Source organism: Oreochromis niloticus, linkage group LG5 (assembly GCF_001858045.2).
Source record: "Oreochromis niloticus isolate F11D_XX linkage group LG5, O_niloticus_UMD_NMBU, whole genome shotgun sequence".
NCBI classification, from domain to species: Eukaryota; Metazoa; Chordata; class Actinopteri; order Cichliformes; family Cichlidae; genus Oreochromis; species Oreochromis niloticus.
In genome coordinates this window covers 24,854,500-24,913,811 of record NC_031970.2, presented here as the reverse complement: position 1 = coordinate 24,913,811, position 59,312 = coordinate 24,854,500, and the positions used below count along the sequence as shown (strand labels likewise).

The 59,312-nt window shown below is 39.5% G+C and overlaps 6 protein-coding genes across 11 annotated transcripts; 4 read left to right on the top strand and 2 right to left on the bottom strand.

The window, feature by feature from the left end:
• Positions 1–376: 376 nt before the first annotated feature.
• Positions 377–2,093, top strand: rh50 (Rh50-like protein). The gene has a single exon (XM_003441360.4). The coding sequence runs from the start codon at positions 586–588 to the stop codon at positions 2,020–2,022; it is 1,437 nt and encodes a 478-aa protein (XP_003441408.1). The 5' UTR covers positions 377–585; the 3' UTR covers positions 2,023–2,093.
• Positions 2,094–8,010: 5,917 nt separating this feature from the next.
• On the bottom strand, positions 8,011–12,682 carry LOC100692600 (signaling threshold-regulating transmembrane adapter 1). The gene is made up of 6 exons (XM_003441359.5): positions 12,510–12,682; positions 10,324–10,437; positions 9,943–9,976; positions 9,782–9,843; positions 9,605–9,696; positions 8,011–8,822 (listed from the first exon to the last, which is right to left on the bottom strand). The coding sequence occupies exons 1-6, from the start codon at positions 12,541–12,543 to the stop codon at positions 8,574–8,576; spliced, it is 585 nt and encodes a 194-aa protein (XP_003441407.1). The 5' UTR covers positions 12,544–12,682; the 3' UTR covers positions 8,011–8,573.
• Positions 12,683–16,106: 3,424 nt separating this feature from the next.
• On the top strand, positions 16,107–21,515 carry LOC100710561 (translocon-associated protein subunit alpha). The gene is made up of 9 exons (XM_019358809.2): positions 16,107–16,268; positions 17,135–17,253; positions 17,330–17,423; positions 17,597–17,724; positions 19,107–19,241; positions 19,645–19,721; positions 20,146–20,224; positions 20,421–20,514; positions 20,633–21,515. The coding sequence occupies exons 1-9, from the start codon at positions 16,199–16,201 to the stop codon at positions 20,695–20,697; spliced, it is 861 nt and encodes a 286-aa protein (XP_019214354.1). The 5' UTR covers positions 16,107–16,198; the 3' UTR covers positions 20,698–21,515.
• An 874-nt stretch (positions 21,516–22,389) lies between these two features.
• On the top strand, positions 22,390–30,291 carry LOC100692329 (neuritin). Its single transcript, XM_003441358.4, has 3 exons — positions 22,390–22,770; positions 23,668–23,821; positions 24,569–30,291. Exons 1-3 carry the CDS (start codon positions 22,719–22,721, stop codon positions 24,795–24,797), a joined length of 435 nt encoding a protein of 144 aa, XP_003441406.1. The 5' UTR covers positions 22,390–22,718; the 3' UTR covers positions 24,798–30,291.
• Positions 30,292–30,308: 17 nt separating this feature from the next.
• On the bottom strand, positions 30,309–35,544 carry sys1 (SYS1 golgi trafficking protein). Of its 2 annotated transcripts, none has more exons than XM_013269195.3 (4): positions 35,375–35,544; positions 33,054–33,338; positions 32,892–32,959; positions 30,309–32,619 (listed from the first exon to the last, which is right to left on the bottom strand). In XM_013269195.3, the coding sequence occupies exons 2-4, from the start codon at positions 33,213–33,215 to the stop codon at positions 32,379–32,381; spliced, it is 471 nt and encodes a 156-aa protein (XP_013124649.1). In that variant the 5' UTR covers positions 33,216–33,338; positions 35,375–35,544; the 3' UTR covers positions 30,309–32,378. The 2 variants fall into 2 exon arrangements, with proteins under 2 accessions (XP_013124649.1, XP_005469449.1); XM_005469392.4 differs by having other exon boundaries at positions 33,054–33,310.
• Positions 35,545–42,128: 6,584 nt separating this feature from the next.
• Positions 42,129–47,622, top strand: LOC109202200 (acyl-coenzyme A thioesterase 4). 5 transcript variants are annotated; one of them, XM_019358813.2, is made up of 12 exons: positions 42,129–42,404; positions 42,899–43,007; positions 43,176–43,385; positions 43,900–43,999; positions 44,195–44,385; positions 44,473–44,648; positions 44,738–44,854; positions 44,977–45,056; positions 46,318–46,411; positions 46,513–46,593; positions 46,807–46,942; positions 47,030–47,622. In XM_019358813.2, the coding sequence occupies exons 2-12, from the start codon at positions 42,902–42,904 to the stop codon at positions 47,128–47,130; spliced, it is 1,392 nt and encodes a 463-aa protein (XP_019214358.1). In that variant the 5' UTR covers positions 42,129–42,404; positions 42,899–42,901; the 3' UTR covers positions 47,131–47,622. The 5 variants fall into 5 exon arrangements, with proteins under 5 accessions (XP_019214358.1, XP_019214357.1, XP_019214356.1 ...); XM_019358812.2 differs by having other exon boundaries at positions 42,895–43,007; XM_019358811.2 differs by having other exon boundaries at positions 42,129–42,432.
• Positions 47,623–59,312: the final 11,690 nt, after the last annotated feature.

The following is a 59,312-nucleotide window of genomic DNA, read 5'->3' as shown; positions in this document are numbered from 1 at the left end:
AGAATAGCTTACGTTGAGAAATACTGCCTTGTCTTACTATGATCTAACTTTGATTGTTTTCTAATGTCGATCAGAGAATTCATCTTTTTGCTTCAGACACAACACACATTCCTAATGCTGAACAGGTTCAGTGTGATAACAGTTTGTCATTCCTGTTATTCCAGCTGTTATTTAGGCGTTTAGCAGTATCACATCCCAAGACTGAAAAATTATGAATTTACATATTTGAAATAAAATCTGGAATTTTTAAACTAAGGATGACATCATATACTGGCACTAATAGTAAACATAATGACATATATTGATGACAATGACTATGGCATGATTAGCTTAAAATAAAGACATTTAATACCAATCAGAACTTGCTGCGGAAAACCACAGGGGGAGAGATAAGCTCAGTTGTGAGCAGTGAGGGATTAAAGTACGTTGTTCTCTCGAGTTGTTAAATAACAATCCACTGTTAAATGTTCACTCTCTTTAACCAATGCTTTTATCTGCTCTTATCTGATCTTTAAAAAAAGAGAAAAGTACAAAAGGGGTGTTGCTGCAGCGAGAGGAGTCGCAGTCTGGATACTGAACATCAACATGAAGGACTCAGTGAGTTTGAAAGTGAGCCTGCCAGTGTTTGTGTTAGTGTTTGAGGTGATCATCATAGCTCTTTATGCTGTCTTTGTCACTTACGATGACGATACCAACGCAAAGCTGCAAAACAATGAGACCAGCCCCATGGAGAACTCCCTCTATCGTGACTACCCCTACTTTGCTGATGTGCAGGTGATGATCTTCATAGGCTTCGGTTGCCTGCTGGCTTTTTTCAGATTCTACGGCTTTGGCGGGATGGTCTTCAACTTTCTCACAGCTACATTTGCAATCCAGTGGGCAATCCTGATGCAAGGGTTCTTCCAGTTTTACTATGATGGTAAAATTCACTTGGGGGTGATCAACCTGGTGAATGCAGAGTTTGCCTGTGCTGTGGTGCTCATCTCCTTCGGGGCTGTGCTTGGGAAGACCAGTCCTGTTCAGCTACTGGTCATGGCTTCTCTTGAGATTCCTATATTTGCTGTGACAGAGTGGGCTGTACTCAAATACATTAGGATCAATGATGCAGGCGGCACTATTCTTATCCACATATTTGCCTGCTACTTTGGTCTAGGAGTGACATTTATGCTCTATCGGCCAAGTTTGAATGATGGACATGCTAAAGAGATCACTAGTTATCATTCAGATATCCTGTCTGTAATGGGAACCCTGTTCCTCTGGGTATTCTGGCCTTCATTCAACTCTGCTCTTACATTTAAAGGTGATGATCAGCATAGAGCAATACTCCACACCTTCATAGGTCTCTCCTCATCCACTATCACTGCCTTTGCACTCTCTGCGCTATTCAATAAGAGAGGCAAGCTCACGATGGCTGATATCCAAAATGTGACTCTGGCAGGAGGTGTGACAGTTGGAGCTTCTGTGGACATGATGATTTCACCTGTAGCTGCATACGTACTGGGCGTCATGGGCTGTACTGCCTGTTTCTTTGGTTACAAGTACCTGACCCCATTTATGGCTTATCGCATGAGGATCCAAGACCAGTGTGGTATTCACAACCTCCACGGACTGACTGGCATCATATCAGCCGCAGCAGGGATCTGCGCCATCCTCCTCGCCACTGAGGAAACCTACGGGCCCAGCATGTACCAGATCTTTTCCCACCGTGCTCCACCTGAAGGAGATCCACGGCTGCTAGAACTGCAGAAGCTGATTCCTGGACTGAAGCCGGGCTTGGGACGCACTGCACAGGAGCAAGCGCTGTACCAGGTGGCGGCTGTCTTTACCACCATCGGAGCCTCTACAGTTGGCGGTCTGCTCACCGGGCTGGTCATGAAGTTTCCCTCCTTGGCATCTCCATCTGATAAGAAATGCTTCGATGATGAGCTTTTCTTTGAGTTGCCATCAGACTTTTCCAGTGTAGAAGTCCCCTTAACCTATGAGGAGAAAGGGCAAATGAATCCCATGGACACCAAAGTCTGAGCTCTTGTACCTTATATTTTTTAACTTTATACATATATACATATATATATATAAATATATATATGTGTGTGTGTGTGTATGTATGTATATATGTATATATATGTATATATATATATATATATATATATATATACATATATATATATATATATATATATATATATATATACACACATACACATATATATTGTGATTTCTAAATATATTAAAAAGAAATTGTTTGCACACATGGTTCCAGTGTAGCACAAGTGAGACTGATCATTATAGATTTTAAAGTGGTAACATCTACTTACATACCTCTTTGTACTGAACTGTTTCCATAAATCTCACTTAGCATTTTGCATACAAAAAAGCAATGGAAAAGTAACAGGCTGAAATATGAACTTTTTTGCAGTATAATGTATTTAAAATAAACAGTTTAATAAAACATGGTTCATTTTATCATTATTGTTATTTAAAAATGTGTGGAATCCGATTTCTTGCAAAAAGTATATGCTTAAATGCATCATTTGTCAAAATGAAAACTGCAGTTTTAATTTAAACTTTTAATTTTTTTTAATTTATAATTAATGTGTGAAGACATATCAACAATAAGCCAGGGCATATTTGACACGCATCGTCCCTTTAGAAATAGATATAAAATAATTTGTTAACTCACTAAAGTGTTACAAATACGACAGGCATAAAATAGAAGCCTAAACATGACATTTTCATAACACGACCATGATAGTGGAATCTGTATTAAAATCTGACATAGTTTTACGGAGTCAGATTGAACTCTAGATTACCTCAAGGATACAAAAGTCCTGTCTATATAACAATCTCACTGTGCTTTACAATCACCAGACCAAAGTATGGCCCATTGTTCAGTCAATGACAACAAGCAACAACGCAGTTTTGTATTTCAAAGCCTGAACAGAAGAATTCACCAAACAAATTAGCTTATATGAAAACATAATCTCCTTTAATGGAAATTCATCATTATCATCAAGGTAACATATGTCATTCAGCATTTTTAACATCATAATCTAATGCTACCTCATCGTTTTACAAATATTTTCAAATTTCATGTGCTTCACATGTTTTGTGATATTTAAAAAATATCAGCTCTACTTTGAAAAACTATTGTCTGGACAAGTGATATAGCCTCTATACAAGCATAAAGAATATATGAGTTTATGTTATCAGCTGGACTTTTGACATCTGGGACTTCTTAATATACATGCATGGTTTATATGCAGGTTTTGTCACACCGTTCCGCAACTTTTTATCTGGGCATCATGGGCCTAAGTTGGAAGTGACCAGTGTGAAATAATATAAATGCTGCATATAAGGTATCATCTCATTCAAGATAAGACAAGATAACTGAGGATGTAAACAAGCACTTCAAACTTGGCTCTACGAGAAGAGAAGATCATAATTTAAAGGTAAAGTGAGTTTCCATGTCCTGCTGTGATTACCTGTATGAATGGGTATGCCACTGTTACAAAGGTTAATTACATCACCAATCTTTTCTGAACTGATAGGTTTGACACACTTCTTTATCTAATCATCAACTGTTCTCAAAAGTTGCTATGTGCTCTGATTTTTATCAAGCACACAATGCTGGTGCATGCTTTTATGTTGAGTGGATCACCTTCTTTACGGAAAATTCCTTCTCTTAAAACAATGTATCAGGTTCATATATGATGCAGTAAATGTTTTATATTTTCCCCTGGATTTCTCAAGAGCATTTTATCTTTGAAACCATAAATTCTTTGAGAGAGATTTCACGTCTAACAAATGCGATGGTGTCTGTAAGGCGGAGTTAGTCATATGCTTTGCACCAAATTCAAGAATCTGTTCGCTGACAAGTTTATAATTCTCTTTTTTTTCCCAGCTGCTCGCTTTAGAGGTCACCACAGATCATCCCTTGTGGCGTGAATAAGGCATGACGGGACCACAGATTGTAATTATGAGCCATTTCTTTACATCGACTGCAGCTCCCAAGCTGCAAGCCGCACATCACACCACAACATGCCTCTCAACCCTGCTTCCCCATGATTTAACACCGCGGGCGTGATCTGCAGATGCCGTGCAGGTGCGTCCGCACGGCACCGCAGACCATGCCCCACTACACACCCCCATCGCCCGACTGAGCCCGGGGAGCCATCCGGCCGAACCTACGTCCCCCCCACCGGCTTCCAACCCGACGACAGGGCAGTGTCTCTTGTGGAGGCTGCCCAAGTCTCCAGCGGTGATGGCAACGCTGTTCCGGCCACGCCTCCAGTGGCGACGCTGGTCTGGCAGTCGGCCACCTGGCGAACCGGTGTTCTGACAAACCATCCTACTTTGGCAAAACGTCCTACCGTAAGTAGTTTATGCACATTTCTGCTGTCACAGAGTAATTCCAGCACAAATGTAAGTAGGTATGACGGTTTGCCACTTAACTTTGCCCATCAGAGTATGCTTGTAGCTCATATTCATAAAGCCAGGATGGTTTGCCACTTCAAAGTATGCTTGTAGGTAACATTCACAAAGATAGGATGGTTTGGCACTTAATTTTACCCGTCGGAGTATTTTTCTAGCTAATATTCACAAAGGTAGGACGGTTCGCCACTTAATTCCGTGTTGTGCGCATGCGCAGAAACAACGGGTAGGATAATGGTTTGTCAGGTAGGATGGATTCCCAGAACACCACCACCCTGCAGGCGCAGCCGTGAGCACCTGCTCACTGGCGGCTGGACCGGCGTCCGTTGTTCCGGGACAGCTCGCGAATAGCTCTCGGCCCCAGGTCGCGCAGGTCCCCCTGACACGGGGACCTCCATTGTCTCCGCCTGGAGCAGCTGCTCCACTGCTCCCAGCTGGACAGGACCCTCGTGCACCTCCTCCCTCTCAAGTTGAAGTGGCTCCTCTACCGCTCCCTGCTGGAGCAGCCCCTCATGCAGCGGTTTCTCACCCAGCAGGCAAAGACCCTCTCGTACCTCGTCCACCTCCGACTGGAGCGCCTCCTCCACCGCTCCCAGCTGGAGCAGCGGCTCCTCTACCTCCGGTATGTGTGCGTTGAAGAATATATCTTCATGTCTTTAAAATATTGCTGTGGTTTTATTTGTGTGCGCTTTCTGGCTGTATGGACATACAGTTGGGTGTCATCTGCATACCAGTGAAAAAGCTATGCCTTCTGATGATACTGCCCAAGCGAAGCGTGTATAATGGAAATAGAATTGGTCCCAGCACTGAACCCTGTGGAACTCCATAATAAACGTTGGTGTGAGAAGAGGACTCTCCATTTCCATGAACAAATTGGAGTCTATAAGGTAGATATGATTCAAATCACTGCACCGCCGTACCTGTAATACCTACAGCATGCTCTAATCACTCTAATAGGATAGTATGGTCAACAATATTGAACGTTGCACTGACGTCGGACAGGACAAGGACTGTCAGAGGCCATTCGTTCATTTGCAACCTTCACTAAAGCCGTTTCTGTGCTGTGATGAGCTCTGAAATCTGACTGAAACTCTTCAAATAATCAATTTTTTCTGCAAATGATCTGCTAGCTGTTTAACAACTACTCTTTCAAGAGTTTTTGAGATGAAAGAAGGTTGGAGATTGGCCTATAATTAGCTAAGACAGCTCAAGAGATGACTTTTTAAGTAATGGTTTAACTATTGCCAGCTTGAAGGCATGAGGTACACAGCAGATTATTATAGATAGGTTGATCATATTTCAGATTGAAGCAGTAATTAATGGTAGGGCATCTTTGGGCAATCTTCTGCATTTTTGCTATATCGTCCTTTGCTATATCTATTCATCTCTTTTCAGTCTTGCCTCTCCATCTTTGCCTCCAAATCGCTCAACCTCAGTTGTCTCTTTGATGTACTCACTGACCATTCTGGTCAATCCCAACTGAAATCTTAACACCTTTACCTCCAGCTCTGCTTCATGTCTTTTTGTCAGTGATCCTGTGTCCAAAAAGTACATCATAGTGGGTCTCACTACCATCTTGTAAATGTTCCTTTTCACACTTGTTGCTATCCTCAAATCATCCCCTTGTCACGAATCATCCCTGATACTTGTCTCCACCTAGATTTGTTGATATTCTTGGGATCAACTGTCCATGATCTCACCTTTAACTCAAGAATACCTTGGTATACAGAAGAGTTCATAGTTGACTGGCTAAAAAAACAAGTCAAAATCATCACCACCATCACCAATGTGGTGACAGTTATGTCACGTTCCTGGGTCTGTTGACCCCGCGTTTTAAGTTTTACTTTATTTTGATGTTGATGTTTATGTTTAAGTTGACTAGGTTAGCTAAGTTCATTTGTTTATTAGATTCTCCTTGTGTTTACTGCCCCTGTATTTAAGTTTCCCTCACCCTTTATGAGTTTCATGTTTGCGTGTCTTATGCTATCAAGTTTGTGTTGTCATGTCTGCATTCCATCCTGTTTCCTGTTTTATTGTGAAAGTCCTTGTCCTATGTGCAGTGTGTCTAGTTTTTCTTCCCCTTGTCTCGTTAGGTCTGATTTGTCCCAGCTATGTTCCCACCTGTTTCCCATTCCTTCATTATCCTCCTGTGTGTATTTAGTTTGTGTTTTCAGTCTTTGTCAGGCCATCTGTTGTTCTCGACATGTTTCCATGCCTCCAGGGTTTTCAGGTTTTTAACCACAGTCGAGGTTTTGTTCTTTGTCTTTTGTGTTTAGCGTTTACTTTCTTCCAGTTCAGTTCTAGTTAGTTTCTCCCCAGTGTGTATCTGCTTTTTTTTTTTTTTTTTGGACCTTTTTATCAGGCTAATTAAACGGCTCGCTTTTTGTTCCTATTAAGTTGGTTTCCACACGTTGGTTTGTCTGCACCTGGGTCCACTACTCGCACTCCACACAGTTTGCCTCTGTACACTGTGACAAGTTAGTGGGAGGACTTGGTGTTGACATGCTGTGTCTGGTTTTCTCCAAATGTGGCGCTATGCATTAAGTATCTAACATTGTTCCACAAGTCTTGTGGTTTGTTCAGATGCAGCTTTGCAAAGCAAAGCAACTTGGGTGCTGCATTGTTTTTAGAAACAGGAAGCTTTTTCCTGTAGAGTCTGACATGCAGTTTCTCTGAAGCTTGCACAGTCTGACCTCTATGTGAATTTGATGGGATGTCCACTACTGGGAAGATTATCACACACCTGAATGTTCCAGACCAGCACATTTTCATAGCATTTGATTTTATAGAGGTAGCCCCACTAGCTGATGGTCAGTGAACACACTGCATTTGATGAGCAGCACTTACTTAAAATAAATAGAAGCAGTGAGGCTCACTCTTATGGATGATCATTTTTCAGCTGTACTGCAATTACCATTAGCTATTAGAAACTCTTCTTATCTCAAACATTGATTATTCAAACGGTAAATGCCATAAATAAGGCTGTCCGATAAATGCAAAGTACAGACCTAAGTGACCTTTCATCCAAGAAGTCTAATGTCACAACCAAAGGAGTTTAAAGAAATTAAGTGATGGTAACTGATATTAATTCTTGGTTTACACAAAGTAAAATTTCTTTTGCATGTTATTTCTGTGGTGTTTTTATACTGCTTTAGGTCTTTTCAGTGACCCATTCATTTCACAGGGTTAAACATTGACACAGCAGGAGAAAGTTGTGTTAAGAGAATTCTAACCAAGATAAAAGCAAAGAGAAGAAAAGGGATTTATTACACAGCTAACTGGAAGTCAGCAGTTCTTGACCATGTGAGAAGTATCTGAAAGTATTTTTCCACTCAAACCTGCTAATTATTAAAATGTATTATAGCTACTTTAGAACTAAATGAAAACTAAAAATTAAGGCAATTTGGGAGTGTTTTGCCTAAATTTATAACATATAAAATATTTTATATTGTTATTTCTTTTGCAAAGCATGTTGGTTTTAAATGTGCTATGACTTGAAAAGCAAGTGTCAAAAAACTACTTACTCACTTATTATAAGTGGATTATATTGTTAAGCATACAAAAGCTTGTCTGGAGCACTCGTAGATAATCATTTATTTTATTAGAGCAAATATTACACAATTAATTACTGTGTCATTTTGTAAAAAACAAAAAATAGATATGTTGTACTTAATTAGCTTTCAATGCACCATCAAAAAACAAGTCCACCAAAAAATGTCATTGAAATGTTACATAAAATACACATTTTATATTAAAACTTTCACATTCAGGCAGAGCAGTGATTCTCAAACTGTCAGGGAGTTAAAAGAACATGAATTTTCTTTTCTTTTTAATTTAACAAACGCAAAAAGAGTTTGTGAATGCTATTACTCTGAGCTTTACTTAAGTAAAACTCCACTGGGATCCTGTTTATTATTAATAATTGTTTGAAATTGTGGGTCCCGTCATCTTGTTAGCTTCTGCAAGTGGCTCGTGTCAGAACTAGTTTGAGAGCCGATGAATCAGAAAAGTGCAGCACTTAGCCTACTTCACAACTGCACAGACGCGTTTCCATTTTTCATATAATGACAAACACTGACATCCTGTGGTGACAGATCAGGCCTGAAAAAAACAGCATTTCAGCATCAGCAGCTGTGCACGTCTCAGAGATGGTTGGCATAGCCTTCCTCATTGTCTGCAGAGTCAATGGTTTTTGTTCGCTGAGTTTGCACAGAAGCATACAGATCAGACACGGTGGAGAGTGCATCCGTGTTACCGTCATCCTCCTTCTCTGACTCCGGTGGCTCCCCTAACTGCATTACATCTGAGTACTGTATCTGCGGACAGCTGTGACCAGCCTGCAGCCTGGGGCCCTTTAAGGTCAGGTTGGCATAGCAGTCGTGGTTTTTAGACTGGAAGAAGAAACAAAAAACAATGTAAACATGATCACACTTCAATGCAATGAACAAGCAAAACTCCCCTTTCTGTCTGTGAAAAGACTTTTAGCTACAAATGTAATGCTTGGGATATTTTAATTTAAGAAAAAGAAGTGCAATTTCAACAATACATCACAATTTTCTTACGTGATAAAGAAACGCTGCTTTAGTAGATGAAAGAAATGTGTTAGCATGACTCTCTGCTTTTAAATGGTAAGAAATACATGTGTACTTTTGCTCTTTTTTAAATTTGGTTTTGGTTTTGCTGTGGACCTGCTGTAAAAAAAACAACATTTCCTTAGTAGATATTTTTAAAAAGGAATTTTTTCATCGTTTAATTATTTAGCTATCATTTAATTACCTTAATTTAATTGGTTTAATTTCACTGGCAACAGAGAAGCCTTGATCAGTATGAAAAGCTATAAAACTGAGAGTTAAAAATACAATTAAAAATAAAAACAAACTATGCCCTTCTTCACATTGGGCCAGGGGGCCAGTTTAGAGTCTTTTTTGGGCCAATTCTAGATCCCAGGCCTTATGTTTGACACCCGTCGGTTAGTAGGTCTAGACTGACCTATCCTAGAGGACCACTTTTTATGTTCCTACTATTACCTGATCTAGTATCATACAGCTGTATTTTACTTTTTATGGAGAGATATTGTCATGAAGGTTTAATAACCTGTATGAACAGATAGTGAGCCCAAGGTGAAGCCAGAATAAAAGATCTCAAACCTTCCAAAGAGTTTCAAAGAATCTACCTGTAAGTCTGATCTGACTCTCCGCTGATACTTCCCATTTGAAGAGCTGAGTGATGAGTGAGGGGGATTGTCTTCTGTTAACAAAGTTACGCCTGTGGAGAAATAACATCATGCTGTAATCTGATACAAGTGTACTAAAGCACGTGCACATACATACGCACAAACACTTGCACTTACTTGTTTGCAGGTAGCTTAAGTTTCCATAAATAGGATTTTCTTCCATCTGCCTCAAGCTCTGACTAAAATTGGGAACACAGAGAGGATAACTGTGAGTTCTTCACATGCAGATGCATTTTACTGTAGTTTGTTAACAAACAAAAAAAAAACACGCTACACACCTTTGTCGTCTTCTCAGTGGACATCTCCATTTTCCTAATACAAGATAAAGATGAATATATTCACAACTGGATCGTTTTTAGGGGTTTTTGTGTTAATTCCCCAAATACTGACTTTAACTAATTTAATTGCATTTGGATTTCTGATGTATTTTTGTTACATGTAAAATGTAAAAATGTTAAATTTAATTAAATCTGGTCAAATCAAATGTATTTGATTGATATGCATTCAGTTTATACAAGCACATTTTTTGAAATAATTGAATATTAGAATAAATAACTCTTTATATATATATTCCAGTTGCATTTTACTCAAACTATTGCATCATGTTTACTGTGAATCTCTTTTTTTTTGAGTGAGGATAATGTAAATAATGTAATTACCTGAGCCACATTTTGATACACAACAAAAAATATTCCATGCCAGTGAGATGATCAGCGCTGCACTGAGAACCCCTAAGACCGCTTGATAAATAGATAAACCATCCAAATGTGAAGCTAGAAAAAAGAAAAACAAATATGAGTCGCTTTAAATTAATAAATTGTTTGAGCAACACTCACTGACCTCATGTTAATCTCATACACGAAGGCAGAAAACTGCTATGTATCCATCCATCCATCCATCAAATCAAAAGGCAGTTTTTTTTACATAGCTTTGTCTTTAATTTTCTGTCCATCCATCCACTGCCTACCATTTACACGTGCTCATTGTAGAGCTCGCAACCAACTTAATACAATGTGTATGAACTGTGGGAAGAAATGGAAGCACTGTGAGAAAATGGCTTAGCTTCACACAGAAATACCCTACTCACAAATTGATATGACTGTGCTTCATCACAGCACCACGCAACACAGAAAGCTAATTTTAGCAATTTGGGACACCTTTTTTTTCCTTTTTAGTTCACATTTTAAAGAGATATTAAATAAGTGACTACTACTGATAATAACAATATTAATAAATGAAGAATATCCATCCATGCATCATGTAAAGTTTTTAAAATATGAATAAACAAAATAAAAATGCTTTTTTATATCTCTTTAAAAAATGCAGAACTAGAGGTACATGCTTGAAAGTGGATTGTTCAAACAATGCTGAAGGAAATTGGGCAATAAACCAAAATGTGAAAACATGCACGGCATCATAGTCCTTGAGCAATACATCTACACCGGCTCTGAGCAACAGAAAATGTGGTTTTGCTGAGAAACTTGCATGCATGGATGTGTGATACGTGCAATGTTTGCTGCAGGAATACAGACTGAGCAAAAGCATCTTGGGCGCATTTCCTACCCCAGAAACCATTTGCAGTGCTTTTTGATATACTATGTTTAACATGTTCCTGAAGCCTCATCGATCTCGAGTGAGTTAAAACATTCAGTCAACACACTGTTGGTTTTTGGTTTGCCACTGAATCACATAAAAAGCCTGACTGTAACTGTAACTCTTAACTGTGTAGCTGTGGTGTGCAATATCTCGTATAACTTTCAGCTGAACTTTGCTCATCTTCACTGTCAACGTGTTTTGACTCTGCAGTGGTGGAAATGGATCCACATTCTGACAGAGTAATATCTGGTGCATAGGATCTCTGTTACAAAACCTAAATAAATAATTTAGCTTTGGTAATGCATCGCCTCATTAAAATGAGACACATTCTACGATCTTACACAGTATTGCTTTTTGCCTTTGGGCAAACTGCACCGTCCTAATTAAACTGCTGATGCCTCTGAGCGTTTATCACTGTCTGTTTAATCAGAATACTGTGAGTCTATACACAACAGACACTTCACATGGCAGCTGTGAAGGCGTGGGAGAAAGCTGTGTATAAAAGAAACTGACCTTTTAGTAAGCTCAGTTTTGGGGGATTTTCTTTGTTTGTTTTTGGTTACTGTGGTGATCATTTATTTAAAGTACTATTCACTGATTTAAAAACAAAGTTGGAAACATTTTTATCATCCAGCTCCTGCCCCCCTGGCTGAAGTCCTACTGACTCTAATTTTGGATATGTTTCTCTCTCCGGCAGCATCTCAGGCAGGGGTGGGCGGTTAGTTTTCCCAAGGTGCCGCATGAGAAACTGCAACTGCTGGGGAACCAACAAGCTGAACAGTTCTGCTCTATATTAATTTCATCTCTTTATAAGCTTATTGGTGTCCCTGGTTTAGTTTAATTCCTGGAATGATCTTTGTCTGGGTTTGTCACATTGTGCCAGGCAGCATACAGTTTATTTTTCAGCACTTTTTTTCTCAAAACATTACAATTGCATCTAGAAAGTACTGAGATTCTGTTAGACTTCTATTAGAGCAATAACAGAAAAGATGGGGAAGTCCAGCAAAAGCTGCTAACTAATCAAAATACAATCTGATGTGAAAATCAGCCTTTAACCTTTTTTACTCCCTCTGAAGTCAAACCGGTAAAGCTTAGTTCAATATAAAAGTAGCATAAGAAGTATCATAAGCACTAACACTAACCATCTTTATTTATAAATAATGTAAAGACCTGATCTAACTCTAAGGAAAACTCTCGGCTTACATTACTGTAAAATCTAACAATGTCTGTATCTTCATTCAAGACTTACCTTCCGTAGGGGAGCTGCAAGTTTGATTTTCCATGGCAGTGAAGTTTAACCAAGGACAATCCAAACTATACTGTGATAACAAACATCTACTAAATCTTTTACACCTGTACTCTGCCTTTGACAAGCAGCTCTACAGAACCCGCTGCATGCTTGTGCTCACGCAGTAAGATGCGACACCAGCGTGTTTGCTTTTTTTTTTTTCTTAAAGGACTGTTACAGGATGTGTGCTTTTGCAGAAAACCACAAACTTTTTTTAGACTACAAGAAAGATCAGGTATCATAGCTGCGAACCTGCCCTTTCAGTGTTAAGGAATACAACATGAACAGTTTTAATCTAAGGGGATATGTCATTTTTACTTTAAATATCCTGAAAAGACATTTAATTGTCTTTGAGGCACTAAATATAATCCTTTAATTATTTTACACAACATCTGGATACTATGTGAAAACATATTAAGAATGAGAGCAAATTCTTCCCGTGGAGATAAAAACATTTCTAGTGGGGACAAATATTTTTAACTACCACAGCACAAACTCTAGTGGTATGATTTTTACACATACATGCATACAGATGAAGGGATCTATGAAAAGCAGTGATTTGTATATAAAAAATAAATAATAATAAAATGAGATTAAAAAAATAAAAATGCTAACTATGACCTTTAAGTTTAAAAAAATCAATAAAAGTGTTTAATAAGTGCAAACGTCTAGGAAATTTAGACGTATGAGGTAATAGATCTCAGTGATGGAACATGGAAGCATCCTGTCAAAGTAATGGAACAACTCATAAACCAAAATAAATGTTGTAATCCTGCAGATCTCTTTATATATCTTTAAAGTCAGTTGTGAGCTGCTGGGTCAAAAATATGCCAGTGGTCATGACAGAAAGTGAGGTTAACCAAATATTCTGGTAACGGTCTAACACATTCAGCACATGGTGGTGTTCACTGATTTAACTTTTTCATGCTGACCTCTTTACCTGGCAACACACACCTTAAATTAGCAGTTCATATTTCACAGCTGTGACATCAGACAACAGGAATTAGACCAGCAAGGAGGTGTTAATGGATGTGTTTACAAACTAGAGGCCCAGTTTTTAAATTCACATTCTAGTTTTGGTCACTTTGGGGGTAAAATATGAGTTTTTAGCTCTCTTTGTATCTTATTTTCATATCATCCAGATAAATCTGTTGGTATTTGGAGTCTGTAAGCCTTTTAAATCTCCTGGGTATAAAGCCAGTTTCATCATTAACACCCTCCTGGATTTATCTTCATCTGATGACCGCTACAAAGATTCATATTTGACAGAGAATGATCGCCGTTTAGAAGCACAACCAAATATTCATAACCTGTATGGGAGCATCTCAAACAGTTTGTTCAAATCAATAAAGACGAAGAGCAAATCTCTGTCAGCTGTAAGACGAATATTTACATACAGTCTGGGAATTAATTTCACCCGGTTCAGCAATCATTCTTCAGGATTCATTTATAGTGCTGAACTGCAGCTCCTAAATCTTCTGTATACAAACTTGCGGGAGCTGGCAGCCTGCTGATCAGCCCCATCTGTGTCAGCAGGCTGAACACTGGTTCAGGATGAGAGGAGCAAATGATAAGACTCTCACGGTCCATTTACTGAAGAAAGCGTGGGTTGAACACGCAGACAGCAGTGCAGTCATTTTTTGCTTTCTTCTGTGTATAAAGTGTCACATTTTGAATATTAAATTAAACCAGATGTGGGAAGGATTGTTCCAATCATCTTTTTGGGCATCTGAGTTATTTTGGTTTAAACATTGATTCAAAAGTTACTGGTGCTGACATCTGACATGGATGAAAATTCACTAAAGAGTGGCTCAAGATATTTAGGCTGTCTTAGCTATCCCACACAACACTGGGTGAGTTATTATTCTGCAAGGAGTGTGGGCTATAGGTTAAAGCATGTCCACCTTTATACCACTGCGCTCAAGCTGCTATTTAAAGTCATGGATCTGCTCAACCAGGCAAAGCCAAAATGTGAGATCTTTTCATAATTTGTTAAAAGAAATGGTGCAGAAAGAGCTGTTACACTGTTAATTAAATGGACTAACTGAAGCACTGCTCATCACACTGCATGTCTAATATCCTAGCTGTGTTACTCCATCCTGCTTTTTAGTATTCTCCGCCTATAGGATCATTCTAATGCTGCAGCGTATTTATTAAAAGGAACAAATAAGACGAAGGAAACTAAAACTGACAGTTGTGGGAACGCTTGTGTTATAGTTAGGTACACCGGTCAAAAACACATTAAGCCACATTAACCACAGTGCGTCAGAAACTTTCCATTGTAAACAACTGCGGCGGTTTTCACTTGTATTAAGAGAGTTTTTGAAATACCACCACGCTATCTGCTATGCACACATTAATTAATTTTTTTTATCTTCTGGTTTGTCTATCTTTGGGTACCCTCTTGTCACTCAATGTGGTTTATCAAAGCTAGTCCCAGTGTTAGAAATTGCTGTAGAAATCTGTGTACATGCCTTGTGCAACACTGCTTCCAAAAAAGTTAGGACCCTGCGAAAAATGTAAGTAACAACAGAATGCCAACATCTGCAGGTCTCATGAATCTATATTTTTTTTTCAAAGGAGAAAACAGAAAACATCAAATGTCTAAACTGAGACAATTTCATGAAAAATATTTTCATTTTGAATTGATGGCAGCAACACATCTCACAAAAGTTAGGACAGGAGCAAGAAAAGGGCGGAAATGTAAATGTCGGGACTAAAGATGGGCAGAGGTTCACCAGTCTGCAGAGAACTGTGTCTACATCAGACAGTTCATCAAGAGATTCACATCAACATGATCAAAAGATTCACAGAATCTGGAGACATCTCTGTGTGCAAGGAACAAGGCTGAAAATCAGTAATGCATATTTCAGCAAGACAATGATAAGCTTTACATTTACATTTTACACAGGGTCACAACTGATAGATAGATAGATAGATAGATAGATAGATAGATAGAGGTGTAAAACAGAAAAAGAAAAAAACACTGGACACAGTTTTCAGCCTCATGTGCAACACAGACGTGTCACAGTGTAGCCTGAAAATGCTTTTGTATTGAACTGATTTGCAAAGTTGTGACTTAAGTCTCTTAGACTCCTAATTAAGAGTCATAAATCCTACTTAAAGTAATAATACCAGAGTCTCACCATCATAGAGTTGAAGTTGAAGTACTCTGTATGAAGAGTGGCCCTTTTCACTGTCATATACATTGAGCTTTTGGATTATATTTAGCCTTAATGTGAATCAAGGGATTTTAATGCCTCGCCCACCTCCATTCGTGTGCCCCTGGCCCTTCATAAAAACATGGTGATTCAACTTAATATTCCTGTTATTAACTTTTTAGGTGCTGGTGCAAAATAAAAGCCCTGAAAACAAACAGCTGTTAAACACAGTCTACTTCACATCCACATCTAGCCCAACGACTGTGTTAAAGATGGACGACGTGGCTCCACTTCATCCACGCTACAAAGTTTGTTTGTTTTTTTGGTTCCCTCTAGGTGGCGATAATGCACCACTAAGCTCTACGCAGGCGCCATGAAACATGGAGAAGAAGAAGAAGAATTCCTCTTATCCCGCCCCCTCCTCGGCTTCTCTCCTCTACTCCTTAAACTGCTGATGTGGTACTAACTTCAGCCTCCACCTCTGCAAACATGTTCAACTTCACATCAAAACTTTTGCTGCTTTTTCTCCTGGCCTTCCCCTGCGGTCTGATATCAGTTGGTAAGCATTTATTTGTGTATTTATTTCAGTTGAAAGCAGGCAGATACATTTGTAGCCTCACTTCGTTGCTGGTCAGAAGTTTTTCGCCTAACATATTGACGTGGCACAGTCACAGGGCGATCCGACAGCTTTCTCCACAGCTGGGTCAGCTACTAACGTGAATATAAGGAACGTTTTATCTTTAAACATCTGGAGATATAAAATAGTCTGTCGCTTTTGTTGTGAATTAAAGAAAAAGCCGTCCTTTTCTTCGTAAGAAGAACTACATACACGTCACGCAAAGTTTAATTTCCCTTTAGAGCCACAGAGGGACTTTTTAATACAAATGTATGAAGTCGCCGAGGATGTGAGAACAGCTGGAGGCTCCCTCTCTTTTCTGGGACACGTCACCATAGATAAGATGTTCGTACTGTTCGGCTCTGCTGGTTTCTGCCCTGCTGACACACATTCAAGTGTTTTTGCTCCTGTTTCATTGAAATTGGAGGCAAGGTTGTCAGATTTATTACAACCATACGACCATTACAACCACTTTTTGTATGATTTTTCCTTTCTTGAGTGTATATTAGAAATTTCACCCACATTCCCATTGCTTTTCTTCTTTAAATAACCATCTATCACTTCATCACGTGACGTGATACAGACATAATTTGACAAAAATTGCTATGAAATAAATAAATACTGTCTGTGTGAAGATGATTGCCAAATGCAGGACTTTCTTATCTGTTTTACATGCTGAATTAATCAAATATTACGAGCTCAGATTGTCATAAACTTAATATGAAAACTCCCAAAACATTTTTCCAGTGTGTTAACCAGCATCATTCCCCTCATTCATTCACGTTTTCACTGTGGCTTCTGACTCGCAGGCCACGTTTACGCCGACTCAGACTCGGCCGAGGACATTGTCGAGGACTCGGATGCTGCAGTAGATGAAGAGGAAGATGATGAAGACGTGCTTGTTGAAGAGGATCAGATCCAAACCTCGGTATGTACAGTGATGGCGCAGCACGATTAGGCATACTAGTGGTGATTTTACAATGTAAAGTTTTGCCTGTCGTCAGGATGGAGACGAAGATGACTCTGACGAAGCGGCGGACAAACTTTTAGCTTCTCACCCTGATGCCGACACGACAATCATCTTCACCACAGGAGAAGGTTGGTCTCGCTGTTTTTGTTAATAATTGCTAGTAAACTAAAGCACGAAGCTTAATTGGTTGTTTCATGGTGTGGTGCAGAAGCCAGTTTTGTGGCTGTGTTAAACACGTGGTATCTGCAGATTTGTGTGTTTACTTTTATTCAATATTTACTTCTGTTCGTGAAACTTTTAGAGTTTCCTGCCAATGAAATTGTGCGGTTCCTGGTGGGTTTCTCCAACAAGGGTAGTCAGGAGTTCACCGTTCAGTCCCTGGAGGCCTCCTTCCGTTATCCCCAGGACTTCCAGTTCTTCATTCAGAATGTAAGTGACACAATGTGCTGAATATCCTGCTGTAAAATTTCTTCAGGTCAAGTTCATAACTAAAGAGATTTAGCTATGAAATTGAATTTAAGATGTTATTATCTACCTTTAAGGCCGCTCATGGTCTACATCTTCCACCTCTACCACATGCACTGGTATATAAAATTTGCGAGGTGAGCACATATGAGCGCCGCATAACTATGGAGCAACCTGGTCGGCGTAGTCGGTCATGCCTTTAAACATACTTTTACAGCAAGACTTTCCCTGAGTTTATATCAGATTTTAGGTTTCTTTGAATTCTGTTTTTATTTCCTATGTTCATTACTTCTGTTTTATTCTGTTGAATGTTGAGAAATGCTGAAAATATATATAAACACTCTCTATTCCTTTCATGTCTTAATGGAAAAATAAGGTAAAAAAATGTTTAGGGTGGGATTGTACATCCATCCTTTCTTCCATTTATCCAGTTCAGGATCGGTAGGCGCTGGAGTCTGTCCAGGCTACCATAGAGCGACAGACTGTTGACCTCCTGGGCCGGTCGCCAGTCTGTTGCAGGGCTAAAACACGCAGACAACCATTCACGCTCGCATTCACACCTATGAGCAATTTATAATCCCCAGTTAACCAAACCCCACTAACTCCGACATGTCTTTGGACTGTGGGAGGAGGCCATAGATGAGATGTTCGTACTTTTTGGCTCTGCTGGTTTCTGCCCTGCTGACACACATTCAAGTGTCTTTGCTCCTCTGCTACTCTGAGAAAACCCACAAAGACTCGGGGAAGAACATCTGAACTCCACACTGAATTGTGTAACAGAACAACTCAAATATCTGAATGATGCAGAAACATTAAAGTAAAAAGATGTTTATTATATTTGTGCACATGCTCTCTTCATTTCCCAATTCTGAGAATAGCAAAGGCTACTTTGTTTAGCTTGAATGAAATCTCAGAAATGGCTGTTGCTTCAAAGCAAGAGGGTTCCAGGTTCCCGGAGCTTTTCTTGTGGCGTTTACATGTTCTCCCCAGGTTCTCTCTGGGTACCCCAGCTTTGTCCAAAGATGTTGATGTTAGGTTAAATGAGGAAACCAAACTGGCCGTAGGCGAGAACATGGACGTGAATGCTTGTCTGTGTTACTGTGTTGGCTCTGCGACAGACTGGTGACCTGTGCAGGGTGAACTCCGCCTCTCACTCTGACAGCTGGGTAGGCTCCAGCCTGTTCACCACCTTGTATTAGATAAGCTGTTAAAACGATGAATGAAATCTCAGATATACTTTTGCTGTCTGACCTTTCACTTAATTCCATAAATACTAGTGAAGAAACATTTTGTAGCTCATGTCATAGCTCAGGAAAGCGATTGCTTAGTGTTTTGTGTGTTTATAGTTCACAGCTTTGCCCCTGAACACTGTCGTCAAGCCACAAGCTCAGGCCTCCTTCGAGTACTCCTTCATCCCAGCACAGCCAATGGCCGGTCGCCCGTTTGGACTTGTAATCCTGCTCAACTATCAAGACACTGAGGTAAAATCAGTGTTATTGTTTTAAAAGTTTATTTTTTTATTGTTTTTATTGAGAGAAGGTGGGAGGGGGGAGAATGTGAAGATATCAGGCAGTAACTGTCAGGAATATTTTTCACAGCACACCTAATGATTATTCATGATTCATGAATATTGAAAGCCTTGAAGAAATCTTCATCAGCACTACATTTTGTTAGCAACTATTTTTTTTCTCTTTTTTCTCACATAATTTGGATTCCCAGGAGGGTCCTTACTGTCATCATTTCCCCCTGCTGAGCTTTGACTGCTTCTTTTCTGCACTATTAACAAATGCTGAGTCATTTTAATGACAAGTTTTAAAGAGAAGCTCCTAAATTCTTTTTTTCCTGTTTGTCTTTTGACTTCTCTTTTGTAAAAAATAAATTTAGGGCAGCGTGTTCCAAACTGCCGTTTACAACCAGACTGTCACCATCACTGAACGAGAAGAGGGACTGGATGGAGAAACGTAAGCTTTTCTGTTTTTTATAGTGTAAAGGCAAAATAGTGTCTTTTTAATTCCACTGGAGAAAACAAAAAAAATTGGAAATGTACAAAATTGTATTTGTCACGTCGTTTTGGCACATCCGGCTCTCTGAGGCTTCACATAAGCAGCTCTCCCAGAAGATTGCACTACATGTACAAACCTGTAAAAGGAGGTGTGAAACTGTCACAAAGAGACTCGCAGCCAGGATTGTGCTGCTGGTGCAAGACGCGCAAACTGTTGGCAGAAATATTAGTCGAGCTGAAGACGGCGTATTCCTTCTGGAAAAAAAGTCTAACATAAAATTTGCAATCGAGGTTGATAAACGGAGGAATCTGACTTCTTCTTCTTTCTTTCTTTTTTGTGCTCTTGTGTAATTGTAACTTGGAGTTCTTGCTTTTATTTGCAGAATGTTTATGTACGTGTTCCTGGCGGGACTGGTATCCCTGCTGCTCTTCGGGATGTACCAGGTCCTGGACTCGAGGACGGTATGTGCTCGTCATCCCTGGCTCTTCTGTTTTTATCTAGGGATATTTTGTCTGCACATGAGATGAGATGAGGCACATCTCAGTAAATCGCTGTAAATGTGAAGAAGTGTTTCTGGTAAAGTCAGCATGATGGTGAATAAATTGGATTTAACATGACATAATGTGGTCTTTCTACCTTTGTGTGTGTGTTCTGCAGAAAAAGAGGCTTTCTGTGAAAATAGAAAAGGGCACTGCTGGAATAAATGATGTGGACATCAGCTGGATTCCTCAGGAGACTCTTAATGTCATGAGTAAGTTCATTTTGCCCAGCTGTTATGATTACACTGCTCCACTCACCCTCTGTTTTGTTCTGTTTTCTTACTTTGATGGTGATTTATGAGTATTTGATCTTTACTTCCTGTGTTGCAGACAAGGCTTCCCCTAAAGCATCGCCCCGGAAACGAACCAAGAGGGCGGCTGGGACAGACCAGTAAACGCGCCGTCTTCCTTTTGTCGTTATAATCTTGATCAAACTTTCAGAACACCTCATAACAATAACTCAGTTCATATTTACAAAGAATGAGCATATCTGGAATTCAGTTTTTGAAGCAGATTTTTTCTATGTTTGAGAATCGGAGATTGATACAGTCTCAAGGTATTGCATGCTGAGAGGATCCTGGGTTCCTGTGCTCTCATTGGACCGTGACCAAACACTAAGGAGACTGAACTGTGGTTCATTTTAAAGGGACTTTTGTATCTGTGTGTGTGTATGTGTGTGTGAGAGAGAGAGAGAGATGTAATGGGAAAAATAAGACAATCAGTAATTAAGATTATAAGGGCTGGCTTGAACTGCCTTCTTGAAGAGGGTTACATTTGAGTTTATTGCCACCCCTCTTTTTTTTTTTTTCTTCTTTTTTTTTTTCAATACCTGTTTTTTCTGGATTTTACGACTTCAGACCATTCGTGTTTTATTTGTATAATGAAAATATCCCAGTCTTCTCTATCATCAAACCCTTCTCTGCCTTATCTGGTCTCTTGCAAAAAATGCAGTTGATGGGTTTTTTTTTTAATTACCACATGACTCACACATAACATCCATGATTTTATTTTTTTTAAGTGGTACAGTGGCAGCTGCAAGTACAAATGTCGAAACCATGTATCTCAGTGTCTCTGCAAGTCAATTTTGCCGCCTTACTCCTGAGCAGAGCATTTCAGAGCCTTCAGTCAGTGTTAGTGATGCGGTCTTTCAGGTTGTATGTCAGTATTTGTGATGCAACGCCTTCTGAAAAACAATAAAAGGCTAAACAACGTCTTTTTCTTCTCTTGTCTACGTTATCTTTATTGTTATTTGTTTTATTTATTTCTGCTTTCTCTGTATTTCCTGACTCCATGTGCTTTTCTGGAGTAAAGTTATTGTAATCTACTGTACACAATTACATTCATTTTCACTAGCCACAGCCAGACCCGATTAACCTCCTAAGACCCGAACTCTTTCATGGCATGCATTTTTAATTTCTCTTTGCTATTTGGGCTGATTGGGACCTGATGAATGTAAAAACAAAGAATTATCTTTTTAGCTGATGTAGTTTGTGAGAAGAGGATATCAGGCACTTGTAGAGGCTCTGGAACTCCAGTGAACCACAGTGGGAGCCATTATCCACAATTGGAGTAAACTTGGGATGGGAATTAATCTTCCCAGAAGTTACTCCAGGAGTACATCATTGACTCATCCAGACGAACCCAGAACAACATCTGAAGACCATGCCTCACTTGGCTCGGTTAAGTTCAGAGTTCATGATTCAACAGTGAGAAAGAGATTAGGCAAAAGTGGCATCCATGAGAGCGCTTCAAGGAGAAAACCACTGCTAACCAAAAAGAACACAAAGACTCGTCTCACATTTACCAAAGAGCATCTTGATGAGCATTTTGCATTTACTCAGATTATCTTTGTGTAATATTAACATTTGTTTGATCGTGAAAGTGTGCAGAAATCTGCAAAAAGAAAGGAAAAATCAGCAAGAAGACAAATGCTACACGTTTCCACAACACTTCTACATTTTCCCTGTGGAACAAAGTAAATATTTATTTTCCCAACAATCAGTATAAAATGAAACAGGCTAACCTCAGATATGTTCAGATATGTGATTGAGGATATGTAAAAGCTGAGATCCTGTGATGACATCCTGTGTGAGGTGTCTAACAAAAGCATAAAAGCACCGGGTGATGAAGCGGGGCCGTGGTTCCTGCTCGGGGAGGTGAGAACTGTCCGGTGCTGAAGGGGGGAAGATGAGCTCAGCGCGCGCCGGGGGGCAGGTAACGTCAGCAGTCGGCCGGAGCAAGGAAAGACTGTGAATACACACCTACCAAGTGTTTATCGGCGCTCAATCACTGATACACACCGACTCAAATTAATGATGGGCAGCTAATCACCTCCGTGTGACTCAGAGCCGCTTTATTTTTATTCCGGCGCCTCAGCAGCATCCCGCGCCCTCCGCTCGGCTTGAAATGGGATGATATGGGATTTTTCATGTCGACGAAGATCGGATGGATTGTTGCCTTTGCCACCGGTACGGTATCTAAATCTCAGTCGCTTTATGGTGGGAGCCTGTTGGGATGGTTTGGCACAGAAAGCTGTCTTTTTTTAAATCTTCCTGCAGCAGAATGTAGGTGCTGTGACCGTAAGCTTATTTATCTCCATCAGTGTTGCATGATGGTTATCAGACCTGTACCACTGCCAACTGCTTGTAGCGACGGTAGATAGCCTACTGGGTGTTGTATCTATACTTAGTGTGAAAGCTTTCTTACATGAAACACTTACCTAAAGACAAAAACTCACGGAATGGTTTCTTCTTCTTCTTTTCACTCAATTGTCACTTTTACTACAAACAGAAATATGCACTTTATAATCAGTACAGTTTATTATTGACAAAGCGACATTGGGCTGCAGTGGTCAGGACTGTTTTCTTCCTCCACATTACATCTGTCTAAAGCAGTTGCTCCAAAACTGTGGGGCTGGACGACCAGGAAGAGCATGAGCCGAATGAATGTGATCTTTTGGTAGGCAAAATAGACAAAAGAGTTTTCTGATGCTGACCTTTATTTAACTTGGATCCCCTTTATTTCACTCTTAATTATTGATAAGCAATGTGGAGTGTGGGGTGGGGGGTTTCAGCTTCTGAAGTGAAAGTTTGACAACCTGTCACAAATGTCAAATTATCAAATTAAATAAGAGTAATACTATTTATTATGATAAATGCAATAGAGAGGTCTTTGCTTAAAGGTTGTATATTCGTAAGTGAAGTCTGAAAGTAGTCTGAAATCTTAAGCCAGACACTTAGCGAGAAAGAAATTTGATTTATGTGCAGTGGATGCTGATTTGTCTCTCATGGCTATTTGTAGCTCGTCAGTGGACAAAGCATCACAAAAGTGGTAAAGAAAGCTGTCTCCTGTATCTGTTTTTTCAGTATTCCTGTCCTTAGCGGTGCCAGGAGACTCTGTCGATGTGAAGTGTGAGAACATTTATAAGGACTTCTCCGAATGTGTCCTGGAGCTGGGAGAGAGCATGGACAACTACCAGGAGAACGTGACCAGTGAGAGGGGAGTGGCAGCTGTGTGCAGGTGATAATTACTTTACCGGCGAGTGCACGAGCAGCAACGAGACATTCCCTGTAGAGTTTTGTGAGCTTGAGCTCTCATCACTCTTTGTGAGTAGAGCTTTCATGTGCACTAAGATCCAAATGATAACCCCAGCAGAGAGAACAAGAAATGCAGAGAGAAACCAGCTTTCATGGGTCGATTAAGAAACCCATTGGTGCACAAAATTGTTTTTCAGTTCAATTACGATCAAATAAGGCGTAATTGAGAGCAATAATATAGACAGATACAGCATGAAATATTCATCTCATAACAAAATACTGGAGAGAAAGGGAGCAGATGCCACAATCCCAGAGAAGAGGAGACTAGAGAAATGAATGGTGCTGAGACACTGAGCCATTGTGCTAAATAATTTATGACCTCGCTGCAGCAGTAATGAAATTCGGGGGAAGTTCTTTGTCACTGTTACTGCATGCACTCCACAACCCCAACACAGTGCACTGAAGACAAAGATTTACACTTAATCCTTTGGTTGAAAATTGCCCACTTGCAATATCATCTGTGATATTGTTTCACTCTCTCATACAGTTGCCATGGTAATTAAAGCACAGCTTGACTTACTTGCATCCTTCGTAGCCGTCTGAGTGATGGATTTTTGGCAAGCGAATTAATCGGGCACAGCCAGTGCATGTCTGCATGCTGTTGTGGGGATGACTTCCGAGTGAAATGTCAGACACAGCACTGATCTGATGATCCTTTTATTTGCCACAGCCACTGGGAAGCTTTCCACACTTGTGCCCTCACGGCGCTGTCCGACTGTCAGGAGGAAGTCAGCTCCATCTGGGAGAATCTGAGGCAGGACTCCAGGAAGATACGCTTCCAGGGAAGTCTGTTTGATCTGTGCAGTCCCAGCTCCTCTCCCAGTCTAAGTTCACCTAGCGCTGTCCTCATCTTGCCGCTGATCCTGGCCTTGACTGGGCCCGGCTGGGCTTCTGCATAGATGGAGCAGGGGTTGGGTGAGGAGGACGTTGTATTCGCTGTGCTTCGGTCCTCCAGAGTTTAAACTTAAAGCCAAGGATTTAAGAGCACAAATGTTTCAAAGGATTATTTTGACCTAGAGTCGCTGATGTCTGCGATGAATGAGGTTTGAAATTCTCTCAAATACTCCAGCTTTGGGTGGAGTGGCAGAAAGAATCGCATTGTAAACAGATTAAAAGCACACACTCTCGTGGATTTCACATACAATTTGGTCAGCTCGTTCTACTATCAGACACCTGTGGCTCTGGGTTACTAACACTGTACAAGGAGCAGGCACATTGCCGCATATATCTGTACAATGTCGTGCAGTCAAACACAGCTTGCAATATAGTTTACCTGTGTGAAAATATAACGTCCAATTTTTGTAGTTTTTAAACCCAAATAACTTTTTATTCATCGCTCACATTTTTGTATATAAGATAGTTATTGCATCCATGGTGTGTTTTGCGTAAAGTCTGATTTCATCATGGTCCTTAAAGGAAAAGTTTGATTTTACAACAAGTAAATTAAAAAACTGACCCCACTTTAAGATCTCACCAGTAAATATGAAAGGCATAGCAACCAGTTTTAGCTTAGCTTGTCATTAAATATATATTTTTTTCACTTTTGTATAATTTGAAGAAATGATTTATAAAATGTTTGTGAGTGATCTGTGCTGGCAGTTCTGCCCCACCCTCTTATTTCCAGTTTTTAAGCTAACCAGCTGCTGCTTGTAGTACAGAAAATGGGGCTGTCAGACTACTACAATGCCAGTCTGCCTCTTTAATTATGAGCTACAGCATAAACCTTATGACCTCCACTGAGTTTGTATAAACACAGCTTTGCTCTGTGAAAACACTAAAGAGACACGTCATGAAGAATAACATCTTACCGAGCTTTTAAGTTCCTTACAAACTTGGTACGAAAACCAAGGAAATTATTGTTTGGTTGGTTGTCCTCTGTTGTAACAATGCTTCTTGATAATAAATATTATAGTGCTGGAAAGCCTGTTTATTTCTCCTTAAATGCTTCCACATTTGTAAGGAAAACACATTTTTGAGTTGAGCAGCAGAGTTGAGTATGTGGGTTACACCCATGAAAACCTTGCCAAATCTTCAGCTTATTCTGCTACTGACACTTGTTTGGTGCTTATTGGATTGGACGATCGAAGTCTGAAGAAACAAAGTATATTGGCAATTTAACAATGACAAAACAGATTTGACAAGTTTTTCATGGGTGCAGCCCTCATACTCAGATTTATTGCCGAGACGTATTGTTACAACATAGAAATTATCGACCAAATGCAAATTTGGTCGATAATTTTAAAAGTCGATAACTTTTTTGTTTATTTGAGGTTGTTACCGATCAAACAAAGAACCAAATCAGACTCGACACGACTAAACAACATTTGTATGCACTATAGAGGTGAATTCACCCTTTAACTTGTTTTGAAGTGTAGAAAATGTTGTAGTAAAGTGACAATCAAGCAGTTCGTACACAACTTTGGATTCCCTTTCTCCTTATTAGGCTTCAGCCCATCATGGCTGATGTTGCATAGCTGCTATAAAGACACCAAAAATAGGGGATGTCTATTGCACATGATCCATGCTTTAGTTAAACCACAGCTCCTTTTAATTTTCCAGCCCACTGATCATTGTGTAAAAACAAAATTTTCATTTTCGTGACTTTCAGTTGCATTCTGTGAGAAAATGCTCACTTGCTCACTTGTTAACATCGTATTAGTAACCTTGTGCATTGAAGTAGTCTGCGTAGTCCAGTAGATGACAGAATACACGTGGATGGCTTTTCAAAGACAAATCTGCCATAAAGTTCTACTGATTACATCATTAATATGTGTTTGATATATCAAACAATGTACTCCTCTTCTAATTTTTTTTTTTATCTGTTAAGTCAAATTGTGAGAATAATGACAAACTTCAGAAACAGGAAGATTAATGTGCACTGAAATGTGTTTGAGTGCTGCAGTTTGTAGCAATATAACTTGCATCTATTTAGCACAAAAGTCTATGAGATGTCATAAGTAGTAATTGTCTTTTGTGATTAATATTTTGGTGAATTTGTCATGAAAAAAAAAAAAAGGTTTTTATTCTTAAAACAGCATCAAGCCCTTTGGTTCTGAGTAAATTCAAATGGTGGAGAAATAGTGTTTATCTTTTGTTTGTTTTGCCCAAACTGTGTCCATATATACATATTTGCTTTAAAACTGATCCTAACAAAATGTCAAAAGTTGGATCATTCAGTCATTTATGTTATCACAAGTGCATGGTGATTTTTGTGACAGTGCTTCAGAAAAATGGACAGTTTGTTAATTTTACCTCGGAGATGGCGTACAGTGGTCTTGATCTGTGCATGAAGTTTCGCTAGCTCCTCAGTGTGCCTGCATCCTTTGTTATGCAGATGTATTATCCTCACCCCCGTACCTACCTAAACTCCATCAGCATGTTTGCTCTGTTTCTATTTCTTTCATCTTTCAAAGTGCAATCCCTTTTCCAAAAAAGGTGGGAAGAGCCAAATAAAACAGAATGCTTGGATTTGGAAATCATGTAAACCCTATATTTAAAATAAATATAACACACAATACTAAATATAATGAGATGGATAGTGACAAATGTTACTGTGTTGATGACAGCAGCATATCTCAAAAGCACTTGAGATAAAAGCATGTTCATCACTTCTTGAAACAACACTCCACAAGCATTTAGGAACTGAGAAGACCAGATGTAGTTCTGAAATCATTTTTTCCCAATTTATGCTCGTTAAGCTGCTCAACAGTTCAGTTGTTCTCTGCAGAAGATGCCACCATATGTTGTTTTAAAGCCTATTTAACATTAATGATGCCTTCACATACACTGGATGGACAAAAGTATTGGGCTACCTACACGTTACACCTACAGGAGCTGCTCGGTCATGGAAAGTCGTGCCATGAAGCTCCTGGTGGACAGTTTTTGTGCTGATGTTAATGCAAGAGGAGGCTTTCTGCAGTTACTAAGACAGCAGAGCGTTGGCAGCTTTTACGCACTATGCACCTCAGCGCTCGCCAGCTCTGCTCTGTAACTTTATGTGACCACTCTTTGGCTGAGTTGTTGTGGTTCCTAAACACTTCCACTTTGCAATAATACCACTAAGTCCTGATTTAGACTTCTGCAGGGAATCTTTGTAGAGCCTACAACGTAACTTACGTAAGTGGCTGATGTCGTTTGTGCTTGTGCTGGTGCATTATGTGTGGTCATGTCCCAGTGTTTTATATGCGGTGCCAGGTGATAGGAATAAATAAACTGCAGGGATTTTTTTCCTCCTCTTATTTAAGTCAGTTCTTTTGAGGGTGCAAACATATTTGTTCCTCTGGGGGGGAATAGCTTAAGCAATTTTCCTCCAGTAATTTGCTGACATTTAGGAGTCTTCATATTGATATGATTATTTTTCCTTTTAATGAGGCAATGATTGTTATTCTCACACTGATAAATTCAAAAGGAAAAATCAACAGGACTGAACAGATCAGTCACAATAGTTGACATGTAGTCGAATCAGGTTATGGCTCAGGGTTTAAGGGGGGTTTGTGGTTGCAACAATTACAGCATAGATCAAAAAGCATAAACCCCAAGTAACAACTAATGTTGTAACAGCGACATCCTACTACAGGGCAGCACTTAAATTCAGTGAGTTCTTGAGAAAAACCCATTCTTTCACAAGAAGACTGCAGGTGTGGCTACGTGCTTGATTTGATACACCTAAATTCAAACATTAAGAGGTGTGGCCTAATACTTTTGTCCTGTATAGTATATCTGCAATTTACCATGCCATGCATACTAATGCTTCCCATATCATGGTTGCTAGTATGTAGGTGGTAAGATTTAATAGTTTATGCAACTACCAGAGAAGACAACATGTCAGGATGTTTCTTTATTTTTGTTTGTTTTCATTTATTCTTACGGATGACAAGACAAACCTGTTCTCTGACAGTGGTCCTGAGTCGTTACAGTGACCTTCACAACATAATCATGTCTATTTCTAACGCAGTGCTACGTGAGGCCCTGAAGGGCACACCTTCAACATTAGCTTTTAGCCGTTTCACTTGCATACAGAGATGTCTTTGGATTTTCTCTGAACCTTTTAGTGATATTATCCACCATCCTTACTTCTGACGTAGTTTTCTGAGACGCTTTCTTTACTAACAGTCATTTTACTCGCCTGCCCAGTAGTTTAACAGCATCATCTTCGAAATGAGAACACATTTAAAAATAACAAAGTTAAAGAATGTTTACTTTGGACCACTTTCATGAATTACGGGGTTTACATTTTTTGCAAAACAATGCATTCTGTTTTTATTGATATTTTGCCTAATGCCACAGCTTTTTTAGAAAGAGGTTTGTACTGCTGTTACGTCATCCACTGTGTACCTGGCGGTAACAATACAAAAAAAAAAAAGTTGTGATGTCCTCAAAGCATGAGCAATACAATAGTCACTTCTTAAGAGGGGACTTTTTTCCCTGCTGTTGAACAAAGCATGATGATACCATAGTAATCCTAATAATGACAGCTCAAACATGGAAAGAACTCCTGAATGTAAAACTAAGTTCAGTATCCATGTGAGGGTTTGGTTTTTTTCAGTTTAATACACAATTTACAAGACTGTATAAAGCAATATATGGAAAAGTAATGTGTTTATAATAATAAAGCACAATGTTTAAAACCTAAGTGTGCGCTCACTGGCTTCAGGAGAGTAACAGCACTAAGATGGAAACTGGTGGTACATTTACTGATTGCAGCCAATCCTTTTTAACCCATCTATTACAGTTTCTGTTTTTAGTCATCCCGGGAGCAAAGTGAGGGTAAGGACGACTGCAACCAGCGTTTTCCAACTCGTTAGTGCTCTCCCATCTGCTGCTTTCCACCTGGACACTTCCTGCAGCGAGGGATCAAGGCCCAGGGCAGAAAACGTTTGGAGAAGTAAAGACATGCATGTGGCAATTCCCTCATTAGAGAAGCCATGTTTGATGTCTGAAGCATGACGGCCAATGTTTGTTTTTGCTTTTTTTTTTCCCCACCTGCAGTTTCCTCTCCAAGACTTTAACCTTTTAATATAATCAACATGAGCTGTGCAGACATTTAAATCTTCAGAAAGGAGAAATACGCACACCGTGTCTGTGATTTTTTTCTCCCCAAGGAATTTAATGATGTGAACAGATCCATCCAGAGTTCATATATTGAATTACATTACCAAAAAAAAAGTATAAGATACAAAAGGTGATGTGAACACTTTCAGAGGTTCCACTGCTAGATAACAAAATAGCAGCTTAGAAAGAGTAGTCACGAGTTTGTACAAAGTAATAATAAAGTAATTTGTGGAGATTTTGGGAAACAGTTGTTCAACTTTTTGTAAGAGTCGGCTCACTCTTATATAGAGCAGGGGTGTAAAACATAAGGCCCAGGAACCAGACTCGGTCGGGTCGGGTGAAGACCCCAATCCGGCCGATTGGATGGCTTTGAAAGTGGAGGAGAACATAAATGTTAAACTTTTTACAGTTTTTTTTTTTCTCCACAAGTTTTACATCTTTTCCAACTGATAAGACCTCCCCCGCTGCCATTCACAATACACCAAAGTAATTAAGTTACAGATTCCTGTATTTTACACATTTACTTCTTACAGTGAAGCCCAACAGATTGTGCTGACAGGTTTTCTTTCATTTACTACAGTGTTGCATTTCTTTATCATGTAAAAAACCAAGTCATACTGTTAAAATTGCACTTTTGTCTTACATTAAGATGAAATGTGTACACTGACAGAAACTGGAGTTTCACTTGTTTGGCCCACATAAGATCAAAGTGGACTGTAAGTCTGACATCTCTGCTGTGGAGTAAATATGAAGCTACTGCTTAAATGGGAGGAGGGGTAGAAATCCTGACTCTTTTCACTTCTTGCTTACTAGCAACTCAGGCAAGACCTCCCTCATTATAATATTATACATATTTAAGACAACAAGTCATCAATATACCACGCTAATTACCTTGAGAGGTGATGGATTACATTCTTTGGACAGGCTAGCTTTTTCTGTTCCTGCTCAAAGCAGCTTGAATGGGAGCTGCTTTCCAATTTGAGGCTGCACCTTCCAATATCGCCCCCTGCATTATAATTATAAACTCATTTCACACCTTAGGAAAACGTGACTGCAAAACAAGACACTGCATCATCCGCCCTATCAAAGCTGCAAAGGTTTGAAACTGACAGTCTAAAGAAGAGCATCTCGAGCGTGTGTAACATGAGCTGTAACACATTAAAGATAAAAAGTCAATTCTGTTAAGAGTTTAAAAGCCACCAGCGAAATGAGAAGTCTGACACTGCTCCAAAAGGAAAAAGAAAAAGACATCAGAGCTGCACATTTTAGGACTTTCCCCATCACATCCTCCCAGAACAGCAATTTTTCAGAAACACAGACAAAGCCAGCTGTCAGAACGCAGCTGGTGGCTGACAAACTGTCCCCGAAGTGGCCAAACGGTTTGCATAATACATCATGACATAAAGAGACAGAACCTAAAACTGCTTGCTGTGCAAAATGTGGTACAGACTCAAAAAGAAAAGCATTTAACAAGGATTAGGAGGCTGAATGTAGGAAACATCAAATTGAGCCTGTTTTTTATTACTTTGGACCACTTATTGAGCCCCAATTATGATGCATACAAATCTTTCCTATATTTGGATTTACATGATGACCTACTGATTAGCATACAGTGCTTAACAAATTTATTAGACCACCAGTGTAAGATGTTTTATCTTTCTGTAATGGTTAATCCACCAGTATGTGCAGCTGAAACAATATTTTTAGTGCAAAAATATAATTATTGTTATCATCAATTAATTTTCAAATTTACAGTTTTACCAAAAACTTTTTTTTTTTTGTAGTTGAAGTTTTTTGACAGATTTTCGACAGATTTCTAAAATAATTGTCTTTGTGACAGATGATCTAATAAATCTGCTAAGCACTGTACCTTTTTGTTGTCTAAAAACACATTTCTCCCCATATTTAACTTTTAAAAGCAGCTTTAAGAAGGAGTAACTAAAACTTTGATGTGAAATTTGCACACTGGCATCTTTAAAGTGCTGTTAGGACAGAGCTTTTTAATTTGCGTATGTGTATGTCTGCCAAATTTAACAACAATCAGAAAAAAATGTCTTAAAATTAGGGAATGAAAATACAGAATTTCAACATAAAAACGTACTTAAAAAAAACAAAAAAACATTTGTAGTCATTTAGTTTAGAGGAGGATGTAAACTGGCATGTGCTTTCAAAAGACTTAAAACAGGTGTCTTAATATGCTACAAATTTGCACTGTCCAATATTTAATGTGCAGCTATGAATAAATAGATCAGGTCCTCTGGGTGAACCACTTGATGGAAACAGACAAAGCACAAAAATCCAACATGCGTGCTGACAGAGGTTCATGTTCTTTCTCTTTTCCAAGAGTGGAGGGTGGGAAAAAAAACCTCCTCAGTGAGTCCCTCAAGGATTACCCCTTCATATGCTTTCAGCCAGTCACCAAAGAAAATTCACAGGTTAGATTTCGGTCCAGTGTTGACTGGAATTGCCCTGAGCTCAGTCCGCATGCACAGGTACTCTCCAATTACAGCCATCAACGCCATGCAGGCTATGTTGACGAGCCACCAGGACAAGGCAGCTGGAAGATGAGCGTTATATATCCAGCAGCCGATCATGTGGAAAAAGTGCACGGTAACTGTGAAGTCCAGGCACTGTTTCCCTCGGCGGATGAAGAACCACAGACCGAGGGCGCTGCAGGAACAGTGACACAGAAAAGATGCCAAAGTTTGAGTATCACCGTGCATTAAATGTCCACCATTTTCTATGTAAATATTTAAAATTTTCAACCTTTACACTTAAGGAAACGTGTAACTGCACAGGTGTAAATAAGGTGTAAACACCCCTTTTAAAGCGCACCCCTTTGAATGCCTCATGGGATGTGTGAAAAACAGGATGCTGTTTAGCTGTCACACAAATCTCATCCATTTATGACGTACAGAAAAATGACTGATGATATTTCTCACCAGGTAAGAGAATTCAAGATGAATGCCATCATTGAGAGCCTGCCTTGCACGGTTGCAAAACCGAGAGCCTACCAAAGCAGAGAAAACATTTAAATACCGTTTTAAGAGAGCGAATATGCGACACAAAAATACATAAACACGCACGTATATCTTAAAACTTACTTGATAGCTGAAGATCTGGTCAAGTGACCGACTAGTCTGCACAAGGCTGTCCACTCCAGCTAACCACAGGCCCAAAAAGCTGTAGTAGATGCACTGCATCAGCACGATCTGGCACACGATGAGGACCGGGTCCCAGATGTAGCTACGGAAATGAGTGGCCATAGCTGGCTGACGTTCCACGTACAGACACAAAGGATGTTAACAACTGCTAACGACTGTTACCTGCTGGCCCATCAGATGTGACTTTTGGGTGTGATCTAAAAAAATAAAATTAAAATAAAAAATCTGAAACACAGAAAGTTACATTGGAAAAAAAGGATTAGATTAGTATGAAGCTTGGTTTTAAATCCTGCTCTAATATCTTTATTAGACAGAAATAGGGAAGATTATAGCTACAGCCAGCTGCTTTGCACTTAAGTACAAAATATACAGATGTCCGGAACAAAGTGTTTAGTACGCTTCGGGCACTTAACACGGTTAGTCCGCTTGACTTAAGCTTTTGCAAAAGTCAATCTAGGTAAACTATGTGCTTGCATTCATAGTTCCTGTACAACTGGGGGGGTAAAAAGGCAGGAGATGAGATGAAATGTATGAGGAGTAAAGTGTAAAAGTTTATGTTGTTATCGGTTTACACAACAGAGGATAAAACAGCCCTCATGACCTTTGCACCCACATCAGTAGCAGCTAATAATCACTACAAACAGGTCAGCAGATGACTACAGTCTTGTCTTTTATCTTTGTGTATGTGTAAGCATTTAATTCCATCTCAATTCACCATAGATCTTCTGCTTGACCAGCTCATATTTGCCTAAAAATGTTATGGTCCAAAGCTTGGACATATATAATGGTTGCTATAAAAATTGGGCCTCATATACCAAATACTCTTCTAGATATTTTTTTTGTTTTTTCCATACATTAAGAAATGAGGAAATATTTGAACGTGAAAAACCATTGAAGATAAACGCCTGAGCTTTGTACTAGTAAACCAGGATCTGTAATTTGAGAGATACCTCAAAAAATGTCTGAGTATTGGCTAGTTCAGAAAGAAAGAAAGACAAAAAAAACCATCAAGCAGCCCTATTAAGTTGCACATTTGAGCAAAAGCTTTACATTGCAAGACATTTGTGAACTGATTGAATTGAATTGAAGATGCTAAAAGAATGCTAAATTAATGCCATTTTCATCCAAAATTGGTGCTGGATTACGCAAATATGATATGTTTTATCACAAAAACAGTCTATTCTGAACAAAACACACTTCTAAAGTTTCCAGATGGCTTTCTAAATATAACAGAGATAATAATTGTGTTCAATATAAGAAATATTTCATTTTCAAGACCCACTCAGTAAGCACGCACAATGCAGCAGTCTTTAAACTTTACCTGAACTATTAACACGCTAAGAGGCATTAAAAAACTCAACAAGCAGTGATGTAAAAAATAACAATAATAAAATAAAAATAAATCATATGTTAAATAAATACACAAAAAAAACAATTCAAAGTAATAAGAAAGGGGGGATTATTGATCCATTTCACTAGAGTAGCCTTGCAAGGCCAGGATGTGATGCACACAAGACCTTACCCCTAACCCGCTAACCCGAATAATACTTGATATATGAGGGTAAAATTTCATAGCAATCATTACATGTGTCCAAACTTTGGACTATAAAAAGTTCTGGTAAATCGGGCATGGTCGAGCAGAAAATGTTGAACAAAGCTGATGATGTGAGATGGAGTGACACACCAAGTCACATTTAGCAATTTTAATGGCATGACCACTAATGCCTTTATGAATTAATCCAATAATATATCCAACTTGTCTTCAGGTGAACACACCAATGCTGACATTTCTGACCTGAAACATCCACAACAGCATCGAGGCTTTAATGAAGACATCCGCTTCTCCTTTACCTCGGATCTCAGTTAAATCACACCCATAATATCCTTCTTTAAATAAACACCGAGGTAGCTCAGTAACAATCGGGGTTGTAATGTTATGGTGATGTTAGGTTAGGTTAGGTTAGATTAGGTGAACACAGAGAAACCCGATAGCACAGGTAGCTTAGCCGTCGACCAACACATACTCGCAGATTAGCAAAAGCCAATGTAATATCATGTGATCGCTCACAGGCGGGAGCCTAAATGGCTCAAATCCATTTATTTATATTGAGCTCAACTAAACATAAAAACGAAGGTTAAGTCGCGAAGGCTTTTATTACCCAGCCTAAAACCTGTAAACTGTAAACATTACAGAGGGTGAGTCGGCGGTAAGTTAAAGCTTCAGCGTGTTTGAAGGACAGCGGTCTGGAAGTGATACGGACCTGCCCGCGGATCAGAAAGTCTTAAGGATGCTGGATCAACAATAATCCCTCTGGCTCTTCAAAGTTCCCCAAATTCTGTCGTTACTTAACCGGGCCTCATCGTACACTACAGTGGACTAGCAAAACCCTGTTAACAACACGGAAGTCACAGCAGTTTGCCCGGAAAGAAAACTTCATGACCAACTAGTCACTGCCAAAGTAAAATACTTCCGTTCTATTCCTGAAAACACATGTACTGTCACTCCTGTGACATTAATTATTTGCCAACAGTGTGTAATAAACATGTCTCATGATTCATCAAAAAGAAACGTCTATAATTGTTTTGTTCATAATAGTTTAGTTTTTATTTCGGAAAATTTCTTTTAATGAACTACATTTATTTTGAAAATCTACCGAGTTAAAACTTCCAAACGGTTGTAAAAATGTATGAATTTTACTTTTTGCATATCTAAATCGATAAAGAAATAAAATAATAAACGTTTAAATAATAATTAATAAGAAGCTGTTAAAATATCCAGACAGACAAAGGAGGAAGAACATATTAACATGTTTGGGGGGGGGTTATTGTTTTTTCCCCTCCTTTCCTTTTTGTTTTAAATCTTTTTAATATTAATATTAAAAATTACTACCTTATCGTGGTGGAGGGGTTTGTGTCTCCCAGGGGCTACTCCCAGGGGCTACCCTACCAGGGGGCTTCTTCCATGGCAAACTGGGTCTTCCATGGCAAACTGGTCCTGGTTTGGGTTGCCAACTTTTTAATTATCAAATAAGGGACACTCTTGCGTGCCAGAAGCACAATGCACAACCAGCTGGGCATAGTGTAAATATGCACTATATGTGACATTAGATGTAACGATCAATATACATAACATTTAAAGTAGAATGAGGGATGAACCAATTTTGCTGATTATACGGGATGTCCCTGCTAAAACGGGACAGTTGCCAACCCTAGTCCTTGGTCAGGGACCAGACAAAGAGCATTTTAAAAACACCTATGAGTAGAAGTTCTAGAAAACAGCTCATCCTGCCTGGGATAGGGTTACCAGGGCCCTTCCCTGGTGCGGGGAGACTGCCCAAGGTGGCCAGTCGTTAATCCATGGCTCCACAGACACCTCCCTGAGGGAATTGGGCTGCATCTCCTGTGTCTGCTGCGTTTGCTATGTTGATTAATTCAGGATGTGTATTTATTTGACCAGTTATTTGTCTGCTTTGCTCATCCAGCCAGAGGTAAAGCTCTGTTTAAACCTAGGGTCTCCCATTGGATTGTGGAGGCCATCTCCCTGGCTTACAGCACCAAAAGTGTGAAGACGAGCAGGGATAAGTTGTCCATCACCGAGGATGAGGTGACTGAGGCAGTTAAGCAATTCCCTGGTGGCTGTCTGGTGACAGCCAGACGGAAATGAGCTTCCTCCGAAGGGTGGCTGATCTCTCCCTTAAAGATAGGTTGAGGAGTCTGGCCATTCGGGAAGGGCTCAGGGTAGAGCGACTACTCCTCCACATCAAAAAAAGCCAGTTGAGGTGGTTCAGGCATCTGGCAAGGATGCCTCCTGGGTGAGGTGTTCTGTACATGTCCCACAGGGAGGAGGCCCTGGGGCAGAACTAGGGCACGCCAGAGAGATTATATCTCTCAGCTGGCCTGGGAATGCCATGGTGTTCCCCTGAATAAGCTGGAGGAGGTAGCCTTCCCTGCTTTGGCTGCTGCCCCCCTGATTTGGCCCTGGAGAAGGGGAAGAAGATGGATGGATAGATGGAGATGGGGGGGTTGTTTAAAAATCTGCCCAGGGTCTACAGATTAAAACCTATGGCTAAATCTAGTACATTTAAAGTTGTATTGTGTATATTTACAGATGTTTATTAATGTACACCATCCCTGTTAAAAAATAAACAAAACACTAATAATCAATAAATATATATCGCTTCAGTAAAATGCAGTGGCTTTAAAATAATGGATATTGCTCAGAAATACTGTATTTCACTAATAATAAAGTTTTCTTATTTAAAATAGGAGGAAAAAATAGAGGGAAAAATGTGGAATATGGATAATTCAGTCTGGTATCAAGTAAAAAAAGTTTCAGACAAGAAGCAAGAAATTAGGTGATTGTTTCTTATTTAGCCATATTATTTATTTAATATCTTTTAAAGTCTTTTTTCTGGAACTTATCAGGCTATAAGAGGATTTATTTTTTTCTGGTTGGGGTCAAGTATATAGAACTACTTTCAGGGTTGCTGATGTGTGAAGCTTTTGGGAGGTGAGTTCTGAGCTTTAGAAAGGAGTGACTTCGTGATTAATGATTTTAAAAAGAAAACATTATACAACCCATGGTGACTGGTGTTGTGCCAAAAAGTGATTGCCTGCCAAAAACTGATTTCCAATGTTTCTGTGTATTTTTTATGTGTAATATCTTTATGTATGTTGGTAAATAGACTTCGGTGAACAAGGTTTACAAAGGGGTTATATATAGAATTAAAAAATTATCTGTTTTTCAAGTGTCTTTATAACTGTGTTATTGTACTTACATTATAACCAATCCGGTCCTTTATCTCCTCAGCCAATCAACACTATCAGTAAATCAGAGAAGAGAGATCAGCTTAAAGAGCATTTCAAAATGACAGCAAACGGATGATGGATGTATTCTTACACTGGGAGTGCTTGTAACACAGGAAAAACTAAAGCAGATGCATTAAGAAAGCATCTGCGAATTTGCTAGAATTTGACCACTGACTAAACACTATTTCTGATTAAATATATGATCTACGATGTGTAAAGCTTCTCTTTCACTTCTAAGTCTGTTAACAACTTGTTAAATGTGTATTCTGTTGAGATTTAGCTATGTAATCTTTACTGATGGCTACAATATCAAGCCATGTTTACTTTTAGTTGACATATCTGAAAAGAAGGTGGGAAAAAAGTTGTTTATTCCCACCTCTTCTCCACATATTATTTATCCAGTTTCCTTATGAATATAAACCTCAATAACAACAATTAACATATTTTTAATTAAACAATATACTTATTGGAGATGTGCAAAGCAGCCGGTATTTGTATCTGTATTTGTATTTGTTGAGGAGGGAAAAGTATTTGTAATTGTATTTGAGTAAAATTTAAAATAGGCGTTGCTGTTGCTGTGGGGAGCAACCCGTGTCAGTCACCTCTTTAACATGTTACTCGCTCATCCGGTCATGCTCTGCGGTCCTATATGGAAACTCAGCTTTTTATATAAAGTTTCCCCTTGTTCCCGAATACAAATATTTTTTAAAGTATTGGTTCGAAATAATTATTCGTAAAAAATTTCGATTCGGCTCCACCCCTAATACTTATATTTATTTATTTATTCAATCAGATGTTTACAAATATAATTCTTTTAATTTTAGTCCAATTCAAGGACAATTTGATTTTTATGAAGCAAAATATAAAATAATTTTTCAGTCAATTTAAAACATCCCTGTGATGTCTTGACTTTTTTATTAATACGTTTTTTTTTTATTAATACAGCATGATTGTATTTTATCAAATTACTGATTTAAGTCTTAATAATTCAACCACATTTTATTTTGTGTATTTAATTATACTTGTCTATAGAATTTGAGATGTATTCTGTGCCAGTGATGTTAATCTGTTTGATCTGAAGCCATTATGACTGTTGGCGAGGATATTCTTAAAAATTTGAAGCAGTGGTGCTGACAGTGATTGATGGAGAATCACATGAAATAATTAATTAGAAAAATGTAATCAGTGTAGAAAACTGGTTTTACAAACATGACTTTAAAGCTCATGTGTATGTTGCAATATTATTTTGCTAAAAGTCAAGCAACACAAAAATGTCATTATAATCTCAAGGTGATTTATCGTTTTTTAATTAACTTTTCAAATGAATGTAGACTTTATAATAGCACTATAATAAATAGTGTGGAATAGGAAGTGCAATAATTGCAATAAAAATAGAGTAAAAGCAGAAAGCAAGATAACATGGAACTACTTAGAGTATGAGTACATTAAACCTGCCGAAAGTAAATGGCAAGGTTCTTATATAACATTTTTCTACCCTACCTGAGGTCTCAAAGTGCTTTATACAACCTGCCTCATTCACAGAAGTCCTTTTTTCTACTTAAGTGTTTTCTATCTAATATTCAGTGAATTGAAGAAATTAATTAATGTTGCATAAAAGTTAGTAAATTGTTATTTTCATTACTATGTATGTCACGGTGTGCAGTGTGCAGGCAGGAGAAGAGGACCCAAACGCTGGACTCAAAGGCAAAAGGTGAGCTCAAAACTGCTTTATTGATGTCAAATATGATGCTCAGAAGTGATACACAAACAGAACAAAACTAAACTGGAGTAAACTCAGAACGCACAGGGAAAGAGAGCATAAGTGGGAAACCAACATTAACAACTCGACGCTGAACACAGGACTGCATGCTTCGGAGTCCTCCAAATGCGGTCAACAAATGCGCCCTTCATTTCCCGAGATTTGAAGGATGGGTCCGGTGTAGACTTCGTGACCCAACCTATCCCACAATACATAGTGCTGTAGTGGGTGTGGATATTTTTCTCAGAACAAAAAAAACGGCGGATGGCTGAAGCGGGGTGGACGAAGAGTAAACTTTTAAAAGTAAGTACTGAATAATATGTCACTTATTTATGTGCAAATGTTTAATAATGAAGAACATTAAAACATTATTGGCCACATGTCGGCAAAGTTATGTGACATTAGTGATGTTTGTACTTTCAGCGGTTACTTGGTTATAAAGCCTTTACTTTAAAATATACGCCGTTCAGTAGTCAACCTTAATCTTACAGAGAATGTGGTGATTTTATGGATAATTAAAGTCAGTCATATATCCACAAACACAACAAGCTAAAAGTCAGTGATGCTGCTCGGTTTGCAGTCCTGAGTATCACGGCACAAGCAGGATTCACTGCACTGTTAATGTTAGCTATGTTATATTGCTGCCTCTGTTCGGTGGTGTCGAGCCAAACGGACTTTAACGTGTGTTTGAACGAGCTGACGGTTCACTCGTTAAGCTGAAAGAAAGATGCTTTAATCACAGGAGTCACACATGTGTCCACTGGACCATCTGGGAACTCTTCTTGTTTAGCACTCGTAATCACACAAACACTACATCCTCCTTTTGTGCTGTTTTGTAGCAGTGTGTAGACCTGAGACTGTCACCTGTCTGTCTGTCCTGCACTCTCTCTCTGTTTCTTTCTCTCTGATTGTGGAATAAAAGTATGAACATGTATTTATAAGTTACACTTGTGTTTGAATCCTGCAGCTTATCACACATTTGATTTCCATGTGTGACAACTGCAAGTGTCCAGAGTGAGGACAGACTGAGGGACCCACTGCTGCACATCATCTGTGAGGCTTTGCACCCCTGATGATCCACCAGGACAAACTCAGCAGTGTGTGAGGAAGAGGAGGAGGAAGAGCCAGCAGCAGCTGACAGATGGAGAGAATAGACAGACTGTTCCCTGTTTGTGAAGGACTGCTAGGAAAGTTTAACATAACTAATTGTCTGTCCTGAATCAGTCTTATTAGGTAATGTTCAAATAATTTTATCATTCCAGTGTTTTCAGTGTGGGAGAAAGTACTCAGGGCCTTCAAGTTACACACTATGAAAGGCAGCAACAAGTTTCATATTCAGAAACCTAAAGTATGTATCAGCAGCAGAATGGAGCTAAAAATAAATGTTTGTTTCAGTTCTATGAAGCTTTGAGTATTTTGGATTAGTAGCACTGCTGTGTTTGTTGCATCATATTGCTGTAATTGTTTATATGCTTTATATATTCTGAGGTAAGTTGATCTATAGTGTTACATCATTCTATAAGGATGTTATGTGTTTGTACACTTTCTGCCCAATTTGACCCATTTAGCAGAAGTCAGCCTGTTTAAGGCTCTGATATCTATTCTGTGTGACTTAAAGCAGTTATGACGTGGTCTGATTTTATCACCCAATAAAGGAATATTTCACATATCAGTCTGATCTTCATTCTATCAGAAACAGCTATCACAGCTCGTACATTTGCTTTTTACACACATATATAAGCATTGAGCCAAATTTAGTAATGCCAACATACTGAAGGAACAACATTTGTCTCTTATATATAATACACCTATATATACACTGTCAGAGATACTTGTCTTTGAGTGAAGATTTAAGGTGATAGGAAATATAAATAACTGCTACTTGAATCTTTACTGAAGCTCAGTATTTGACACAGAGTTCACTCACATGAATTTCACTCACATGTGCTGTACCAGTGTACCTGCACATGTGATGTGACAATAAAAGTGATTTGATTTTAAAAGTGAACTCCATACTTCTTGATTCAATGGAGATTAACAGTAATCCAGAAATTTACAAATTTGTCCCTGGGCCATCATGTTAAAGTTGTCCCTGGGACATCGTGTAAATGTTGTCCCTGGAACACCGTGTAAATGTCTCCCTGGAACACCGTGTAAATGTCTCCCTGGAACACCGTGTAAATGTCGTCCCTGGAACACCGTGTAAATGTCTCCCTGGAACACCGTGTAAATGTCTCCCTGGAACACCGTGTAAATGTCTCCCTGGAACACCGTGTAAATGTCGTCCCTGGGACACCGTGTAAATGTCGTCCCTGGAACACCGTGTAAATGTTGTCCCTGGAACATTGTGTTAATCCTTAGCTTTTATTTTGTGTGTTGCCAGCTTGCCTTAGTTAACCTTTAGCTTTTACTCTTGTCTTTTTTTTTGTCTTTATATAATAATTGTTTGCCCAGTGGTCTGTTGAACAGCCCTGTCGGTTTTCTGTTTACAGCTTGGAATTAAAAACCTTTCTTTACTCAGTTTTGTGTTGGGACACGCCCCCAACACAAAACTGAGTAACATATCAGGGGAGGAGTAACATATATATGTTACTCCTCCCCTGACGCCTAGCAGAGGAGGTTGTAACAGCCTCCAAAGGCAGCCAATATCCAAAGAAGAGCTTTGAATGTCCTTCAAGAAATAACTGTGTTGGAGAATATTGACGTTCACGCTCGTTAGAACGGTACTCAGCTTTTGCTTCATGTTTCTGTGTAAGTTTGCACGTTTTAGTAATTTACTGCACCTATTTCCCAATTTTCCTTAGAAAATGTATAGAAATGATGGGTGGATCAAGACTAGCCTGACGCTCACAGGAAATAGTCACATGTGGGTGAAAGCTGAACGTATGGTGGATGATTTTGGACATGAATTCAGAACTCAAAGTGAACAATAATTGTAACCAGCATTATTAATTCATATTAGTAAGGCAGACTTGAAAAAATCCAAGTTACAAAGGAGCGTTTTGCAGTTCTTTTTTTAAAATACAGTACATCTGAAAAGGACAAAGATCTAAGGTTAATCTCTAACACAATAGCAAGTCTTAGCCAGACAGAACCTGTCAGCAGAGTGTGCTGTCCAACCTTGGATTAGTTGTAGTTATTGATATTGTTAACCCTTTACTTCGATTTTAAGTGGTTTGTATTTGATATTTACTTTGTGTTTATCGTGTCAAGAAAGACCATGTTTAGGGCACATACGAGTGTGACAAGAATTTGGCAGCTCGTAGAAAAGAGGATGTCGTGCATCAGTGTGCATGGGAAGCTGCCCGGTCTTCAGCGTGCTGTTGGTAAGAATAATATTTGAGTTTTTTTTATATTTTTGAAATGGGTTATATCAAAGATGATCAGTATCATATTTTTTTTTTTTTTTTTTTTTTTTTATCTGTACATGCCTGAAGAGTGTATGTATCAGAAGTTCTCGGTTTTATTTGTATGTTTGTTTGTTTTTTTAATAGGTGAAGTTCGGAGGAAGAGCAGCTTTAGACAAAGCCCTTTGCTGACAGCCACTCCTGTTCGTGCGCTCATAGATGAACAGATCAGCATTAAAGGGCGTTTCCTGTCTCAAAATTATCCTGTCACAGTGTGCGCACAAATGCACAGTGAGGAGGGAGATCTGTGGGAGGCGTTTGCTCATTATACAACAAATGCGAGCGGCAGCATCAACTGTGAGTGAAATACTCTTAAGTGCTGTTGGGTGACATAGTAGACAGTTTCTGTAATATATAGATGTCCACACAAATAAAAGCAGCTGGCACGTGGGACATTTAAAGCAGGGCAATAATGTTGAGATGCTCACTGTGCCAGTGGCAGTGTTTGACATTTTTATTGTATTTAAAAACAAAATGGAACAAAAAACAAACATGCTGAAATTAAATTGAACAAAGTGTTTGTCATTTTAATCTGCAAGCTGCAAGTAATTATTGATAAAAGTCACAAGTTAATATTTAATGTGTTTACTGTGGAGACATCCTGTGGCAGTCATGTTATATTAATTCAATTCAGTTCAATTTAATTTTATTTATATCGTGCATGCCATTTCTTATCAACAGTAGCTTCAAGGCACTTTATATTGTAGAAAGAAACCCCAACAATCAGTAAAGATTGCGTGAAGAGATATTAACCAGGCTTTTATGCAGGCAGCGTTTCATTTTATTTTTGTCTCTTTTCTTACCTGAATAGTGACCAGCGATCATTCAGTTGGAGGTTCTTATGTGGGCTGTGAGCCGATGGGACTCTTCTGGGCTTTGGAGCCTGCACTCGGAAGCAGAGAAGGTTTGAGGCAGGTGGTGAAGACAAGCTTCCCGAGAGCTTGAGAAAATAAAATTTGTGGTTTCAAAGCCAGCTGCCTGTTATGTTGCACACTTAAAAATACAACTAGAGGATTCTCTCATTCACTCTACATTTCTGGCTTCACTGACTGCTTCTTTCTCTGTGTAAATGGTTAAAGTGAGAATCTTCTGATTTTTGATCACAGCCTTAGGAAAAGAAACGTGGAGACCCCATACATGGTGAACATCTCCTTATTGGAGGGCCACACTTCACCCAGTGAGGGGCAGAGGACTGAGCTGGCAGCTGTAACCACTGAGCGCTGGTACATGGCGCCAGGAGTGAGGAGAATAGAGATCCGTCAAAACAAAATCATAGGAACATTATTCTTACCCCCGGGTGAGCATTCACTGAAATGGCACATTATTATTTAATGGCAGCGTCTTAGTCAGCAGTGACTGAACTTCACATACTGATGTCCTGCAGGCCCGGGCCCTTTTCCTGCTATGCTGGATCTGTGGGGAGAGGGTGGAGGACTGTTGGAGTACCGCTCTGCACTTTTTGCCTCCAGGGGTTTTGCGAGTCTTTCTGTTGCTTATATGGGGCACAAAGACTTACCTGGACCACCACACATAATGAGTGTTGGCGATTCATATTTCAAAGTAGTTTAAATCTTATCCTAACAGCCTTGTATTTGTTATAATGTTTTTGCCACTCTCTTGAAATGTCCCTATTTATTTTGTTTGGTCAGTCAGCCTTCCAGCTACTTCAAGATCACTGTCAGGTCGATGCAGACAGAATTGGGGTCATTGGCCTCTCCTTTGGAGTCGTTCTGACTTTTCGCTTCGCCACTAGGAGTGGTTTTAAAGTGAATCCCAAACTCGCCTGTTTTGAAATCTGCAATATGATCATCAGTGTTATTTGCATAAGAAAAATAAATCTGATAGGTGATTATGAATGACGTTAACATTTATCTGTTCCCCTTTCCAGCCATCATGTTTGATTTGTATTAATGGGCCAGTAGGAAGCCCGCTGTTGGACGAAGATGGCAAGAGCAAAAAGTCTGAGAGGTAACGGCTGGTAACTTTGGATTTTACTCTGAGGCTACTATTATTGTTGTTGCTGTTTTTATTATTATTATTATTATTATTATTATTATTCAGTCTATTTGAACCAATCACCTCTGGTGTCACTCAAAGGTACAGTGCTTTTTTTTAATAACGTGGCCTCTGTACACCTCTACAGTGGATTTTTAACGAAATCTCACATTAAGATGGGCAGTCTAACATAATTTTGAATATAAGGACTGTTTTTAATAGTGTACTTTGTTTGAGGCGCTAAAGTTTTTGTCCTCAGTATTGTGGCGCTCTGTTCATGATAAATCATGGTGGTAACTTGTGGTGAACCTGACTGGGGCAAGGTTATGTTGAGTTTCAGTTTAAAATTATACAGTATGTTTACAGTATGCTTTAAGTGCAATATACAACCCCAATTCCAAAACAGTTGGGATGCTGTGTATAATGTAAACAAAAACAGAATGCAGTGATTTGCGCATTTCATAAACTCCTACTTTAGTCACAATAGAGCAAAGAAAATCCCTAAAATGAGAAAAATATGAAGTCCATTTGAATTTGATAGGAGCGACATGTCTCAAAAGTTAAGACAGGGATCAGATTAGGAAATTACTCTGCTATATTTATGGGGTATTTATTGACAATCATTTTAAATCGGTTAAACTGATTTGGCTTTGCTGTGGCAAGAAACTAAAGAGGTTTCCACATCTCCTCTTTACTGGGTGCGGGGAGAGTGTCAGACCTGAACAGACTGGGTAACATTTACCAGATGACATGATGTGCTTCATTTCATGACTCTTTTTCCTTTTCCTTGCCATACTTTTCTCTCCCAGTCATTCTGGTACAGAATGATCTTGAATCATGCCGTTGACAGTGATACACCTATATCTGTCGAGTGTTGACCTTGTTAGGTGTTGTGAAGTTCTTTATCATAACCATGGAAATAATTCTCTCATCACCCAATTTAGCTGTCTTCTAAAGTTTTTGCTATCGCTCTTGTAAATTTTACTCTCGTAAAGCCTAATGAATCCAAGTTGAAAGTCTTAACTTGAGTCATATTTTGAGTCTTTAAAATCCAGTGTGGTGGTGTACATTACAAAAATATGTCATCGTGCAAAACGTAGCTGTAACCTGGGCTTTTATCTAGTTGAGTCGTCAGTCTACTGCAGGGCTAACGTTATAGTAATCACTGTTTTTAACAATTTCGTGAGTAGTTGATGACAAACAGTACCATCTCTGTCCTCTTCTGCTCTTTAAGTGACCAGAAATATTGGGAGGTCGATGATCGAGGCTATGCGAGTTTCAAAACTGTCACTCTGCCGGATAATCTGCCCCCTGAGAGCAAACAGAAGGTTCTTCTCTGCCCGTCACGCATGCACACAGAAGCACACGTGTATAGAGCTCAGTAATCTCTGCTCTCTATTGATTTTTTTTTTTTTCTTTCTTTTTGTAGGTAGAGAACATCACCTGTCCTCTCATGTACATAGTGGGTGAAGATGATCTGTGTGCTGCAAGCACAGAGAATGCAGATTTGGTAAATTACTTTAATAATAAATACAGATTACATTTTAAATGTTATGTTGTCCTGTATATATTATTTGGAGTCCTCGTGATGTCTATTGAAACATGTTAAAATATTCTAAGAATACAGCAGTTATTTACATCCACCTGAATGCGGTTTTTGTGTATTGTCTGTGTGGACTGACTGCACACTATTTCATTGTTTACTTTGATCACTGGTCATCAGATTGAGGAGGCCCTGAGGTCTGCAGGTAAATCTCATCAGTTTACCCGTTTGTCATATCCCGGCGCCGGTCACCTGATCGAGCCACCCTACACACCGTGTTCAAGAGCGTCTCTATGGAAAACCAAACCAGAGAAATGTGAGCTAAAGTTGTCCTCTTATTGAATTCTATTAAGGATACCATATAAAATGGTAAGTAAATGTGTTGTTTTATTTTTCCCTGCAGTATTCACTCTGTGGGGAGGTCACCCCGCACCCCACGCTGCTGCTCAAGAAGATGCCTGGAAGAGGATCCTGGAGTTTATGGAAACCCATCTGAGGCGATGAATCACCGCATGGACAATAATCCATCATTAACGGGATTCTGAAATCCTGCATTTGTCTGAGAGAGAGTTGTGAAAGATGTCCCACAACTGGTGTGCAACTTGGTGAAAAGAACAGCAATAATAATAATAAATAAATAAACTAATTTAAAATTTTTGGGCCACAAGAGGTCGCTGCTTGGTTGCTATCAAAACAGGCATTTTAATAGGAGTCAATCTGCAGAGTACAAAGGAAAAAGCTTTCAGCAGTTTAGACCCACAGATGCTGGGCTGCCAGGTACGGCTGCAGTTATACTCATCAAGTAGTATAGGTGTTATTTTTCTTGACTGGACTGCATTACATGTACACATGTCTGTTATTTGTCTTTCTTAAAGATAGCACAGTTCTCATTTCTCAGTTTGTGCATCCTTGTTTCCTTTCGTCACCTTTTTTGACTCCTCTTCTCACAAGGGGAGAGCGGGGAGTAAAAAAATTAAATAAATACCCAAGATGAGACGTTCTTCCTTCAGAGCAGTCATTTCAAAGTGACGTTCAGTCACATATAGCATGTTGTAAAGCAGCATCTGTTAAACATGTCTCAGTACTGCTGTAGATTATCATTTCTGTCAGATGAACGTGCATGTTTGTAATGACAGACAAATATGTGGAAGTATCATCCATTTATATATATTTTTTGTTTCACAATACATATTCCACACATGCTATATTAGAAACTCACCAGCCATTTTATTAGGTATACATTGGTCGTGCCTGTTTGGACCCTCTTTTGCCTTCATTACTACATTAATTCTTTGTGAAACAGATTCAACAAGATGCTGGAAACATTTCTCAGAGATATTGACATGATAGCTCCACACAGTTGCTGCAGATTTGTTGGCTGCACATCCATGATGCAAATTTTGTGTTCCACCACATCCCAAATGTGGATTGAGGTCGGGTGACTGTGGAGGCTTTTTGAGGACACTGAACTCATGTTAAAGAGACTAGTCTGAGACAATCTGAGCTTTGGGACATGTGTTTTCCTCCTGCAGTCAGCCATCAGGAGATGGGTACCCTGTAGTAATAAAGGGATCGACAGGTTCGACAACAATATACTGGTAGGCTGTGGTGTTTAAGCCCAATTGGTACTAAATAGCCAAAAAATATCCGCCACGCTATTTCACCACCAGCAGCCTGAACTGCAGGATCCATAGATCCCAAAGTTCATCTTGCTTACATCACATTCGGACTCTACTGTCCAAATGTCACAGGGGAAATCTACACTCATCCGATCAGCAACATTTTTCAGTCTTCCGTTGTCCAAGTCTGGTGATCCTGTGCATGTTGTGGCCTCAGTCGATAGGAGTAGCCTTCTGCTGCTGTGGTTTATCTGCTTCAAGGCTCGAGGTTTAATTTTATGCCTTCAGAGATTCTATGCTTTGGTTGTAAAGAGGGAGGTCCTGCTGCCTTCCTATTACCGCAAATCAATCTGGCCATTCTCCTCTGACACTGACATAGTATTTTCACCCACAGAGCTGCCGCTTACTGGATAGTCTCTCTTTTTCCATAATAGATGGTTGTGTGGTAAAATACCAGCAGATGAGCAGCCAATTTGGTACCACCAACCATGCCACATTCACTTAAATGACCTTTCTTCCCCCTTTTGATGCGCAGTTAGAGCTTAGCAGGTCATTTTGACCATATCTACATCTGTTGAGTTGCTGCCTTATGATTGGCTTATTAGATATTTGTGTTAATGAGCAGGTGAATAGGTGTACTTAATAAAGTGACTGGTGCGTGTATTCAGCAAACATTTCCATACTAAAAAGAAGTATCAAACTCTGATGCTTGGTTAATGATAGTCTCCCAGTCTCAAAGGATGTCTAAAAAAAACAAAACACATACTCTCTTTAAATGAGTAATCCATGTGCATGCAAACTAATTCTTTTGTTGCTTTGGAACAAACAGTTCATTGCAAGCAGAGGTGACCATGGCGATGAGGGCAATGAACTCTTTGAAGTCGATCTCCAGATCTCCGTTCTGGTCGAGGTCAGCGAAGAGTTTATCCAGAGTGTCATTCTCCTTGATTTTTTGTTCAGCAGGAAAATTGCATTAATGCTCATCATTAGCAGTAAATGGACAGTATATTTAATAACACTGATAAATCTGTAGCATCACCACTAACTCTACTAGGCTTAAATTTTAATTACACCAGAATAGAAGGAAAAATGTTAGTTTATCTAATATATTTTTAACATCTCTGAGACTCAGCTGTGCAGCATGTCAACGCTCGAAAAGGAAGCAAATAAAAATCCACTATAGCCCCAAGCAACCTCAGTTAGTTGTACATGCTTTGCTTGTATAAATTTTAAATTCATCAATAATGTTTGTGAAATTCTGTGCAGCTTTTTTCTTATTTAAATACACACTGTGCTGCGTGCCAACAAACTGATGCATGCTCATTATTATTGTTCTAGTTACGTGTCATAAACACACCCACTTTGCAGAAGATATCTTACCACTATGAAATTATTCATCTCATTGTTGATAAGTTCTTTAAGGTCTGCTTTCTTCAGATTGGACTTCTGACCCGAGTATTGGTGGAAAGTTTGGATAATAGTGAGCATGCTGCTCTCCAGGTCTGACACAGCAGGCTTTGTGGCCTGAGACAAAAGCATGAGCCCTGGAGTCTTGGCTTTTTAAAAAAAAGAAGCACTACACATTACTTTTCTTATGTTCAGTATACAGGAGTTGCTGCTCACACTCCGAGTTGCACTAATGTGTCCGGCAGCTGTCCCAAATGGAATGTCAGGCCGTACTCACGCCGGACACCTCCTTGACCTTATTTCCACGAGCCCTCGACTCAGCTGCAAAGTGCTTACGGGGTCAGTTTCCTTTTCATCAGAATTATCTGCCGTCATTCAGACATAAGTTGAGCAATGGTTTAACCAATTTTCCATCAAAGGGATGCCGGAATTAAACAGAACATAGGATGTAAGTTAAGGAAATATAAGTTTGACTATGGAGCACATCTCCTTCAGCGTTCACAATAATGGATTGCATTTCTCTCAGTCAACTGACTGTTTGGGGGGGGAAGCAGCTAATAGTGGGCTCTGTGTTTGTTGTTTTTTACATCACACTAGGAATGAACAAAAAGCAGAAAAATCCCTGTAAAGATGCAGACTGTGAAAGTCTGGTTTATACCATAAATCTTACCAGGCGTAACTGGGTTTTTTGTGTTTCAAGTTATAAGCACATGTCAAGACTTCTGTCTCCCATTGCTGATGTGATCCTCCTTTTTTCTTCCCTATTAATGATCTACGGTAATTTGTCCCCAGGGCTTTAACGAAATCATTGTGATACAGAGATTTGGATTCTTGTGCATGCATTGGATAAAAAAGTAATTTTGTCAGTGTTGCCTCCCTAAAATGATGACCAGAGGGGCAACTGGTTTCCTGTTCAACAACGTGTGGTGCTGTGATAAAGAATAGAAAACGGGACACACGTTGAGCTGATGTCAGTTTCACAACAGGAAGGTTTATTCTTCACAACAGCTTAGAACAGCTTCAGGTATCACCACACTAACTGCAAAGCAATGGCCTTATGCTTCAGTCCAGTTTACCATACATGGCCACAGTTCCCTGAGCTAGAGACTGTATAAATCTCTCAATACAACTTTGACAAAACATAAACAAAATGTTGCTTAAATCCATTGACAATATCAGATTCACAATGTATCACAATAAACACACTTATTTTACAAAGATAAACAAACACAATAGTGTACTCTGTACTTCATTTTAACTACCTTTACAAACATCATAAAATTAACTCGTTTTTAAACATTTTAATTCTCGTTCAGCACTAACTTATCTATGTGAAATGTATTTCCACTGTACTGACAATATAACTTCTGTTTTTTTAATATAGCTATTTTACTCTTTACAAGAAAATAATGTCTTTGACATAAAACAAACATATTCACTGTTCTTATACAACCTACAACTATATAGAGTGCAATGCTCCTTTAACAGCGTTCACTACTACTATGCAGTCAGCATTGATCAAACAGTTTCCTTATAACACTCTATAAATGTCTTCATATTAAACCACAAACTTGTTCTTGTAACCACAACATCAACCAGAAGAATAAAACATAGTATCAAATCAATTTATCAGAGTACATAATACATTAAGAGTTCACAGTCCAGAAGTCTCTCACAGGTCAGATTAGCTTCCCCACACACACTCAGTATCCCACATTAGCCCAGTCCGCTAGCATTAGCATCATTTAGCCTGCAGCCTTAACCCACAATTCGGACACAACTCAGAACGAATCCATTTCTTTAGCGAGTTGCGCTTATTACCAATATAAACAACATCCTCTGTTTGTAAGGTCTGCAGTATACATTCATTTAAATGCATTTACTAACCTGTGATAAAGAATAGAAAACGGGACACACGTTGAGCTGATGTCAGTTTCACAACAGGAAGGTTTATTCTTCCTCTGTGCCCCAAAACGCTACTCGATACCACTGCGCGTAATGCGCCCTCTAGCGGCTGGATGCAGAATAGCATTGTAAACTGACAGGTACACAAATACAATCATAACAAAAACCTTTAGGTGGGGGGCTGTTTTCCCCAGTTTATTTCTGATACCAGATTTTACTAGAAAGCTATTTTCAACTCTCTACATCAGGACTGAATGTAGTTCACCAACTGCTCCTCAGTCCAAACTGATTTTATGGTTCATACGTGTCAACTCAGGGAACTCCTGCCGTGACCTCCCCTCTGCGAGCACACACACACACACACACGCAGAAGGAGAGAAACAGAAAGATCATTAATGCAGAGGCTTGCAGCATCTCTTGGATTTTCACTCTCTGTCGGATTTCAGAATAACGGTCACATAAATTTCATTACAAAGTTTTTACCTTTGCTTCAATGTGTCTTTAAACCCTTTCTCGTTCAAATTGTTTATTCACATAGTAAAGCAGTAGCTCAGTAAGTAGGAACAGCGATAGTTTAAAGACATTTTCTACAATACAGAGGATTTCATCATCCGCAGTTTGTGAAAACTGCGGTTAAAAAACAAATCAGTAAATTCACAAATGATGGACTCTTTTCAGAGGTACGCTTCATGTACTGATTAACATACACTTAAAAGATGTACATTAGGCTGCACACTGGTTATGCCATTACGGATTTTGCTCAAGAGTCTGTTTAAGCTAAAAACTTGAAAAATATATATCTGTATATTTTAAATCAGTAACATAGATAAAATGTTTTTGGATAACAAACAAGTCACAATTTAAACACTGTTTAAATAATCAAAGAGATACTTATAAAGGGCAGGCTACAACAGACATGCTTACCGGGAGCTGTTTTGTCTCTTTTGCATAAGCCACACCAGCAACGCTCTGTGCGGATAGCAAAGTCTGCGCTGTGGGAGTGTCCGGACCCTCCACGCCAGGATCTGCAGCACAACCTCGCACTGGTCCCCAGGGGCACGGCAAACTTGTAAGCCCTAGTTCCGGCTCCCGAAAAATATGCTTGAGTTGTTCTTGTGTCCAACAAAAATGAGTTCTGCTATGTTTTATTTTTAATGTTACTGCGTTGAAGTTAGCACAATTTAAAATCAAAAAATTATTAGTCTCTTAAATGAATGGCATCTTGTTAGACCGGGAACGGGGGCTTAAAAAACTAATACATTGTTTTACATTTTGTGCACTTGGGCACACTTCAATGAAACTCGAAAAGTGCGACACACAATATGGAGATGATGACTTGGCATTTGTTAGGGAGGAGTGTAAGTATAGAGAGGAGGAATTCCCATTCATGTACTCTGCAATGTACATTGTGTCCTTGTAACGTGTTTTACTTTTTTTCTAAATAAATAGCTGTGAAAAAACCCATCAAAGTTGAGGTAAGTATTCACCACAGTATCATGTTTTTTATTATTAGGGTCAAATTTCTCTTTGTGTAAAAAATTAAGCCAACATCCAAGTGTCAAAGGTCAGTTCTAAAAAACAAGTCAGTCCCTGAAGCTTATTTGTGCCACAGATGCTAATTCAGTGACTGCGTGTAAGGAATGTTTTGGGACCTGTCTGATCTTAAAAAACTAACTTTGTTGTTACATTACAGCAATATTGAGGAAAGTTTTAACGGCTGATCATGGAGCAGGATGAAGGTCAAAGGGAAACTCCCTGCCACGCTTCCGGTTATGCTTCCATCCGGCGTAGTCATCCAGCCGGTCCGTGCTATATCGCCCCTCCTGACCCGGAGTGGTATATTGTGTTGTAGAAAAGTTTGTTCGATTCTCTCTCTCTCTCTCTCTTACCAAAATAATAAATTCTCTGGGGGGGGTTTTTTCATACGTTTATGGTACGAGACGGAGGAAGCATCCCGATCTCTCGGAGGCAATTGACCGGGATGAACCGACGGAACTTATTCAAGTTCTCAATATGTGCGCTGTGCTTTTTTTCACTAAGGGTTATTTTACACGTACAATGAGTTGAGGCCAATATGAAATTCTTTGCTTGGCTGGAGGCATTAAGAAATACTAATAACAATTAGAGGGGTTGTTGAGTCCTCCTCGATATGCGTAAAACAAGGCCGTTTTCTTTGAGGGTTTCTGTCTATTGAGAAAACCTGTTGTAAAAGTAGCTCAAAATAATGAAGAAAAACTCTTTACTTTTGGTCTGATAAGGAGTGGCTGCACAAAACATACCTCATCGGGGTGTTTTAATAAAAATATTTGGGATTTGGGAGTTCTGAATACGGGCGCGGCGCTTTTTTTTTCCACTAAGGCTTACTTTACACATACGAGGTAGCGCATCCGAGGGTGTTTTAATTGTTTAAGTAAGTTTCCTAAGTATTCACTAAGGGATATTTATTTTTTACAAGAATGAGGTGGGCGGCCTGTAGGTTACAAGCGAGTAAAAAGTTCTTCTTTTCATCACAAGCGCCTGCCTCCACCCCGCTCTATATGCCGCTCTGTCTCTCTATACAGCACTGACTCAACAGCTGCGTCACCCTTATGCTTCAGGATCCCCCCTCCCTCTCTGATCCCCCTCATGCTTATGGAACATGGTGCACAGGTCTGAAAATGACTAGACACTTCCGGAGTATTTCTGGTAGGGTCAAAATTGAGGCCTTCAATAGTAAATATGCTGTATTTGAATATGTCATACTCAAAGACGTAGCCCCACTTTCCACAGCCCTCAATAGGCAGAGTCCATTCTCCCCGCAAGCTCCTCGGAGCCGGTATCTGGCTGCGGAACATGAAGACCTCCTTATTTCTCCCTTCTTTCCGCGGAGCATTGGTTGCTTCTGATCTGTTACTGTAGACGGTGACGGGGGTGTCGCTGATAATCGACGAAGACCACTCGCCGCTGCTGCCTCCCATGCTTACGGCTCGGGAGAGCAGATCTCTTCCCCGTCCAAGTACAGAGGAACGCAGGGCTGTAGAATGAAAGGATCCATCTTGTGTCTGCGCATAGGATAGTGCGCTGCCCTCTCTGTTTTTATTCTCCTCCCTCCACAGACCCCCCTCCCTCTAAAAACTTTTTTTTATTTTTTTCTCACAACAGGTGGCGCAACAGGTGTCGCGATTATGGATCATATTACACACTTCCGGAGTCCCCCCCCCTCCCCTCTCCGGATGCAATTCGTCACGCTTAGGGATCAAATTACACACTTCCGGTGGGGGAGGGGAGGGTCAAAAGGTCAAGGCTAGGGTCATCAATCAAATTTTGACACAAGGTGTATAGGAGTATTTTTTTCACTATTAATTTTATCAATTTATTTATCATTACCTTAACGCTAATCCACTGTTTAGGTTTCTTTATTTATTTTAGTTCACTTTCTCCTATTTGATCACTTTGATTTCTTAACTATCATTATTTCACAGAAAACCAACAAATCTACTTTTTCTCCCTCTTTTGTCATCAAGGAATTCACACACACTCACAGGCTGGTCACTCGCCCCCACCTTTCTTTCTCTCTCACTCACACACACACATTTTACTCCTCCTTTGTTCCACCTGTGAACCCACCCCTCGAGGCTGGCTCACACACACCTCATGCTTCTCACAGTCCCATTCAACTTTCTGCGAGACACTTCCTCTGCTGATTCAGGACAACGCCCTGATCAGCACGAAGAGCGGGTGCCGTCCGCTCTTATACACCTCAAGCTAACTAGGACAGTTGTGCGATCTGAAGATCGTGAGCCTAACATTTGCCTCACGAATTATTCAAACTGCGCCACGGACTGGATACCGCAGTTTCTCTTCCCCAGAAAAATAAAACCAAATTAAACCCCCCCAATTGACTTCACAGTTTGCAACAATTCATGACACGGCCTCCTGCCGCGATTTCTGCACACCACAAACACACATTTTAGACTCAAATTCTTTTGTTACTTTAATTGACTCCCGTACTTCAGACGAGACGCCGACTCTAACGGCGCTTTCACACACACTACGCAGTCTACACACACTGCAGTCAGGTTATCAACCGCGACTAGGATCCAACACCTAGCTTTAGTTATTTAAGGCGCCCTCAGTGCCCAGGTCACCACCCCGGCTATCCTGTCCCACAGGTCCCAACGACGCGTCCGAAGGGGTGTAGTTGCCAAACTCTGAGCACACAGCCCTCAGCTGCGACAAGGCCTTTCAGCCCCACTTTCTAACTAATAGTAACACGTTTCCTGCTTTAACGCACGGAGGATGGATCACACACCGCCACTTTTTCCTAATAACTACGAGGGATCACACACCGCCACGGATGAAACACCGATTCTATTAATTACTAACTAAGACGGATCAAACACCGTTTCTTTAACATACTGAGTGAATTTACACTGAGACACCCTGAACTTAGCGAATAGATAATTTAGGATTTAAACAATATGCACGGTTCGAAAATAAACAGGTCGTGCTTACCTTTTAATTCAATTCAATTCAATTCAATTCAATTCAATTTTATTTATATAGCACCAAATCACAACAAAAGTCGCCTCAAGGCGCTTTATATTATACAGTAGATAGCACAATAATAAATACAGAGAAAAACCCAACAATCATATGACCCCCTATGAGCAAGCACTTGGCGACAGTGGGAAGGAAAAACTCCCTTTTAACAGGAAGAAACCTCCGGCAGAACCAGGCTCAGGAGGGCGGCCATCTGCTGCGACCGGTTGGGGTGAAAGAAGAAAAACAGGATAAAGACATGCTGTGAAGAGAGACAGAGATTAATAACAGATATGATTCGATGCAGAGAGGTCTATTAACACATAGTGAGTGAGAAAGGTGACTGGAAGGGAAAAACTCAATGCATCATGGGAATCCCCGGCAGCCTACGTCTATTGCAGCATAACTAAGGGAGGATTCAGGGTCACCTGGTCCAGCCCTAACTATATGCTTTAGCAAAAAGGAAAGTTTTAAGCCTAATCTTGAAAGTAGAGATAGTGTCTGTCTCCCGAATCCAAACTGGAAGCTGGTTCCACAGAAGAGGGGCCTGAAAACTGAAGGCTCTGCCTCCCATTCTACTTTTAAATACTCTAGGAACAACAAGTAAGCCTGCAGAGCGAGAGCGAAGTGCTCTAATGGGGTGATATGGTACTACAAGGTCATTAAGATAAGATGGGGCCTGATTATTTAAGACCTTGTATGTGAGGAGCAGGATTTTGAATTCAATTGTGGATTTAACAGGAAGCCGATGAAGGGAAGCCAAAACAGGAGAAATATGCTCTCTCTTTCTAGTCCCTGTCAGTACCCTTGCTGCAGCATTTTGGATCAGCTGAAGGCTTTTCAGTGAGTTTTTAGGACATCCTGATAATAAAGAATTACAGTAGTCCAGCCTGGAAGTAATAAATGCATGAACTAGTTTTTCAGCATCACTCTGAGACAGGATATTTCTAATTTTAGAGATGTTGCGCAAATGGAAGAAAGCAGTCTTACATATTTGTTTAATATGTGCATTGAAGGACATGTCCTGGTCAAAAATGACTCCAAGGTTCCTCACAGCATTACTGGAGGCCAAGGTAATGCCATCCAGAGTAAGAATCTGCTTAGATACCATATTTCTAAGATTTTCAGGGCCGAGTACAATAACCTCAGTTTTATCTGAATTAAGAAGCAGAAAGTTAGTGGCCATCCAGGTCTTTATGTCTTTAAGACATTCCTGCAGTTTAACTAATTGGTGTGTGTTACCTGGCTTCATGGATAGATAGAGCTGCGTGTCATCTGCATAGCAGTGAAAATTTATGCTATGTCTTCTAATGATGCTGCCTAAGGGAAGCATGTACAATGTAAATAGAATTGGTCCTAGCACTGAACCCTGTGGAACACCATAACTGACCTCAGTGTGTGAAGAGGACTCTCCATTTACTTGAACAAATTGGAGTCTATTAGATAGATATGATACAAACGACTGCAGTGCAGTACCTGTAATACCTACAGCATGTTCTAATCGCTCTAATAGGATATTATGGTCAACAGTATCGAACGCTGCACTGAGGTCTAGCAGGACAAGCACAGAGATGAGTCCACTGTCAGAGGCCATAAGAAGATCATTTGTAACCTTCACTAAAGCTGTTTCTGTGCTGTGATGAGCTCTGAAACCTGACTGAAACGCTTCAAATAAGCCATTCCTCTGCAGATGATCTGTTAGCTGTTTGACAACCACTCTTTCAAGGATTTTTGATATGAAAGGAAGGTTGGAGATTGGCCGATAATTAGCTAAGACAGCTGGGTCTAGAGATGGCTTTTTAAGTAAAGGTTTAACTACAGCCAGCTTGAAGGCCTGTGGTACATAGCCGATTATTAGAGATAGGTTGATCATATTTAAGATCGAAGAATTAATTAATGGCAGGACTTCTTTGAGCAGTTTTGTAGGAATGGGGTCTAAAAGACACGTTGATGGTTTGGAGGAATTAATTATTGAAGTTAACTCAGAAAGATCAATTGGAGAAAAAGAGTTTAACTTAACATCGATGGTACTAAAAGTAGCTGTAGATAATATTACATCTGTGGGATGATTATTGGTAATTTTTCTCTAATGATAAAAATTTTATTTGTGAAGAAGTTCATGAAGTCATTACTAGTTAGCGTTAAAGGGATTGTTGGCTCAGTAGAGCTCTGACTTTTTGTCAGCCTGGCTACAGTGCTGAAGAGAAACCTGGGGTTGTTCTTATTTTCTTCAATCAGTGACGAATAGTAAGATGTTCTGGCTTTGCGGAGGGCTTTCTTATAAAGCAATAAACTATTTCTCCAGGCTAAATGATGATCCTCTAAATTTGTGACACGCCATTTCCTCTCCAGCTTACGAGTTATCTGCTTTAGGCTACGTGTTTGAGAATTATACCACGGAGTCAGGTACTTCGGATTTGAGGCCTTAGTTTTCACAGGAGCTACAGTATCCAGAGTCGTACGTAGTGAGGAGGTAAAATTATTAACAAGATAATCGACCTCTGTTGGAGTAGCGTTCAGATAGCTGCTCTGCTCTATGTTGGTACAGGGCATTGAAGATGATAACAGTGGGTGGATTATATTCTTAAACTTAGTTACAGCACTTTCAGAAAGACATCTACTTTGATAAAGTCTACTCTCCACTGCTGTGTAATCAATTATTGTAAATGTTATCAGGAAATGATCAGACAGAAGGGTTTTCAGGAAACACTGTTAAATGTTCAGTTCTATGCCATATGTTAAAAAGATCTAGATGTGATTAAAGTGGTGGTGGGTTCTTTTACATTTGAGAGAAGCCAATTGAGTCTAAAAAGATTAAATGCCATGTTGAGGCTGTCATTTTAGCTCTACATGGATGTTAAAATCACCCACAATAATTATTTATCTGAGCTGAGCACTAAATCAGATAAAAAGTCTGAGAAATCAGAGAGAAACTCTGTGTAAGGCCCAGGTGGACGATAGATGATAACAAGTAAGACGGTTTCTGAGTTTTACAGCTGGGGTGACGAGGCTAAGCATCAGGCTTTCAAATGAATTAAAAGTCTGTCTTGGTCTTTCGTTAATTAATAGACGGTGTGAAAAATTGCTGCCACACCGCCCCTCGCTGGTCGAGGTTCTGGTAGTTAGAATGACTCGGGGGTGTTGATTCATAAACTAACATAATCATCTGGCTGCAACCAGGTTTATGTAAGGCAGAGTAAATCGATTTGTTGATCAATTATTAAGTCATGTACT

Excerpts from the sequence above, each read along its gene's own strand:
- LOC109202200 (XM_025907356.1), top strand. Across the intron at positions 43,386-43,899 it reads TGCGAGCGGCAGCATCAACT|TGACCAGCGATCATTCAGTT; the intron begins GTGAGTGAAATA and ends TTACCTGAATAG. Across the intron at positions 44,386-44,472 it reads AACATTATTCTTACCCCCGG|GCCCGGGCCCTTTTCCTGCT; the intron begins GTGAGCATTCAC and ends GATGTCCTGCAG.
- LOC100692600 (XM_003441359.5), bottom strand. The coding sequence starts at position 12,543 with ATGGAAAATCAAACTTGCAGCTCCCCTACGGAAG. Across the intron at positions 10,438-12,509 it reads TTGCAGCTCCCCTACGGAAG|CTTCACATTTGGATGGTTTA; the intron begins GTAAGTCTTGAA and ends TCTTTTTTCTAG. Across the intron at positions 9,697-9,781 it reads CTTAAGCTACCTGCAAACAA|GCGTAACTTTGTTAACAGAA; the intron begins GTAAGTGCAAGT and ends ATTTCTCCACAG.
- rh50 (XM_003441360.4), top strand. The coding sequence starts at position 586 with ATGAAGGACTCAGTGAGTTTGAAAGTGAGCCTGCCAGTGTTTGTGTTA.
- sys1 (XM_013269195.3), bottom strand. The coding sequence starts at position 33,215 with ATGGCCACTCATTTCCGTAGCTACATCTGGGACCCGGTCCTCATCGTG. Across the intron at positions 32,960-33,053 it reads ACCAGATCTTCAGCTATCAA|GCTCTCGGTTTTGCAACCGT; the intron begins GTAAGTTTTAAG and ends CTGCTTTGGTAG. Across the intron at positions 32,620-32,891 it reads ATCTTGAATTCTCTTACCTG|CGCCCTCGGTCTGTGGTTCT; the intron begins GTGAGAAATATC and ends CTGTTCCTGCAG.
- LOC100692329 (XM_003441358.4), top strand. The coding sequence starts at position 22,719 with ATGGGATTTTTCATGTCGACGAAGATCGGATGGATTGTTGCCTTTGCC. Across the intron at positions 22,771-23,667 it reads GATTGTTGCCTTTGCCACCG|TATTCCTGTCCTTAGCGGTG; the intron begins GTACGGTATCTA and ends CTGTTTTTTCAG. Across the intron at positions 23,822-24,568 it reads GGAGTGGCAGCTGTGTGCAG|CCACTGGGAAGCTTTCCACA; the intron begins GTGATAATTACT and ends TATTTGCCACAG.
- LOC100710561 (XM_019358809.2), top strand. The coding sequence starts at position 16,199 with ATGTTCAACTTCACATCAAAACTTTTGCTGCTTTTTCTCCTGGCCTTC. Across the intron at positions 19,722-20,145 it reads GAGGGACTGGATGGAGAAAC|AATGTTTATGTACGTGTTCC; the intron begins GTAAGCTTTTCT and ends TTTTATTTGCAG. Across the intron at positions 20,225-20,420 it reads AGGTCCTGGACTCGAGGACG|AAAAAGAGGCTTTCTGTGAA; the intron begins GTATGTGCTCGT and ends TGTGTTCTGCAG.